We start from the raw sequence: 71,680 nt of genomic DNA on the forward strand, positions 1-71,680 counted from the left end.
TGAGAAGTGTAAGAAAAAAGAGACAAAATGGTTACAGAAAGTGACAGTAACATTTTTGTACCTCTAAAGCTGCACTTTTGACAACTTCAGCAGCAGCATCACCAGCAGCTTTGATTGCTTCTGCAGGTGCATTGGCTGCTCTAGCTTCAGCTTCTGCAGCTCTAACTGCTTTCTTTACTGGCTCAGAAATATCTTTACATCCAACTCTACAGTCCTGGAAGCAGTCATCGTTATCTGCCCTTTCCAAAAAGAAAACATCCTCACTCTTCCTAGAATCCGGTATTTTTTTCACATCTGAATTTTTTAGCGAACTCCTATCTTTAACGCTCCGTCCATGTCCCAATCGACTACCAGATCCTGGAGAGGTCAAGAGCTGTTCATTCTCTACAACTCCTTCATTGGTCCTTCCCTTCCCTCTAGATCTTGCCAATCCGCGGTTGGGTCTGCGCCTTGAGGAGTCATCTCTCCCAATTTCATCAAAATCTCCAGATTTCATCTTTCCATCAGCATCATTGATCTCAACCTCTTCAGCCAATCCATCAGGTGTTCTTCCACCATCAACCCATTGTTCTTCAACAAACGTTTGCCTACTGATACTTCTGACTTGATCCCCTTCAACAATCCGATCATCTAAACATCTCTCATCTGTTATCTTTGGATCATCAAAATGATTTGTTTCCAAACTCTGCCGAACCCTAGCACGACCTTCATCTCTACCTCTTATGCAAATAGCACCTGAGGTATTTTTACTCTCTGTTAAATGAGTAACATCCTTCTGAGTATTACTTGTCTCCCCCAAAACACGCACACGAAGATAACGCATAAGTTTGGCTGACAGCCCAGATGTCAACACATCTTCTACTACTGAACTGCCACTGGTTTCAATAACAATTAAGATATGTCAGCCAAACTAGTAAATAAGAAAAAAAATGAGGATGCAAAAATAAAGATATACTCCAAAAGCATACCCAGCCAAACATACAGCAAGAAGTCCTGTAGAATAGGTCTTTAGCATTTCAAAATCTGAGACCTCCTTCCCCCCCAAATCATGCTTCCAATTCTGATATTCAACCGATGAGATCGAAGTCTCATCCATCACCCAATCTTTTATTCTCTCCAAAACAGCATCTTCAAAAACATGAGGGTACTGTATCACATTTAGCCTTGTCAGATTGATAACAACCCATATTATTCATTTTTTAAGGAAAAACTATGATTAAATGAAAATCAACCATTACAAAGAAAAAAGGGTCTTACATTCCAGGTTAGTGAACAGGTTAAAAGCAGCCTTGCAGCAGCTGCTTGCACAGCAACAGAGTATCTTGTATCTGACAGGTATTTTGAAGATATTAATTCAAAGAAATCTTCATGTTCCTGTAAAAGAGAGAAAAAATTAGGACAGAAAGCTTTTTTTTCTTTTTTTTTTTAAACAAGTTACATTCCACTCATATGAATATATTATAGCAACCATCCTGAAGATATAAAAAGTAAAAGGTAATCATATGCCAAAACTAGTTACCCGGACTGAGGTCCCGAGCCGTCCAATGTAATGTGAAGCCCGACCATTGCTAGATGAATGACCATTCTCTTCCATGTATCTGCGTTAAATGAATTTTTTAACTCAATAATTATGGTTCAAAGAGAAATAAAAAAATTACACCAAGCATACATATAAGATATACAGAGTTATGCAACGACCAAAACAGTGAAAAGTCACCAAATGGTAAATATACATCCATCCAAAATATTCTGAGTAACGAAAATAATCATGATTACCACCAACATAATAGAATAACCATTTCCTTTAATTAAAAATCAATATTCTTTTCAGATCTCAAACTCTCCTTTCTGCATATGTACATATGCATAACCTATTAACATCAAATCAACCCAAAAGCATATTATGTAACTATTAATAGTTACCACCATTCTTGAAAAAGTCCACGTCTAACCACTCAATCACACCCTAGTGTAACTTCCCAAGTCGAAAGTTCATAATCTAGTGGACTTATTTCCAAATGTCTTTCCTTTGCTGAGACCGAGAGTACAAATTCAAAATCATCAGGAAAAGTTTAACTCATTAACTTCACATCTCAAAGACAGTTTCTTAAACTCACCCATCATTTTGGACTTGAAAAAACCCTAACGTCAAGATGCAACTACAATGCCACATCCTATACCGTCCTTAAACCCTAACTTCAACCACAGCAAATCATAGACAACCGTCAAGAAAAGTCTTCAAACGACACTTATGTCATACCACCAGCAGGCCATGCATTACTATGTAAAGTCGAGAAAGTATTGCTTACTAAGAAATGAAACTCACACTAAATGACAGTATGAGCTTTCGGAAAATTCACATTACTCACCAATTTCAACAAAACAGTAAGCAAATATATAATCGTACATAGGCCAACAAAAGTCATTAAAATACACACTCAATGCCCTTAAAACCCACAGCCTACAAATTAATCTAAAGCGAAAACCCAATACTTAAAGAAAATAACGAGAACAAGAAGAACAAGAAAATGCAAATTATATAGCACAGAGCAAATCATTACAAACCACTTGTATCGACAGACATCAATAAACACAATATAACTAAAATATTCGAAAGCTAAAAACGAAAGAGACGGTTCTAACCGAGACTCTTGAGTTTCAAGGAGCGAGGCAAGGGCGTGAAGAACAGTAGGACTAGGGTTATCAGGCGCGGCAGTGATCTTGTCCATAAGCTTCTGAGCCTTGGCAACCAATTCGTCGCCTTCATTCTTAACCTCCTCCTCCTCTTCCTCATCTTCTTCCTCCTCGCCTCCCTGAGATTGCGATTCTGGCGCTGCTGCCGGCGGAGGCGGTGGAGGTGGAACTGGCGTCCCGGGTTCGCCTTCCTCCCCTTGGCCTTGCCCTAAGTTCTGCTGCTCGTCCATGGCCGCCTCCATATCAAATACAGGGAATCCTAGAGAGAAAAAGTTGTAGAGAGAGAAGGGATTAACAATTGGAGATTGAATTAATATTTTTTTGTGTGTGTGAATTATGTACGTTATTGTGTTTTTTGAAATTGGAATTTCAGGGTTTGTGTTATTTATAATTCTGGAGTTTGCAGAGAGAGATGAAAAAGGAAGCAACGCAGTGAGTGTTCGTTTTTATAGAGGAGGAGAGAGAGGAAGGTCGAATAGGAAAGTTCCGGAAAGTACCCGACCCGATTATTTGGAGCCCTACCCTGCCGTTCCCGGCCGTTTGTTGGAGGACATTTTACTTTTGGGCTTTCTGTTTGGGCTTTTTTTGTCCAAAGGACATTTCCTTCTTTATTTTTATTTTTTATTTTCATATATGAATTGGATTAAACTTTACCACATCACTTATTGCATGTATTTTTTTTACTAATCTAAAATTTACCGCCACTTACTACTACAGTATAGTTGTATTACTCTTCACTTGTAAGTAAAAGGTCTAGGTTCGATTTTCGCCAATGACGAATTTGAACCACATTATTGCAAACTCATCGTGAGGCTTAGCCACTCCCCCACCTTTTAATATAGATAATATCGTTTGTTAGAAAGAAAAAACATTTACTACGTGGTGACGCCAATGTATTATTTGGAAAATCAAGATAAAACCACAGTCCATACAGTCCATACAAAATTATTATATCACTATGCATAATATGTCGTAAGAGAAGAACCGAAAGTTATTCAGTGCTCCGAACATGACAATGTAAGAGAAGAAAAATGTGCTCTTGCAGGAGTACCGACAACAACTCTTTAAATTTTTTGTTTTAAAAACATTTTTTTTTTTGTGAAAAAAAAAAAAATTTAGCTTAAGTAGAAGAGATTAGTAGAATGGTATGGGTCACGACATAAGAAGGTTGATTTGTAGGCCCAATGTTTCATTCAAAAAATGCCCAATATCAAAAGTGGGATGAGGCGGGAACATCTAAAAACGCACCGTTTTAGTGAAAACAAGCCTCACATCCACCAGAAGACCTCAGTCAGGCCATCTTCAACCGAATGATCTAGAGGGCCAGATGGCCGAAAATAGCCCGAAAACCGTCTCCAACCGAGGGCTAGACTAGAAGGCTCTGGAATCTGAGAGGGCCCCACGGAATCGGAGAGGGTTGGAAGGCTGGCGGCTTTTTTTTTTTAATGTTTTGTTATTTCTGTCGATTATAACCGACATGATTTCTTAAGAAAAAATTCAAATGAAATGGCTAGTAGCCGTTGCATTTTTTTTAACAGTTTTATTATTATTTTTTATTTACAAAATTTTTCATATAACTTCTATTTCACAAAATTTATTTCATTTTTTTTAAATTCCATTTTTTTCCTATAACTTCTATTTCACAAAATTTGTTTCATATTTTTTTTAAAATTCCATTTTTTTTCCTATAACTTCTATTTCACAAAATTTGTTTTTAAATAATAAATTATATTTGGCCCTCAGTTGGAGACGGTTTTTTGTGAAATGGCTAAAACAAGCCCTCTGACCCTCTGGCCCTCAGTTGGAAACAGAGGCAAATATGACCCCGTATTGTTCATTAAAATATTAATATCTTGAAGAATCGTTGAGGGTTAGAGGACTAAAACGAGCCCTCTGGCCAGTCATCGGTTGGAGATGGCCTCACATTCTTCTCCTTCAGAAAATCCACAAACCAGCAGAAAAAACATTCAAACATGAATTTCAAAACATTGGAAATTTGGAACTGGATTAAAGAAAAAAAATGTCTAAAACTTCCAAAAACTACGACATTCCAATGCTGCAATGCAAATATAAAATTCAGGGTAAGCCGTAAATCAACGCACATTCTTAAGGTTTTACATTGATCCACTGACTTGATAACTAAAACCGAAATCTAGAACAACAGTCTCATAGCGCCCTCTGGATTGCAAACACGCAGACCGGAGAAGCAACGTGCAAACACGAACAAGGCCAAGCTGTGAAACATAACCAAGCAAATCATCATCATTTTCTTGCGCTTTGGGTGACGCTTTTTAAGAGCATCAAGCTGCATCATTGCCCAATTATCATCAACAATGTCATCATCATCATTCATCAGAACATCCCTCTCTATCTCGAATGGTTCTAGTAACGTTACGTGCTGCCTTATACATCCCAAGCCAAGTGGCTGAACACACAAGCACAGAATGGCCGAGGATGTGTCATAAGGAGAAGCACGAAAGACCTTCCCTGCCACTGGTGATCCAAAAACTTTCTTGGAAAAAAGTGAAGAACAATGTAGCCCGCACCAAGTTTTCAGTTTCTGTGCAATCGCGTGGTTTCTGCCCGCAATGACTTCAAATGCTTCTGTATCCCTAAAATACAACGGAAATTTCAAATATCGAATCGGGTCAGTTTAGATACACCCGTTGAATCACTATGCACATTTCACACCCAACATTAGACACAAGTTTAAGAGATTCAACAATTTTTCAATACAAACACTTCACAAACATCATATGAGCAGCAAAAAATTTCCTCAACATGATCGATCGATCTGTAGGAGCAAAATTAAAATGCAGAGACTTTCAATACTTTCTAACACAAAGCTTTCAAATATCGAATTGGGTGATTTTAGATACACCCTTTGAATCATTCTGCACACCCATTCTCCCAACAAGTGTGACACATTATTTTTTTGCATAAACCCTACAATAAAAAAGGAAGAAAATGATGAAACTGAATAAATCTGTTTTCTTTCCTTCATTTTCTCACAAACCAAACAGAGGAAAAGCAGCAAATAACCACATCTGACAAATAGAAAATAAATAAACGACTTTGCAAGTGATTAAACCCTACACATTCACAAACTTTCAACTAAAAACGAAATTTTCACAAAAAATTACCTGTTGGAAAAGATTACCTTTAGCTCTGTGAACGCCAGAAAGAGAGATGGAGCTGCCATGGAAAAAGAACACACTTAAATCAGTAAAATTAAAACCGCGAAATTTCCAAAACCCAGAGCTAAAAACAAATAACTTGAAGGGAGTTAATCGGAGGAGATAACGCAGAGAAGTGGGTTTCTGTTCAACCCTTCTTCCCTCATGAATATTGCCCAGTGCTCTCTCTGCAAGTAACCCACTCCGGCCTACTTGTGGTAAATAAACAAGGAGAACGTTCATAATATATTCCAATGGTCTCTTTTCCTCACTGATGATCATGGGCTCTGATTAATGAGCAAACTCTTGCATTCCAATAAACCCCCCATTTTTCTTAATACGACATGTTTACATTAAAACAGGTAGAGAAATAAATTGGAATTGAATTTGTTATACTTGATAATCGAACTTAAAGTTGTTATTACGTGCCAGTGAAGAAAAATATCACTATATTATAATATTAATTAGCTACACCAATTCTTCTAGCCCATTTTTCTTTCAAAATTTGGCTTGATTTTGAAAGAAATTGAAATTAGTTACCAAATGGTCATTGAGTGGTCATTTCAAATCGAAATTAAGTAGTGACGTTGGGTGCATGGTTTTCTAATACAATGACATATTTACAGTAATTAATATGGATTTTGATTATGTCACTCAATAGACTAACAATAATAATTGGTATCGACCTCCATATTTATGAGAATTGAACATAAGACATTTTCCATTCAAATGAAAATGAATATTACTAAGTCAATGTACCAAATGACAGTTGATAGTTGAACTAAAGCACTAACTTTGATCATGGGGTCAAAATCTCTTTTCTCCTCTTAATATAGTTTAGGACAATAATATCGTTTGTAATAAAAAACATTATATGATTTTATTATTTTCAATTGGTTTTTGTTTCGAACCTCTAACTAACATTTGAAATATCTCATACATCAAAATAGACTCGTCAATAGTCATTCTAAAATTGACTTTGTGTAAACCAAAGTTAAGATGAGATTTTGATACAATTTCAAAGACGAGACTATACTAATGGAATTCTGCACATTTCAACACCATAGTTTGATTTGCACATGATTTTGATAAGTAAAGTGGTTTTCACACATTATTTTTAGCTTGTTACCCACCCTTCCTTATTTTTAGTCATCTAATTGATTAAGTCTAACGTAATCAACAACCAAAATTAAGTAAAAATGTGTAAAAAGTTATAAGAATGTGTTTTATCATTTCTCTTTTGACAATCATTTGTAACTCCAACGTCCATGCAAGCTTGGCCTGGCCTAGTTCGAGTTGGGCGACCGTATGGGGCCCAACAAAATTAGAGCATCAACTTCCATGCAAGCCTGACCTGGCCTAGTTCGGGTTGGGCAACCATCCGGGGCCCAACAAAATTAGAGCACCAAAATTATTAGGGTGCTATATTCATATATGTTTTCATAAGAGTATAAATTTATAAAATTTGGTTAAATGATCAAGAATTTTAACTAGAATTAGTAGTTTATTGCCTAAAATTAATGACGAGGTCATGGGTTCAAAGCCCTATGTTTTTATTTACTTTCTAATTTTTACAAATTATAAAAAAATTTAATCAGAAGCGATGATTTCTATTGTTTAAAATTAACGAGAGGTCAGGAGTTCAAAATGCAATGTGCATGTTTATTCTTTCCAATTTTTACGAATTTCTAAATGCAAAATAAATTACATTTTCGTGTTATTAAATTATTAAGTTTGAAGTATTTTTTATGTATAATTTTATCGAAATCTTACGTGTAAAAACAAATAAATTTTTTTATATGAAACTAGGACGTGGCTCCGAACCTTAAAAATATCAGAACCGTGCCTTGCTTCTATGCATTCATCGTATGCAAAATTTGAGATTTGTTTATCAGATTTTGAAAAATCTCAAGGTGACAAAAATTTGAATCCATGCGGAGGAAAGTTAAACAATCTTCCTATAAGACAATGTATCGTGTGGGGGAGAGAGAGAGGTGGTAGCCTACTAGGTTCTCGTGTGGGTTTGGTCGGTGGACAATACTTGGGTTCTCACTAGGGAGGATCCAATTTACTCACCAAACTATGTGGATCAATCATTTTAAAACACCTATATACTCCCAATACTTGCAATATTTGTAACCAAACAGAAATTCTCGCTTAAAGCATGTTACCAAGCAAGGATCTTCTTCGTGCACTCCATCTTTTGTCAGCCACATCATAGGCAGTAAAAAGTAAATCCTCTTTAGTGAGGACTGTCCTCACTAGGAAGGACCCAATTTACTCACCAAACTATGTGGACCAATCATCTTAAAAAAAACACGTGATGTATCATCCCACATCGTCCAGAGGAGTAGATCATATAAGCCTTATATGTATATCCTCATCTCTACCTAGCACGAGGCCTTTTGGGAGCTCACTAGCATCAGGTTCCATCGGAACTTCGAAGTTAAGCGAGTTCGCGCGAGAGCAATCCCAAGATGGGTGACCACTGGGAAGTTCTCGTGTGAGTTTATAGAAACAAAACCGTGAGGGTGTGGTTGGGGCCCAAGACGAACAATATTGTGCTACGGTAGAGTCGAGCTCGGGATGTGGTGGGGGCCCGACCCAAGATGTGATAATTTGGTATTAGAGCCAATTCTTGGTCAGAAGTGTGCCGACGAGGATGTCGGGCCCTAAGGGGGGTGGATTGTAACATCCCACATCGCCCAGAGGAGTGAATTCTATAAGCTTATATATATATTCCTATCTCTACCTAACACGAGACATTTTGGGAGTCACTGGCTTCGGGTTCCATTGGAACTCCGAAGTTACGTGAGTTCGCACGAGAGCAATCCCAGGATGGGTGACCCATTGAGAAGTTCTCGTGTGAGTTCCCAGAAACAAAACCGTGAGGGCGTGGTCAGGGCCTAAAGCGGACAATATCATGCTACGGTGAAGTCGAGCCCGGGATGTGGTGGGGGCCCAGGTCGGGATATGATATTTAATCTCCTAATACTTGCAATATTTGTAACCAAACAGAAATTCTCGCTTAAAGCATGTTACCAAACAAGGATCTTCTTTGTCCACTCCATCTTTTGTCCTCCACAACCATAGTAGGTCCGACTATGGCTAACTCGTCGACTCCATTATCGTCAACTTGGTACAAGATTCTTCGGAACTACATGCCCGTTGCGGGAGGCCATCTTCAGCAATCGTCGCTGTTCACAAGGAGGACGACAAGTCGATCTAGCCAGAGGGATTGGAGGTGGGTCGCTGGAAGGGAGAAGGATTGGTGGTGGGTTGCCATGGAAGAGAAGGATTAGTGGTGGGTCGCAGTGAAATTTGGTTGTTTGTTCAGATTTGAAAAAAAAAAGAAAAAAAAGAAAGGGTTTTCAAATGGGTAAATTATTGCTAGATAATTGTTTTTGTTTGTTCTTATGTTTGAAATGGGGTAGTGATGATGAGAGCACTGGCAGCCATGGCGTGGGGAGAGGATGGTTGGAGACGAAAGGAATATGTGGGATGTTTGGATGCATGGCTTACTTAAATAACGGGGTGTTTGGTTGCTAATTAAATAATGAAAAGTTGGACACGTGTTTTAATTTTATTGGGCCACATCATAGTTGGTAAAAAGTGGATCCTCCTTAGTGAGGAGAAATTTTTTATTGTGACAAGAACAAGAGTGGTACACCACGTGTTTTTATGTAAATGGTGAGAAATTTTATTTTTTAAGTTGTTAATTTTTTAACACATATATTCCATTATTTGTATAGTAACATGTGGTGTACCACTTCATGTGCTGATCACACTGAAAAATCTCTCCTTAGTGAGGACCCAAGTGTTGTCTTTGGTCAAATTTATAATGTTAGAATACTATGATGTGACAGTTATATCAGTAGTCCAAGCCTTGCAAAATGTCGACCATGGCATGCCATGCCTCGCAAAATGTCCATCATGGCATGCCAATGCTATGCCAATGTCATGCCAAGCCTCGCAAAATGTCGACCATGGCATGCCAATGACATGTCAAGCCTGACAAAATGTTGACATTGGCATGTCAAATATCGACCATGTCATGCCAATGACATGCCAACGGCATGCCAAGCCTCTTAGTTAGATCCACCCAAGTGTTGTCTTTGGTCGAATTATTTCTTCACGGCCGAGTTTTTGCTACGCCCAAAGCTCTACTTTGTCCTTTAAAATTCAAATTTCTCTATTTTACACCCGAAACTCCAATTTCGATCAATTATGCCATTTTCCGTCAAATTTGTCAATAAAAGACTAAAAATGGTAATATTCTGATGTGACATTCATATCAGTAGTTAGGTTGAATTTATAATGTTAAAATACTGTAAAGAAATAATTTGTTCGAAGCAAGCAAACAGTAATGAAAGACTTAGATTTAGTTAAGGCGATCTAAAAATAGTTAAGCTGGGTGGATGGACAATATGTATATTCTTTCTACACTCAAATTTAAATCTTTATCTCCGTAATTTAGATACAATATATTATATAGCTTGGATAAAAAAAAATTTTGCCTTGAGAAAAACAAAATTTTATAAGCTTTGCTGCATGACTTTTTCAAAATCGAATGGAAAAAAATTAGGGTTTTGGTTTTGGGTGTGATAGCCAGCCCAATTTTCGAAGTAGTTCAAATACAAACGGGCCACAACAGGATCCGTCGGGTGTTACCGCCACCCGCCCTCTTCCCGCGCTGTCTTCAAGATTCAATCATCCATCCATGCTCCGATTTCCACCCATAAACCAATAAACGCAGCGTTTCAGAATCCAAATGGAAAAGCTGTCACCTTCTTCTTCGTCTGTCGACCACAAAGCTTGGACAGAGTAAGCTGAAGAGCAGCAAAACTCATCAGTCATCACAAATTCTCCACATTTCTCAATTTTTGTATGCCAATTTTCTAACACAATTGAAAATTTCAGGGCCCAAGATTTGCTGAAGCAAAAATTGATTGCAGAAGATGATTTCTCATGGAGATTAGATTCAAAGTCAAACTCAAGGTCAATGGAGAGAGAGGAGGAGAAAGAGGAGGAGAGAGAGGAGGTGTTGAAGTATGTGGGAGGGGTTGATATAAGCTATTCAAAAGAAAACCCATCAATGGCATGTGGAATCCTTGTGGTTTTGGAGCTCAAAACTCTCCAAGTTGTGTATCAAGACTTCTGTGTTGTCACTCCCAATGTGCCTTATGTTCCTGGCTTCCTTGCCTTCAGAGAGGTCCAATTTTCATGTTATAGGTTTTCGCGAGTTCGAATCCGCCTTCCCCTAGTTTAGAATATCGTCTTGTTAAAAAGGAAAAATGCATTACATTTTTTTCCATGTCATGAATTTTGCATCCCTATTGATTGATGTAAGCGTTTTGGTTGTTTGATGTATTTGATTGTTTGTATTGATTAGGCCCCAGTGTTGCTTGAGCTTTTGGAGAAAATGAAAAACAACAATAGTCCTTTCTACCCACAGGTGACCGTTGCCCTTGCATTCTCTGGCTACACGAATTCGTTATAATGTTAGATATTTGAACTTGTTTAGAATTGCTTAAGAGTTTATCAGTAAGGTTTAATATTTGATTCTGGTTTTTCATTTTTACATATCAATGTCTTTTAACTTTATGCCAAATCTGGCAAGTTGGTACCTTACAATTTGGGTAAATAACAATGTTTATCCTTAATGTTAACAGCTTCTAATGGTTGATGGAAACGGAATACTTCATCCTCGAGGCAAGTCCTTTGACAAAAATCCCCGTGGACTATATGCTTACCCTTTTCAAATGAAAGCTAAATCACCGCTTTTTCTTATTTATATACTTCTGCTTTCAAATGTGATTTGTGACCTATGGGGGGAATGATGGTCTGAAATTGCTGAAAATATGGTTTGGGCACACTTTTAGGCCTAGTGAATCTTTTGCTCACTTCATTTAGAACCTGTTAGTTCAATTTTTCGTAACTTAGACGATACAATCTGTTAGAGTTCTGTCTTTACCTTTAGTTGATTGAGAGCAGTTGGCCCCTCACTCAACTCGAGATTTTTTTTAAAAAGGGTAGAGTTTGTTTTGTAGGTTTTGGCTTGGCTTGTCATCTTGGCATTCTGGCAAATCTACCAACTATTGGGATCGGAAAAAATGTAATACTGATAGTAAAAATTATATTACATCCATACCTTTCATAATCTGGGCTTTCTCTGCATGTCTAACTTTGAGAAATTTCTCTTGATATAAATTGAATTCATGAGTTGTGACAAAGTACCGTATTTCAGCTTCATCATGTTGATGGTCTAACACTATCCGGAGTGAAGCAGCTTCTCGAAGCCCAAGAAGACAGTGCTGAAGGTTTTATTACTTTGAAAGGATGTTCAGGCCGTACATGGGGAGCGGTAAGCATTATATAAGCTCTATTTCTCCTCTAATAACTGTTAAATTTTTTATTAAAATTTGATCTGCTATGGTATTTAAACTGTGATGGGAATCTTGAGCGGTTGGAGTGTAGTACAGGGAACTTGAAGATCCTTATCATTTTGGTTTTTGGTTTGTAACATTTTAGTTTATCTGAACAATCACAGACACTTTGATTAAAAAGTAGAGTGCCTTTGCCGGAACTATTTTCGCACTTTGCCTTGTGTTCTCAGTTTCAATCGATTCAATAAAACTGAAACGGCATTCTCTTTCTGTTTTTCAGGCAGCAAGATCTACAGGTGGCTCATTGAAACCTATATTTATTTCAACTGGTCACCGTATATCACTTGATACTGCCACCAGAATTGTGAAAATGACTTGCAAATTTCGTGTCCCTGAGCCTATCCGGCAGGTGAAAACCGGAACTCTTGGAATGTTTTCAGTGTTTCCATATTCACTACTTCCTGTTTCTTATTAATATGCTGGACATAAAAAGCTGCTTGTAGAGCAGATTCTGTGGTGAGGACAACCTTATATTATGGTTACAACACCTAGAATAAGCTTATTTTTTTAAACAACAATATACATTTGTATGCAGATAATCTCTTCTAATTCCGCAATTGGTCCAGAAAATCTCAATGTGGCTTTCGTTATGTTGTGAGGTTGTTCATAATTTCTTTTTTCTTTCAGAAAGGTGATTGTTTTTGTCGGTAAATAGACCACTTAATTTACCACAAACTAATGACAAAGATGTGTTCTAGTTCGCTTGTTCGCTAAAAAGTTTTGTTCGTCATTTTTTAGAACCACCGAGTTCGATTGTATTATTTCATTAGTTCATGTTATGTTTTGGAAATTATATTCAAGCTTTAGCTGATCCTTCTGATGTTGATGCAGGCTGATATAAGATCTAGAGACTATCTTCGGAAGCATCAAACGAGAACATCCAAAGATTGAGTTTTGAAAATATGGCAAGTGCCCTGGTTACACCACCAGGCTTTCCAAGAGATCCACATCGCCATCTACACTTGAAGACAACGTTCTGAAGTCCATGACGTGCAATCAAGTATCCGAATTCGACGAAGTCCAATCAACGTTGGGACAAGGAGGGGTGACAGTTGAGAAGTTTTGTAGACAACTTGGACAGTACGGAGGTCCCGGACTGCACTGACGGCTTAACATACTTCAGCACCTTCTCTATCGTCCTTTCTGTGCTTGCGCTTTTGGCTGCAGCTATTCTCCAGACGACATCATCGTCAACATTTTCGTCATCTTGTATAACGCTAGTACAACGCTAAACTAGCTGTAAAAATTTGATTACTAGAGCTGAAATCTCTAAATAAGTGATTGACGAATAAGCTAAGAGCGAAAAAACCGAATACCCTACTATGATCGGTCGATATAAAAACACAAACACATGCGTACACATATGTATACACACAAAAATAGACATGATATGCATGCATTTTGTCACATCCCGGCCTGGGTTCCACCACATCCCGGGCCCGTTCTACCACCGTAGCACGATATTGTCCGCTTTGGGCTTACCATTGCCTCACGGTTTTGTTTTTGCTCAACTTCAGAGTTCCGATTGAACCCAAAGCAAGTGAGCTCTCAAAAGGTCTCGTGCTAGGTAGGGATGGGAATATACATTTAAGGATCACTCTCCTGGGCGATGTGGGATGTTACAATCCACCCCCTTAGGGGCCCGACGTCATTGTCGGCACACTTCCGTCCAGGGATTGGCTCTGATACCATTTGTCACATCTCGACCTGGGGTCCACCACATCTCGGGCCCGTTCCACCATCGTAGCACGATATTGTCCGCTTTGGGCTTACCATTCCCTCACGGTTTTGTTTTTGGGAACTCACGAGCAACTTCCCAGTGGGTCACCTATCCTGGCAGTGACCTCGTGCATTACTCGCTTAACTTCGGAATTCCGATGGAACCCAAAGCAAGTGAGCTCCCAAAAAGCCTCGTGCTAGGTAGGGATGAGAATATACATTTAAGGATCACTCTCCTGGGCGATGTGGGATGTTACACATTTAGTACTGGTTTAGTACTAAGGTGTTTTTATAAAAAGTGGTATAATAAAAAGCTGAGCTAAAAAAGGAGTTTGGTAAACACTTAAAAACAGCTTATTTTCACAGTTTTGGGTGCAAAAAAAAGCTGAAAACGTGAAGCAACAAAAATAAGCTTATTCTCATAGTCAATGTTCTAAAAAACGCTAGGCGCTAGTCGGGCGGTAGGCTGGGGCCTAGCGCCTAGGCGGTTAGGCAGAGCTTAGGTGGACTAGGTGGATTTAAGTAAATCTATTATATTTCGTGTAAATAAGTGTCTGTTTACACTTTAAATATATATAATTTCCTCATATACTACAAAATTGAATGATATATATATTATGAAGTACTGGAACATAATAAAAACATGGGGAACAAAGATATAATGTGTGTTCATTTAAGTATGCAATAAGTCTCTTACAATTTATGAAAAAAATAAAATGTAAAATGAAATTTATCTATTTTTTGTCTAAGTGATTCGTGACCTAGGCGGGTGCCTAGGAGGTCTAGGCGGACGCCTCAGTAGGTCTAGGTGCCATTTCTTAATTTTCAAACGCCTAGACATTAATCGGGGCAGTGGTCAGCCGCCTAGTGCCTAGGCGGGGATTTTTAGAACAGTCCTCACAGCACAACAAAAACAGTTTTTTTTTTCAAAACACAACAATATCAAACCAGTGGTAAAAAATATATAAACCCTAATCACACTTCTAAGAGCAAGCTCTAGTTGCTAAACCAAAAAGCAGAAAATATGGAGAGAGAGAGAGAGAGAGTAACCTTTGGTGAATGAAAGAGGTGGCGGTCAGGGGTTATCTTTGGGTTTGGCTGAATTTATAATGGTAAATTTGAACGAAATGTTTAAAGGAAGCAAAAGGTAAAAAAACCAAAAGGGAAGTCTGTTTTTTGGCTGTATAGCTGCATGCCAGTCCATTAACATTAAACGACTACTCTGTGATCACTCACAACACCGAAGGCTACGAGTACTTGTTTAATGTTAATGGACTGGCATGCAACTACAGTTAAACATTTCATTTGTTCAAATTTATTGTAGTTGCATGTCAGGTGGCCACACAGCCACACAAACAAAAGCACCCCTACCCCCACTGCCACCCCCTGATTTTTCCACTCAAAACCCGACATTATTGTGTCTCACCCCTCTCACACAAAATGAAGAGGCCCACATCAACGATGACCACACTTAAGACCTTCTCCTCTTGAGGGTTGATTTGACCAAATATTTTTTTATTGGAGATGGTCTAAGTGAAACGTATTTTGATTTTAAGCCATTACTTTATAATTTAGGATTATATAGGAGAACTCAAATATACCAAACCCACCCCCCCACCAAATCTCTGACCTTAGGAAAGAGCAAATGGCACTTAAAACCCTAGGCTAATTGGATGAAGAGTGACATGAGCTATGCTAACTAGCTAATTTGAAGATCTAAATAGAAAGTACGTAGTGTAACGCATGACATTTTAGTTACTCTCTGTCACATTTCCAAATAAATTCGCCTATTTAAAAGGTAAAATGGTCAATTTAGATCCTTTCAACGAAAATTAAAGATCGAGTTTGATTTGTTCAAGGTTTAGGGTTGATGACAGAAAACAGAGACTTCAATTTGTTGTGTATATTGACTGATTAATGCTACACAAATATGAGTTCATTCAGCCCCAACTGTGCTTGACAATCCTGAGTAGTGTATATATTATTTTACACCAATAATATACACAAAAAAAAAAAAATCACAGAACTGTATACAGGAACATAAACACAAACACCACCAATCCTAAATAACTAGGCTTTTCAAGGGAGCCAGCTCTGCCGTTCACACTAGACGAATAAGATGATCGGATCATGATACTAAATTTGCAGTTTCCAGTAGATGGATCACTCGTGGTGGTAGTCGAAAGGTTTGGAAACTTGCAGGCAGTATCCAGCTGATCATTCATTTGATAGTAACTGTTAAATGCGTATGAAATGTTGCCGCGAGCATCCAAATCTCCACATGAAGTTCCATATCCAAGACTGGTGCAATCAGCATTTGAACAAGCGTAGCTCACGCTTAGCGCCACTTCTGGATCATCAAGACTTGCTGAGGGCGACATGACACACCATTTCTTTTCCAGATATTGAACGCCGCTTGCTCCTATTAATCCATTCAAGCCTGTAGTTCCTAGACTGAGCTGATACTTGGGGGTTCCGTCATAGTAAAACAGCCCCCAATGGCGTTCAAAGTTACCCGGCTGAATGCTCTTGGCATCTTCATCGATGAGGCTAAATAAGTAGGCGTCCACAGGGCCGCTTCTCATTGGAGTCCCTGCATTGTTCTTGATATGGGACATAAACCCTTGGTTGAACCGCTGGGCATACTGTAAATTTGCATTGCGGTCCCCATCTGTAGGCCAACCGATCTCTCCAACAATTATGGACAAGTTTCCAAATCCGTTCTTCTGCAATGCCCATACAAGGGTGTCGTGGTTTGCATCAAATACATTGTTGTAGATTCTTCCATTGTCGTTAATGGGACTTGAGTATCCATTGAAGAAGGCGTAATCAGCAGGGAAACTGGGATCATTGTAGAGGCTTATGAAGGGATAGATATTGACGGTGAATGCAGCACCGTTGTCGCTCAAGAACTTGACAATTTCCACCACGAGATCCTTGGTGTCTGGTCGGAAGTCTCCATTAGAAGGTAGGTCTGAGCCACTGCTGTCATAGATGTCAGCGTTGAGGGGAATCGTGACCTTAACCTGATTGCTCACACCAGCTTTTATGAGAGCTGACTGAATATTCTGAAGGGCAGGAAATATTGTTGGAATATAGGTTCCATTGTATGTTGACAACAATGGTTCATTCCCCACTGCCGCATACCTTGCAGAGAATGTATGAAACAGGTAAGATCTCGAGAGATAAACTACACGTAAAACATTTAGTTATAACTGGAAAGGCTGATATGATAAGAAAAAACAGTAACAACTAAGAAAGGAAAAGGTTCGCCTCCCCACCTTCTGGAACAGTTTTTCCTGATCATGAAATTTAGAGAATGTCTGCCACTATTATTCTTCAGTTCAATTTCAATATAGCTAATAGATTATGATTAGAATATGCTATATAACAGAATCTAAGTTAATAGAAAGGGGTTCATATTTAAATTTGTACGAGACTATAACCGATCGGAAATGTTTCATGCTGTAGGCATTGTTATTCAAATTTCATGAACGTTATTTCCTGCGCTGCAGCATGATTGTACTTTGTTAGATGGATGTGGCTTTCTCTTGACTATTTACAGTGAAGACTAATTCAAAACAGCTAAAAAAGGGCTTTATTTACAAAGCCATCTAATGATAAAATCGACTTTCAACTAAAAACCACCACCTGAAATGTACTTAAACAAGGCAGAAGGATGAAGCATCATCACCTGAGTACTGAAACATTCAATTGAAATAACCTTGGAATGACAGGGGTGGTATACCGCAATATGCAGTTTTGTAGAGAGATGCTCCAACTAGCTATTGCAAGGAGGTTCAAACCTTTAAAACTAAGGGGATCCCTGTGGAAAGTCAATGAGAAACTCCTAAATAGGTGAGTTTAACACTAGAGAGTGGTGGCTCAAGCGTTGCAAACCACTCTGCTACTAAACAGAAGTCCTACTTTTCTAATAATTGTTCATTTCACTGAAAAGCATCAGAGATGCAACTGAACCGAACCGCATTGCTGGAAATACTAGTCAAAATAAATTCGAACTCTAAAACCAAAGGACAGGTCAGGCAAGGTTCTAGCGGGATGAGATGATGGCTGATAGCGTGAAAAAGGCTCTAGGCTTCTAGCTTCCCCATATCATCTTTCGATCACGAAGAATGAATTACATAGCAGCTCATCAAGAAGTTGATTTCCTAGAAGCAATAAGATCACACACACACCTCTCTAATGGATTCATTTGCATAGAGGCAAAAACCAAGGAAACTATCTTATAAGCATTCATAAACTAAGATTTGGGTACCGAAAAAGAATCTACGGGCCTTTCGATAACCACGTACTTTTCCTCTATTTAGCATAAAAATTGAAAACTAAAAACGAAATTATTATCAAACTGCGCTAATGTTCAGGCTTCTCACTATTCTATTAGATCAATTATATGCATAGCTGCACATTTCTATGTAACTCCAATTGAAGAAACCCAATTTAAATCACATGTTCTATTAGAGAGAGAATTTACCTAATATCCACACCATTGGAGACATGTGAGGAGACATTCTTGGAAACCCATTTCTCAGCTGCCTGCTTACTGTTAGCCAAAGAATACAGCATCTCATTTGGAATCCCAACCATCACCTGAATCCCAGACTTGCTCAAAGCATTCAGAATATCCGAATCGGCATCGAAAAGCTTGACCTTTTGGATCCCGTTGTCCTTCAACATCTTCACAATTGTTGCTGGTGGGAGAGGGTGTGTTAACTGTGTCCCCCAGTTCACCCCAATCCCAACTACTAATCCCACCCCAAGATTTAAGAACAAGAAGGCAATACTTAGGCCTCTAAAGCCCATACCTTTCAGCAACCCCATCAAAACCCTTTGGGAATTTGAGTTGAAAACTGGTTTTGGAAGTAAAGTGAGGGAATTTAAGAGAAGGGTTTGAATCTTTAGAGCTAAAGTTTGCAACTTTCAGCTGCTGAAGCTTCAAAATTTTGAAAAACCCAGTTCTAAATTTGAAAGCAAATACTGCTCCTACTAGCCCAAGGAAAATTCAAAACATGGAAAATATTAATTGAAGTAAAAAGGCAAACTTCCTAATCGTGAACCAAAATTGAAGTGTGGCAACTACAAGAAAACAAGAAGAAGAAAGTAAAGCATAGAGGGTCAGCCCCAAAGAGGAAACTAATGCTAAAATGTAAAACTGAAGATTTTTGGGATATACAAATAGTTTTATACACAGAGAAAAGAGTAATGATTGATTGGAAGAGGGTGATCAGGTTGGTTTGGCATAAAGTGGCAAAGATTTGGTACTAAATGCTGAAAATTTAGATGATTTCAAGAGGAACAGGACAGGGTTTTTGGGATTTTGGAATTCTTGCAAAAAAAGGAAGAGGAAAAAAGAGAGTAATAGAAGAATGTTTTCCGTCTGTTTGGGTGAGAGTTGAACTTGATCGATTGGAGGGTATAAAAATGGATTCTGAATTATATAATGGTAATGATATGAGAATAATAAAAGAAGAGTGTTGATTCTGTGTACTTTAAAAAGGAAGAATCTTGAAGCATTGGGAATATGGGGATAGTTTAGACTTTCTCTCTTCATTGCTGATAGTGTCCAAGTGCAGCCAAGAGTGTACAGGTGATGTGTGAAGTTCACTCAGTACAAATGGATGTCAGCAAATAGAGAATAACTCCTCCTATGCGTTTGAGATCCACTGTGATTGGTATCTCGTACATTGTCATACATGAATAAATAATACCTCATGTATTTTGTTCTTTTTTGACCCCACCCCTGGTGTATCTAATTCAAAGAGAGGTTGTCCTATCATACACGTGGTTATGAGTATTTCAGATATCAAATTTTAAAAAATAAAATTTAAATTTAAAAGATTATGTGACACTTTGGTCATTTTAAAATTTTTGTTATGCATTCGATATGTCAAATTTAAATTATTATTTATTATATTATTTATTTTTTTATAATTGTAATAAGTATTTTTTAGAATAAATAATAATAATAATAATAATAATGGTAAAAACAATTTATTAATCACTAAAAAGAGATTTGAAGTTGCTGTTAAATTTGACAGCAAACACCTTTGATGTCAATCCACGCCATGTAGGATTGACATTTTAGTTGAAAATACTGAAGCTATCTTGTTTTACTGTTATTGTTAATGGATACGTTTTTACTCTTCATTTGGAGATGATTTAAGATTCTAAATTCAATAAAATAGGAGATACAAACTAAGAGTCTCTATCGAGAAGAGGTTGAAAGTTTAACCAATGAATTATAACAACTCTTTCTCATTGTAGATATGGATTTTTCGAGTTGAAAATTTGTATATGATGACAAGTGGGAAGAGCTCTTTTCTCACTGAGGATTTTTACATAGGACATAACTTGTTCATCCTTTCATTTTGATATAAGTAATGCTACACTTGCTATATATTTGTACCATCTAAATAGAGGTAGTTTTTTACATAGGCCGAAACTTGTTCATCATTTTGCTTTAATATGAGTAATGCTATACTTACCGCATATTTGTACTATCTCTCTAATAATGGTAGGGTCCACCAACACATTTGGGTACAATCTCTCCATCAACACATGTGGGTACCCTCTCTATTAGAGGAATGGTACAAATGATCGAAGTGCAAATAAGTGATAAGAGTAGGCATTTTTGTAGTATTTTAGTTGTATTTTTTCATTACTATGCAATGAAATTCAGATGATTTCCAATAACATATTAACAAAAAAAAAATTCTTTTAAAAAACAATATCATCTATAGGGGTGGGAGAGTGGACTAAACCTCACAATGGGTTAACAATAACGTAGTTCAAATTCGTTTTTTGCGAGATCGAACTTAAGACCTCTCATTTATAAATGAATAGAAATATCATTAGACCGTAGTACTAAGTGACTACAATTATTTGACCAAATACAAAAATACTCATAAAATTGCCTTAGAAATACAAATCCGCCAGCTGTCACATTTGCCCCTTTCTAAGTATGGCGAATAGCAACACGAGGAATTTTCTTGCATAAGATGAAAAGGAATAAGAGTAATTGACAAGCAAATACATACTTTTTCCAAATTGATTATGGACGCCGCTAGAATGCTTAACCTTTCTTTCAACTTTTTTCTGCTGGAGCCAATGTAAAAACTACATTCGCAATAGCTTATGAAGATTTGATTAACCAAAACCATGGGTTTTGTTCAAAAGTTTCACAAAACCATTGTTAAAACATGATATAATAATAACCAACCAATGCAAGGCGCTTTCCTATATTGAACAACAATGTTGCATGATTTGTAAGTTGTAGCTGGATTGGAAGGTAATTGTAATTCAAGTGATTTCGAAAATTTATATATGCATCTGAAGTCTTAGTTAGAAGAACAATTTTATGACACGTTTTTATTTATTTATTTATATTTATATTTTTTATTTTTGAGAAAATTGTAGTAGTGGTCATTCAAGTTTAATCCAATTGGAGCATTGGTCGCTGAACTAAAAATCAATGTCATTGGTCCCTTAACTCATCAAAATGTGCAGCTATGGTTATTTTTGTCAACTTCGTCAGAATTCCATCAAAATGAGTCATGTTGGAAGGACCATTGCTATTGAGTTAAAGTGGACGGACGATTGCTCCAATTGGGTTAAAGTTGTGGGACCATTTCTCCAGCTAGGTTAAAGTTGAGGGACCATTATTATAATTTTTCTGATTTGGTTTCCATATTTGTCCATTTGATTTAGCCTCACGTGCATGGCACCTGACTCATTTTGAGGGAAGTTCTATGGAGTTGACAAAAAAGATCATAATTGCACGTTTTGATAAGTTAAAAGAGACTAATGGTCACACATTTTTAGTTGAGAGACGATTACTCTAATTGAATTAAGTTGAGGGACCAAAGCTACGACTTCAGCTTGTTTTGTAGGTTATTACCTTTTAGGTTTTGTTTTAAAGAGTTTAGGTCCCATGTCTCCCATCTTTTTCTTGTATCGTTTTTGTTTTAGTTTTTAGAAGGGTAATGTTTGTCCCCCTTCTTTTTGTGTATGTTTTTTTTCTTGTTTTTGAGGGATAAGGTTTATGTCATCTCTAACTAGTTGTAATTTTAAAATATCAATAAAATTCTCTTGTACTGCTGAGGTTTCTTAAAAAATAAAAAACAGTAACAACACAACTTATATTTCACGAATACACCGTAACGTGGCGTCTCATGCCAATGAAATAAGAATACTTGGATAGAAACTTACATATGTCATTGTTCAATTTGCACAAGACTTCAAATTTCCAATATACTCATGCAATGTAAGTTTCTCTCCTAGCTAGATTCAAATTTCCCTTCCTCCTGTATCACTTTCATAAAATAAAGGTGTACATCATGCAAGTAAACCCAAAGCCAAGGGTTGCTATTATATATAATAGTGGGGAATACCATGAGCGGCCAGGCGTTTTGCCTTTTGAAAAAGTGAAGAGCTTTGGAGCTTGATTGTGTTCATCATTTGTATTATCTTTACTAAAACATACGACAATGCGTTTTGAACTTTTGCCCAAAAAAGATGGATTCTGGTGTGCCAATTAAGGCGTGCTTTGCTTGTGCTACTCGTTTTTGGGGTGCATTTGTATTAGCATTCGCGGCATCCCACATTTGCACCTCGCACGTTTAGAGTGAGACCCATTTCCTTTACTTTTTCTTGGTCGGTGGTGGTACACGTAACGGTCCCTTCCTTTTACTGAAAGAAAAAAAGAGAGGAAAATAGTACTAATCTTTATGTTTTTTATTTTGATTTTTTAGTTAAAATAGTTTCAAAAATTAACATAACTTAGCATTTTAATTCTTGAAATTAAAGCACTAGGTAGGAAGTTATTGCAGGGCCAACACCGCCTTATAGTTCATTACCTCTCTAATAGGTCGTTCCCAATCCAATGTCCATGTAGAGTTATTTGAAAATCGATAGAAGTCCCTGAGTTTGTCTAGTGTCAAACATTTTAGTAATTCCATGAAAAATCTCCGTTAAATTGACGGTATTATTGTCCAATTAACTCCCTACTTGCCTTTTCTTTTAATGAAGATTTTTCACAGAAAGACCCCAAGATGATTAACAATGGACAAATTCAAGGACTACTTGTATCTATTTTCAATCTCAATAACCAAAATGAGGATTTGGTATAAGTCACAGAAGGAATTAACTATAATTGATAACGAATTCGCTATTTAAGTAAGTTGAACATAAAAAATTTCACTTACAAATGAGTGGAATACTAATAAACTGTAGTGCTAGTGAGTAATGACAAAAAGAACACTAAAATACAAAAGAAATGAGATGATTATTGTGGTCATACCTGTATGGATCATCCTTTCTTCATGTGATGCTGTGATCACACCTATATTAGAGTCGTGACTTATATATAGATACAATTGGAATGACTTGTGTGGATGCAAATTTCCGCCTTCTTCTTCTTGGACAAAATTGTACCTACAAAACAATTAATACCTTAGGTCAAGGCCAAGAGCCTCACGCGCTCACGATGAATGGGGGGGGCATTGGCCGAAGAATCTCCAATGCCAAAGTTAGAATTTAGAGAGAAAAATGTTTGGAGAGTTTTTTGGAGTTTTGCAAAAGTGTGGAACTAACTTTTTAGAAGAAATAGGGTCCTATATATAGGGAATGAGGTGGCCGGCCCTTACAGGATTTTGTGTGAAAATGGTGATTAATTTGGTGATTAATTTGATGATTAATGGATTAATTAGGAATTAATCCATTAATTAGCCTAATTAATCTAATTTGTATGGAAGGTTTTGAAGGTTATGGAATGAGGATGGATGAGACAAATTTGAATTTGTTACCTATTTTGGGTACTCCTGATTTGGTTAATGGATGATTCTCCACTGCTCACGTGTAAGAGACTCAGTATGTCTCGAGAGTAAATTTGTCATCTTCACCCAAAAATCCAAGTGTCGCCTTGTGATTATTTTTGGCTCCACAAATGCCCCCACACTTGCTGGGTTGCTCGTAGGAAAGTGCAGCAGGTATAGAGATCTTCTTGCTCTAGGAAACTTAGGACTGCTTCTTGTTTTGATGTAGATTCACTCTTCAATATGAAATTGAATCCTTCTAGGAAAGGGAAATAAATTTCTCTCAAAGCCTATTTAAGTCCACCTTAAGTGGGTTATTAAATCAACTTTGGAGAGTGATTTATTCTACCTTACAAGAGAGAGAGAGCTTAGAGGATATTTGTTCCCTCTCATCTAGCAATCTTCTAAATCTTGCCAGTGCAAAGGATCGTCTTTCGTTGCTTTCTTCGTCTTCTCCGTGCCGCACCAATGTAATAAAAACTTAATTCTTCTTGTCTTCTTTTTGGGTGGTGTTGCCACGGGGCAGTTGTCGGGGTGGTGCGATACGTCAGCTGGCCGGGGCCAGGAGTCGGCTTGGCATGGGCCAAGGAGGTGATGTGGCAGGGGCCATTGCTTGAGCAGCTCGGCTTGATTGAAGCCAAGGATTGATTTGGCATGGGCTGAGAAAGTAGCGTGGAATGGGCAATTGTTTGGGCTGCCTGTTGAAAATGAGGAAACTACTTGAGTTTGATTTTTCAACTACCATATATAGAGCAGTCACGGATGAAGCTGTCAAGATTGGAGTTGCTGAAGATAAAGTATCGAATGAGCGAACTGCTAAGTGTAAAAGTGGCTGCTGCCCCTTAACCATTTGTTGCTTAGTTGATCTTCAAGCATTCGATCTTTTGAACTATGTGGCATTCTTGCAATGGAGAGCAAACCCATATGGGTGTCGGGGAATTAATACCCTCTCGCACTAGAAAGCAGACCCATACGGGTGTCGGAGAATTGGTTTACCTTTTCACACTAGAGAGTAATTAGTTTATCCTCTCGCACCAGAGAGCAGACCCAAAAAGGATTTTGAGCAGTTGCTGTGGACAACAGTTGAGCCAGGCTTATGAGTAACTTCTTGAATCTTCATTGAGAATAAAGAAATAAATCAAAAGTGCTGGAAGGTAGAAACTGCATAACATACTGGATAATCTTCGGCTTGTGAGGCCTTGTTCATCGAGTTGCTCAAGACTTCGAACTTATTTGGAAAAGAACCCAAACGAGGTTCAGGGGGTGATGGAGACTTCATCTGCTTGTGTAGGCCATTTCGTTGACTTGTCAAGATACTTGTCACATCGACCCTCATTTGCCAACTTTTCAAGATACTGCTTCCACTTCAGGCAGCCGTTGGTAGTGTGGCCTGATCCTTGATGGAATGTGCAATACTTTGTATGATCCAGCTTGGTAAGATCGCCTTTCATGGGTGGCGGCAGTTCGAACCAAGGTTCGTTCTTGAGCTTGTGGAGAATTTGGCCGATTGGAACTGTGAATTTGGTGAATGTTTCAGGCGTTGAGTCTTCTCTGGTTGGGGAACGTTCCATGTGTTTATTTTTTGACTCATTTTTGTTAGACTACTTGGTTTCGTCCCATAGTGCATGCTTTTCTGCCAAAGCATACGAAGCTGCTAGGGTTAATTCTTCTCCCATGATCAGTTTTTCGAATAAAGGATATTCGGTGGGAAGTCCATTTATGAATGTTGCCGTTGTTATGTCTTCGTTGCAACCAACAATCTTGGCCTTCTCCGCTTTGAACCTCTTGACATAGTCGCGAATTGTCTCCCAAGGGTCTTGTATGATGCTGAAGAGATGGTCGGATGTCATTTTGATTGAGCGGTTAAACGAATACTCCTTAGTGAAAACAAAGGAAAGTTCGTTGAAACTCTAGATCGACTGCGGTGGCAGAGTGTGAAACTAGTCTTGCGTCTCGCCTTGTAGAGTTGTGGCAAAAATTTTGCACATAACCGCATCGTTGTTCCTGTAGAGGATCATGGTACTGCGGTAATGCTTGAGATGTCGATCTGGATCTTCGTCTCCTTTGTAAGGAATGAAGTGAGGCATAGTGAACCCGTGAGGTGGATCTGTCAGCTCGATCTCATTCGTGAATGGTGACATGCTTATGTTGGTCATGTCACGTCAAAGCGCATTATAAGCAGCCTCGTTATGTTAGAAATTGTGCAATCGTTTGGTTATGAGCCTCTCAACTTTTTCTTGAATTTGCCTCTGCTGGGGCAGTGGAACTTTTGGCTGCCTTTAATCATGACCTATGGGTCTAGGCTGCTATTCCTTATGCTTGACTCGTCCATGTTGCGGCTGTAGTGCATATGGCATGTACCTGGCAGGCAAACAAGTTATTCGCAGGCTGTCAGTTGAATTTAAGTCGGATTGAGTGACTGCTTCTCTCCGTCTGTTGTGCTACCTACTCCGATGTGAGGTGGATAATGCTCTTTGCGAGCTTAGTTGTGAATGAACATTTCGCCTGGAAGGTTGTCCATGTTGATAATCGAAGTTTGACCTCAACCGTGAACGTATGCTCGTCCGTGGGCTTGATCGGGAATGCACGCTCCTCCGCGTGCTAAGACGAGAGTATACGCTATCCCAAGGACCTAGGCGGGAGCGTAAACTGCCAAAACGCTCGGAACGTGGCTGGTTAAGGGGCTGTGTGCCGAGACACTGGTGGAGAGGTTCGTCTGTCTTTGTCTTACTTCGGGACACCTCATTCGGGGCACGTTGGATCTCAGTGCGTTGCAAGAGTTGATTCACCAAGGTTGTCTATTGTGCAAGGGCGCTCGTCAACTCTATGACTTGTCGAGACAAGTGTTGTTTGCCATTTTGATTGGAAGAGCTTGGAAGGAATATGCCTCCTTGAGCAGTGGAAGTGTGGTAGACTCCGAGTGCAAGATTTGAATTGGGAAATGTCAAATCCGCGGAGAAATATGGTGAAAATGCCCCCGGCTCAATGGTTGCTTCGGATAGTTGAGATATTCTCGGGCCAACTTGAGCTGCTTGGGAAACCCTGGGAAGCAGGGCTACGGGAGCAGGCTGCTTGGTGTGTAATGCTCGCGAATGCAAGGCTTGAGCTCGGCTTGGCAACGCATAGGGCTCACGTTGGGCATGGAGTGACATGGCTCGGGCCGTGGTGATGGAGTCATGGACCTCGCCGTGGGTGATTGCCATGGTGGCCACCGCGGTGGTTGCCATGGTGGAGCCTTGTGGTGGTGGTGCCACTCCCCCTAAGATCACATTTAGTCTTGTGGATTGCCGCGGTCCCATTTCTTGAATATTGGAATTTTCACTTATGGAATTTTCCAAATTTTTAGCCATTGTATTTCTCTTTCACGTTTTATCAAAGAATCTTTACAAATAAAAATTTCTAATAATAAGAACGTACGAAAAATACAAGTGCACTAGTAAATAGAGAAAATAGAGAAAAAACCTTTTTATGTGAGAGTCTTCTACGTGTGTGGGACTCAACTCTCAATGAAAGCACCAATTTGTGGATGCAAATTTCCGCCTTCTTCTTCTTGGATAAAATTGCACCTACAATACAATTAACACCTTAGGTCAAGGCCAAGAGCCTCATGCGCCCACGATGAATGAGGGGAGGCTTTGGCTGAAGAACCTCCAATGCCAAAGTTAGAATTTAGAGAGAAAAGTGTTTGGAGAGTTTTTGGGAGTTTTGCAAAAGTGTGGAACTAGCTTTTTAGAAGAAATAGGGTCCTATATATAGGGAATGAGGTGGCTGGCCCTTAGAGGATTTGTGTGAAAATGGTGATTAATTTGGTGATTAATGGATTAATTAGGAATTAATCCATTAATTAGCCTAATTAATCTAATTTGTATGGAAGGTTTTGAAATTTATGGAATGAGGATGGATGAGACAAATTTGAACTTGTTACCTATTTTGGGTACTCCTGATTTGGTTGATGGATGATTCTCCACTGCTCGCATGTAGGAGACCTGGTATGCCTTGAGGGTAAATTTGTCATCTTCACCCAAAAAATTCACGTGTCGCCTTGTGATTATTTTTGGCTCCACAACTTGTAGCTATTAGCAAACATTTGAAACCAAAATAAGAGTAGAGTGTCTTCGACTATGATTGTTTTTATTGTTTACAATTAATATTGGTTGAGAAAATCGAATCTGTAACCTTGATTACAAGTATTTTAACGATATTGCAATTTTAAGGGTTGGGATATTGGAAGAAACTAATTTTGACCTATGACTGATTATTAGTATTGTTTAGGGTATGTGCAATATGGTAACTAGGAGTGGGTGACTACAAGCAGTGTTCTAAAAAACGGTCTTGGCAGCGCTTAGCCGCTTGGTGTCGAAGCATCGCCACGACTAACCCAAAATCGTTTAGAAAATTGGCGAGGTTATTAGGCAGCCGATTAGAAGGGCTAGGCAGCAACTGTGTGGGCTAGGCGGGCTGTAACACCCCACCCCCATTTTAAAATGGTTTTTAATTCTTAATTGGTGTGCCCAAGAGGCCCACATTCTGTTTTTGTGTCCCCCATTCCCATCACTCTTCCATCTCTCTCAGCCCTCTTCTTTCTCTCACTCTCCATCTCCCTTTCTCTCAACCTCACTCTTCCATCCTCATCGTCAAACCCACACACACACCCACCACCACAACCACCTAGCTACGACACCACCATCATCTCTGGAACTTTCTTCTCTCTCTCCCCCGTCTCGACGAAGCTCCGAGACACCCAGAGAACACCCAAGTCTCCCCCGACAACTCCGGTGACTTTAAGCCAATTTTCGGCCAAACCATGGCGAGTTGGCCGACGTGCAAGTTTCCGGCGAGTTCGACGGCTTTCGAGGCGTTTTCCGGCCAAATCACGACGAGTTAGACGTCATGCGAGGGGAAATTATAGTGGCGTTTCTGTCTTCGCTAGCTGCGTGACTTTTCAACGGTGAAGTACTATAAGTGGACCCCTTCTAAAATGCATGTTTTGAAATAGAAATGCATACATGAAAAGAATGATTTGATGATTACATTTTATAAAACGTTTTGTGAGATAACATGCTTACTGAGGCTATGTTGAATTATTACTATTTTTCCTATAACCCGTGTTCTTATAGAATATCTGATGGATGACGATATGATATTTAGAACATGTTTAGAACACCTCTTTATAATATAGATGATGGATGACTTTATACTATGAAGTTACTTTTCAATATATATATATAGGTTCAATGGTTTTGTACTTACTTAGTGGTCATTTCCGCTACGGGACGTAGGGATAGATTCCGTTCCATCCCGGGAGACGGTTTGGTGTTGGCATAGGGCCTGAAGTGTGTTTCCTCTGGCTATTTAGCACAAGGACGGGGAGCTGATATGGGGCCTGAAGTGTATTTTCCTCTGACTGTCTGCTTAGAGACAGGGAGTCGGCACGGGGCCTGGGGGTTATCGAACAATTCACTAGTGATTATTATATATACAAGTTATGATTTGAGACATTGCACGACATGCTAGGTTTTGGAAAACCTATGTTTATCATAATATATGTGTTTTCATAAAACCTGGGGGTTAGTATGTTGATAACTGTTTTATTATATATATATATATATATATATATAAATATATATATATCAACTTGGTCCACTCATGTTTGTTTTGCGCCTCCTTTAGGACTTAGAATCGAGGCATACAATCCCGGCATACATGCATTTTCGCATCGGTATCTTCGAGTCCTTTAGGTGTAGGATCCATCCTTTGTTTCATTCAATTTTATAGTAGTTCTTTCGGTGTTCTAGTTAGTTGTATGCTCTGAACACGTTCCTTAAATGCATATTCTTTATTCTTTTATATTTCTAAGTCTTATCTATTCTTTATTCTCAGCATTTGCATTCAATAAATGGCTTTTGTCACCCTAGGGTGTCGGCCAACACGTGCTTATCCTGGTATTCGGAGAATATCGGGATTGGGGCGTATCAGATGGTATCAGAGCATGGTTTGTTTAACGCATACTTAGGATCTTCTCTTACGGTAGTAGTGTGTCTGTCATGACATCATTTGGATGTCACGACGTCTGGATTTAGTGCCATTCGGCTCTGTTGTGCGAACTTTTTTCTATTTGAATTGTCACATTCTGGTTGAAATACAAGAATTCGTGTTGGGATTATGCCTCATCGGTGACATGTTTGATTTGTTGGATGACTTTCAACATAGGACGATACTCTGCGACGTACATTCCCTGGGAATGGCGAGCATAATCGGTATTACTTGAAAGTAACGTGTTTTAGAAATCTCAGTTTGCAAAAGTTTGGTCAAGATCAGCTGTAGATCCATAATGGTGATGCCACTCTGTAACATGCGTTCCTAGGAATTTCGGGCGGAGTTGGTTCTACATCAAAATCTTGGGAAACGTATAAATCTTGGCAGTACGAATTGGCTAAAACCAACTGGAGTTCTGAAACGATGATATCACTCAGCGACATGCGTTCCCTAGGAATGGCGGGCAGAGTTATATCTCTTGGAAATTGCTCAAAACATTCGAAGTGCGTGCTAAAGAAGCAAGTAAGTGCTAGTGGAGACGATGGTTAGTAAGTGGTAGTTGGTGGGAGCAAATCAATGTTCTCGGACTCGTTTCCATTGAGGAAATTTGTGTGAATCTATAGAATGAATCTTCGGGGATTGTTCTATTGATAACCTTCTTGTTTATTTAATGACGAAGTCAAGTTCACAAACCATTGATCGTCAGCTTCACATCAAATTCTTCGAGCGTTGACTTCGTTTAGTTTATATACTTTTCTTGGGAAACTCCTCGGTAGCAGACGATATTCTCATCAATTTTCCAAATGGAGTTGCGATTCTTGTTATTGTGGTAGTTGGACTTAGATGATGAAGATCCAGTCTGTTTGGATAAACAAACTCCTTGAACTTCACCTGGGTTTGGTACTCGGTGGTAAACCCTAGCTTCTAGTTCTCGTACTTGTCGGTATAGGTGAACTTAGTCTCTTGCTCGTAGCCTAACTGACTAGTGCTCTTGTTCACTAACTGTTCAGCCTTGTTATTTTCAGTGTAATGGCTTGAGACTCCACCATATTCATCATTGTATGAAGATCGAGCTTTACCCAAAACTTTTGTGGACTCATTGAGCGTTGGTTTGCTCAAGAGCATCACTTTAAGGTAGCCAATCGTGTCACTACATGCATACGCAGGCTGCTTCGTATCTTTCTTCTTCGTCATTTTGTTGATTCAGAGGTTCCATGTTTAATTTTTGAACTTTGAAACAACTCTCAGAAAGTATTGTGAATCTCGAAATGTTTTTGGCCTTGCCAAATTTTATTATCAGTTATTAACTATTCTTGAGCTTAGACCTATTTTCTTTTGGCTAAGAAACCAGTCAACCCTACGATGATGATTAACCAAATAATCATAGACAGTGACTCATATTTCTACTTCTTCACTTTCCTTCACTTGTTTATTTCTCAATGCAAACTGGATCATACAGGAACAATACACCGAGGGTGAAAAAAAAACAAAAAACGTTTGTTTTCGGCATGGTTCCTGGTTCAAATCTCGATATCTTGTACTCTAGATTTTAATGGACTTGTTTTAACCCTCAAATTCTTAAGTGTTATTTCAGCCTTCGTGTTGAGGAAGATGACTTCTCGATTTTGGAACCCGTTTGCGATTGTGTGGCATATTCTCTTTAATGCACCCACTCTGACTAGATTTCTCTTTATACATATATTCTTCTCCCTATGTTTGAGTATTTCAGTTTAGTAAGTGATTTTAAATTTCGGAGACGAAATTCTTTTAAGGGGGTAGATTCTAACACCCCATCCCCATTTTATTTAAAAATGGTTTTTAATTCTTAATTGGTGTGCCCAAGAGGCACAGCTTCTGTTTTTGTGTCCCCCATCCTCATCACTCTTCCATCTCTCTCAGCCCTCTTCTTTCTCTCACTTTCCATCTCCTTTTCTCTCGACCTCACTCTTCCATCCTTATCGTCAAACCCACACACACACCCACCACCACAACCACCTAGCTACGACACCACCATCACCTCTGAAACTTTCTTCTCTCTCTGTCTCGGCGAAGCTCTGGGACACCCAGAGAACACCCAAGTTTCCCCTGACAACTCTGGCCACTTTTGTGCCAATTTTCAGCCAAACCATGGTGAGTTGGCCTACGTGCAAGTTTTCGGAAAGTCCGACGGCTTTCGAGGCGTTTTCCGGCCAAACCACGGTGAGTTAGACATCGTGCGAGGGGCAATTATAGTGGCGTTTCTATCTTTTCTAGTTGCGTGACTTTTCGACGGCGAAGTACTGTGAGTGGACCCCTTCTAAAATGCATGTTTTGAATATAGAAATGCATACATGAAAAGCATGATTTGACGATTACATTTTATGAAACGTTTTGTGAGATAACATGCTTACTGAGGTTATGTTGAATTATTACTATTTTTCCTATAACTCGTGTTCTTATAGAATATCTGATGGATGCCGATATGATATTTAGAACATGTTTAGAATACCTCTTTATAGTATAGATGATAGATGACTTTATACTATGAAGTTGCTTTTCAATATATATATATATATATATATATATGTTCAATGGTTTTGTATTTACCTAGTGGCCCTTTCCGCTACGGGATGTAGGCATAGATTCCGGTCTGTCCCGGACGACGGTTTGGTGTTGGCATAGGGCCTGGAGTGTGTTTCCTCTGGTTATTTAGCACAGGGACGGGGAGTCGGCATGGGGCCTGAAGTGTATTTTCCTCTGACTGTCTGCTCAAAGACCGGGAGCCGGCACAGGTCTTGGGGGTTATCGGACAATTCACTAGTGATTATTATATATACAAGTTATGATTTGAGAAATTGCACGGCATGCTAAGTTTCGGAAAACCTATGTTTATCATAATATATGTGTTTTCATAAAACCTGGGGGTTAGTATGTTGATAACTGTTTTATTATATATATATATATATATATATATATATATATATATATATATCAACTTGGTCCACTCATGTTTGTTTTGCGCCCCCTTCAGGACTTAGAATCGAGGCATACAATTTTATATTATTTCTTTCGGTGTTCTAGTTAGTCGTATGCTCTGAACACGTTCCTTAAATGCATATTCTTTATTCTTTTATATTTCTAAGTCTTATCTATTCCTTATTCTCAGCATTTGCATTTAATAAATGGCTTTCGTCACCCTCGGGTGTCGGCCAGCACGTGCTTATCCTGGTATTTGGGGAATATCGGGATTGGGGTGTGTCACGGGCGCTCGATGGGTTAATCGGCCGTTGGATGGCTCTGACAGTTCAGAAAAAAAAATGTCGAGAGGCTCGGGTGGAAGAGTGACTAGGTGGATGGGATGATCGAGGGCGAAGAAGTATGAAGACCTATGATTTGTAAAGTATATTTCTACTAAAATATATTTATGACTGTGTTAATGGGTTTCTTGTATATATGTATATGTATGTACCTATATATATAGGAATGTGGTCATATATATAGGAATGTGATCACCACAGTTGTAGTATGTAAGATATTAAGGGGTGATTCTGTGATGTCCTAACAACTTGGAGATACACCTATCTCGCTAGAGGTGGCATAAAGACCAAAATAAATAGATAGTTTATTACAAATATCTTCGATACTAAGACCATCTCCAACTAAAGGGTTCAGAGGGCCAAATGGTCGAAAATAACCCGAAAACCGTCTCCAACCGAGGGCTAGACCAAAGAGCTGTGGAATCTGAGATAGGGCTGGGCAAACGGGTACAGGAACCGCGGGTCGGGGCGGGTAATGGCGGTTCGGGGCGGGTACGGGCCGGTTCCTACTTTTAAAAACAAGAAACGGGGCGGGGCGGGGCGGGTCTTTGTGAATTTCAGTCCGGGCCGGTTCCTGGGTATAGGAACCGTGGGTACCCGTTTGTAATTAAAATGAATGGACCAGATTGATGAATAAGATACCATATCTAATCTGAACCGTTGTTTTAGTTTTACCCTAAGTTCTATCTCTCTCTCATCCCAATTCCCTCCCGAGTCCCGACTCTCTCACTCTCTCACTCTTTCAAACTTTCAGACCTTCCCTCGACTCCGATCCCCTCACGAACCGTCCTTTCCTCGACTCCGATCCCCTCACCAACCGTCGTTTCTCCTCGGCGAATACAACGGGACCACCCTTGCCATCGACAACATCCCAGAGAACCCAGGCCATCACCCTTGCCGTCGATTCTCTCCTCTTCGACAGCAACCCCCGCCGTCGTGACTCCATCACCCCATCACCGTCGTGACCGCCAGAGAACCCAGGCCATCATCCCTCTAAAATTTAGATAATTTTGAATTAGGGTTTTGTTATTAATTTGAATTTTGGGTGTAGGGATTTTAGGGTTTTTAAATTGGAATTTGGGATTTTAAGGTTTTCGAACTAGGTTACTACTAGAGTTAATTTTCCATTTGCATGTTGATTTGTAAGAGGCTGTGTTTAACTTTAACCCTCTATTTCGGAAAACATGGTTGCATTTTATAGCTGTGCCTGCAGATCGCACCAAGATCGTGTCAGCTGCAGAGCTAACTTGGTTTAGCTGCTGATTTGGTAAATATATCTATATATATGTAGTCTTCAAGCTGTCCTTACATGAAAACAAGGGAACTTGCTTGCTTTGATTATTTGCTTCTGGGAGTGTAGTTTAATCTTCATATGGAAATGGGTGTCTCTAACTATCTGGGTTTTTGATTTCTTATAGTGCTGCTGATTGTTGCTCAGTGAGTGTGTATCTGGTTTATGCATCTTTTTCCCACTTTACCCGTTTTTATGTTTTTCAATGTCAAACCTTGCTAATTGCATGTTCCCTTCCCTAGATAGTAGTTGGTAATTTGGCTGCTTGATCATGTGCCTTGGTTTGGGTATTGGTGAACAAAAGTCAGACTTTCCGTTTCAATTGTTTATCGGTTTTCTCATTCTTGAAGATTATTCCTTAATTTTAGATTGGAACTAATGGAGTTACTGAAAAAAGTTGGTTCTGATGCTTGAAAGGGATTTCCTTTGAACTCTTTATATTTTCATTTCTCTTTTAATTATTAAATCTAGATGGAGCCTAGATATCACCCTTAGTTTCTCAATGGTTCTTCGTTGTATATCTGTGGGACATTTATGCCCATGATACATGGTCTCTGTTCGTGTGTGTGTGTGTGTGTGTTATCAATCTATGAACTAAGACTGTCAATTATACACATAAAGTCTAAATGACTATGATGTTATCAGATTGAGAATCTAGCAATTACGTGATTGTTTGGAAAAAGAATATTGTTCTATCTGTACATAAGGTTTAGAATACCTGGACCCAAGAACTCAATTAAGAACATGTAACTTTCTGAGCACGTTGTTACATCTCAAACAGGGAGCGAATTGACCTCGAGCACTCAATTTTTTCCGGCTTCGTTCTGATCATTGCGTTACTTTTCTTTGCTGATTTGGGTTGATATTATCAATGTGATTTTCTTTTAAATGTTTTGACTATGAATTTAGTTTTGAATTTTGTGTTTGCCTGGATATATTCGAAAATATATGCATTTGAGAATCTTGGGGTTTGTATGTGTATGTGTGCAGTTTGTATGTGTGCAGCAAAAACTGCAATCTGTGCAGTTCGTCGTATGTGTGCCGCAAAAACTGCAATCTGTGTGCAGCAAAAACTGCAATCTGTGCAGTTTGTATGTGTGCAGCAAAAACTGCAATCTGTGTGCAGCAAACATGTTTAAACAGGAAGAAGAAGAAAAAAAAAAAAAAAAAAGACCCGTGTACCCGGACCGAACCGGCCCGTTTCAATCGGGCCGGGTAAGGTCCGGTTCCTAGTTTCAGAATTGTAGTGCCCGGCCCGGCCCGCCCCGTCTCCTTTAATTCCGGGTCCGGTCCGGTCCCTTCAAAAATGGGCCTGGCCCGGCCCGTGCCCAGCCCTAATCTGAGAGGGCCTCACAGAATCGGAAAAGGCTGGCCAGAAAAAATGAAAATCCTGTCGGTTATAACCGATAGGAATGCTTTGAATTTTATTTTTATTTTTTACAGGTTTATTATTATTTTTTATTTACATAACTTTTCCTATAACTTCTATTTTTTTATATTTTTTTTCAATTCTATTTTTTTCCTATAACTTTTATTTTACAAAATTTGTTTCATATATTTTTTTTTAAATTCCATTTTTTCCTATAACTTCTATTTCACAAAATTTGTTTCATTTTATTTTAAATTCTATTTTTTTTCCTATAACTTCTATTTTACAAAATTCGTTTCATATTTTTTTTAATTCTATTTTTTTCCTATAACTTCCTAAGCCATTATACAACATTAAATTAAATTAAGTAACGTGAAACAACATTAAACAATATGAAACAACATTAAATAATATTAACTAACATAAAAATTATACAACATAAAAAAAACATTTAATAACATGAAACTTAAACAACATTTAAGATGTTGTTTTTAAATAATAAATTATGTTTGGCCCTATGACCCTTTAGCCCTCGGTTGGAGACGGTTTTTTGTGACAAGGCTAAAACGAGTCCTCTGGCCCTTTGGCCCTCAGTTGGAGACGGAGGCAAATATGACCATGTACTGTTCATTAAAATATTAATATCTTGGAGGGCCAGAGGGCTAGCCAGCCCTCGGTTGGAGATAGCCTAACGACTCAAGTCCCATACGAGTGAAACATCTCTAGCTATATATATAGCTAGAGTTTGGATATATGTATGTGTATATATATGTATATATGGAATTGTTATTGGCACTTCAAAAATCTCATTCTACACTCCTCACAAGTGTATTTTTCTTTCCAAATATATAAAGTTTGGAGTGTAGAATGAGATTTTTGGAGTGCCAATAACAATTCCATATATACATATATATACACACACATACTCGTGCTTATTGTGTAATAGAAGAGAGACCAGGAGAAGTGAGGCACTATACCTGGCATTTGAGAGAGGCCGACGGGAGTAGTGTAGAAGATATGGAAAGAAAAGGAAAGGAAAAGAATCACCATAAACAGAATTAGGGTTTCATTTTATCAAGGAGGAGGATAGAACATAAAAGGGATTTGGGGATATTTGCAGGAAGAAATTGTACTAGAAAGCAAGGATTCCAGTTTCTAATTGTTCTTCCTATATAGCTATATAGCTATATATTGTTTTTACTATATCAAACAAAGGACCATGTTGTTATCGGATTATATATATTTAGAAGGACGTAAAACCGAAGCAGTTTCTTTTGAGGGAACCATATATTGTTTTATCAAGCACTGCGGGTTCAAGCTAGTCAGATTGATATCAAACTATATTTATTGTATGTTTTATATCGATGTACATACACATACATACCACAGGGCATACATGCTTTCATGCTTATTAGCACAATAGATGGACTTATAATTTATTGATGTAGCTGAGTTAAAGGAATTAGAAAGAAAGAAAAGGATGTATTATTGTTTCAGATTGTCATTATTTTTAGTACATTCTGTCTAGTGGTTGTCTCGTCAAAACTTCTCGTTTTTTTCACGTGAGTGGTCATACACTTTAAGACAACCTACATAGATCATCTGACAATTTTTTTACGAAAATGGATTTTCAACCCTAAATCTTTTCAAATTGTTCTGAAACATCGAGTCCCTTAAAATACCAAATCTAGGGTTCTTTTGTTTTTGGCCCAATCACTTCAACCAGATTCTTCATAATATCGGCCTCACGGAATTGGATAGCCATACTCAGAACCCTAACATAAACTCTAATGGTATGGATCCCATCTAGATCATAGAAATCTGGGGTCCATTTTTCAATATGAAAAATTTGCCCCATAACATACCATGGTTTTCCCTCCAAAACCACATCAACATCCTTTTCATTCATAAACTCAATCATGTACCAATTCCTTCCATAATGATCCAGAAATAAGTTACCCTAAATCAGACCCTTCCAGCTTATAGCAAGCTTTCCTTTGATGAGTTTCGCATCTGCCACTTGCTCAAACATCTTCCTAAACAAAGTAGCGATGCTCCATATATTCAACATTTGTAGTAGAATACAAAGAAATGGACACTCTAGTAAACCTTTCTCAATGGTGACAACACTCATAGGTCTCTCAACAATAATAGGTTGCTGCCCAGGTTGAGATATGGGAAAATGATTAATCTAAGGGGCATCTCTAGGGTTAGAGGGGGTTCCTAGGGGACTTTGAAGATGAAGCGAGAAGTTGAGCCATGGGTATAAACAGTGAGTAAGCTAAGTAATAAGAGGCAGAAACTGAAGTGAGGGGTTTATTGCAGTAGCAACCCTTTATAAACAGGTTCGGCACATAGGTAAAAGAGAAAGTAAGTCTACAAAAAAAGCCTAGAAACTAGAAGAAACACAAGGCGCGTAAACCAGTTAAGAAACCAAGATGCAAGCATGTAAGAAACAGGTGAGCAGAAACGCCGATTGAGCTTCACCACATAACAAATAAAGCTTCCCTGTAAACTTAAACGATGTAATCTAACAAGAAACACTAAATTAGTAGAAACAACACTTAGCCTATTAAAAATAAACATTTTCCATAAGCTAAAGGTTAGCCATTCATTATCCAAACACACTAACCAATCACATACATTGAAACGCTGACGGTTCAAAAAGGAATCATCATTAAGCTTAATCTAGTTATCTATTAACCAAATTTGCAAACAGTAATAATTACTCTCCTTTAGCATGGAGATTTGCTATAGCTGCATTCTTGCCTCGTGAACAACGCTTTCGCCGGCTCTCCAATTCACCAAATTCGTTGAATGAATGATGATCGTTTTCACACGGGACTCGAACCTTGGATTGCTTCGCTTTAACCCTTTCCCCTTCCATAAATGCTCATATTTGCCTTGTTCAAATTCTCCGCTAAAACTTTCCCATAATTGTTTCCCATTTAAAACTAGGCTGATAATTACTCTACAAGATATAGAATTAGCAAGAAATTGGATTAATTCAGTGAACAGCAGGATAAGCCAAGGGAGCACAAAACCTAGGCCCCAAATCACCTTCCTCCACCCCCCCGGCACCCCCCCGAGCGACGGGAGAAGATAAGAGGAACATTTTTTTTTCGACTCTTTCATTCTTGTTCTTGGTTGGTCCGCCTAGGAATTGAGCTTTGGGTGGTATTTTGCAAGAAAATCTTGAGTAGATTGGACTCAGTGGAGATTCCCCGGTTTTTTAACCCAAACGAGGCTTTTTCCGACTAAACTTCTTGCGTTATGTGTCTCTTAAACTCGTCCACATATCTTATTTACTTGCGTATGTTTTATGCATCCTATGAATTGTTATTTGCTATGTGTTAGAGACTAAGCTTACACTGCATATTATGAACAATGAACTGAATTGTTGTTGACTAGGATAACTTGTAGTGAACCAAGTTTGATTTGTAGATTTGCGTTTGATCAACTGACGAATCTATACTTAGTTGACTGGTGAGCTTGACTACTAAATTCATCATACTTTAATCCATAATTGCTTTTTCATTGTTGTTTACATGATGGACTGATATGTAAACGTGTTCAAGTTTAGGAATTATTGTTGTGAAACTAATATGGGTTGACTCTGATTAGTTGAACATATTAGTCATTTAGGATTTGTTCTTGCATCTGCACTTTATATCACTGTGTTGATGCACAAAACTGGAGGTCTTAGAACAACATAAATCCAACCGTGAATCTGCAAGAAAATAAATAACACAAGATTTATCGTGGTTGACCCCAATGTTTGGGCTACGTCCACACTGATATTGTATTTCTCCCTTTGTGAGAGGATTGTGAGGGTGAGAGCTTCCTAATTGTGAAGGTGATGAGTCCCTTTTATAGAATAAGGGCTCCTCACTAATTACATATTTGCCCCTTCCTTTATTACATAATTACATTTGAGTCCCCAGAGTATTTATACGATATCTAAATACGGAGACCCTAAGTATGGTACAAACAGTAATCCCTCAAGTCTTCAGTCAATAGGGTCTTTTGGCTGGAGACTTAAAATTCAGTCCATGTGTGGGCTGAAGTAACTAGATGTCGTCTAGAACTGATACTCGATATGAGGCGGTGCTTAATGTGAAATGATGTTTAACTAGAAGTAGCACATGTTGCGAGGCTGCTCGGCTTGTGGCTTATATTGCCTTGGTTGGCTCGATTTGTGCCGTTGAAGGTGAGGGAGTCCCTTTTATAAAATAAGGGTTCGCTCCTCAATACATGAATGATGGGTGGTCTTTAATGAAAGTGAGGGAGTGATGCTCGCGGCGAGGCGGTTGCTCAACTGGTGGCGATGCTTTCTGATTGAGGTGAGGGAGTCCCTTTTATAGAATAAGGGTTCGCTCCTCAATACATAAGTGATGGGCTAAGAGTCTCTCTCTAATAAAGGTGAGGGAGTCCCTTTTATAAAATAAGGGTTCGTTCCTCAATACATGAATAATGGGTGCTCTCTAATGAAAGTGAGGGAGTCCCTTTTATAAAATAAGGGTTCACTCCTTAGTACATAAATAATGGGCTAAGTCCCCCAAGTATTTTTCATGAGGCCCAGTTGTGGAAGCTCAATATATAGTACATAATGTAGTCCCCCAAGTCTTCAGTTAATAGAGGCTGTTGGCTGGAGACTTGAAATTCAATCCATGTATTGGCCGAAGTGGCGGTTGTTCGAAGGCGGTATTTGTATACCCTGCACTGAAGCTTTGTAGGTGAAGCTTTGAAAGTGAAGCTTTGAAGCTGGAGCTTTTGCAAATGAAGCTTTTGAAGCTGGAGCTCTCGAAGCTGGAGCTCTGTAAATGAAGCTTTCGAAGCTGATTGACATGAGTGATGTTCATGAATGTTTATGTTTATTGACATAAGTGATGCTCATGGATGTTGACATGAGTGATGCTCATGAATGTTGACATGATTGATGCTCATGAATGTTTATGTATGATTGACATAAGTGATGCTCATGTATAATTTTTGGAGTACTGGATGTACTTTTGATCACCTAGTTGGTGATAATAGCGGCAGGCTGCCGAATAATTTTGGAGTACTTGATGTACTTGTGATCACCTGGCTGGTGATAATAGCAGCAGGGTGCTGAATAATTTTGGAGTACTGGGCGTACTTTTGATCACCTGGTTGGTGATAATAATGGCAGGCTGCCGAATAATTTTTTGTAGTACTGGACGTACTTTTGGTCACATGGTTGGTGATAATAGAGGGTCTGGCTTTTTTGGGCATATGGGCCATTGTCCTTCACATAACAATCCAACCCATTATTTTGGGCTTGCCGTTTATTTTATTTATTTTTATTTTTTTTATGATTACCTTTTTATGGGGTTATACAGATGTTTCTTAAAGATAAGAAAAATAAATCACATCATTCAAAAACAAGAAAAGTAAATCACATCATTCTGGTAGGGTGTTTATTCCTTGCTTTTGCAGTGTGGGTGTTTATTCCTTGCTTTTGCAGTGTCCCCATGTGCTCTCGTAGAGGAAAGCCTCCCTTTTGCTTTCTGCTTTTTCTTAGTTTTTTCTGCTTTGCTTTTGCTTTTGTTTCCTGCTTTTCTTTATGCTTTTCTCCAGGCATCATTTTTCTTTTTCTTTTGTGGAGTGGTTGAGCTGTCTGATGGTTTGCAATGATCTCTGAGATTGATCGACTAGTGGGTTGTATCATGAAAATTTCACCATTCTCTGGTAGCACGAATCAGTGCTGGCACCGCCTTGATTCGATTCCCAAAACCCATTGCTTCCACCATCTCCTTCGTCTGATCCACCACTCCATCCACCATTACCACCGCAGATCTCAGCGCATCCATCTTATCACCATACTCAAGAATTGCCCACGACAACACTGTGGCGGTATACGCCATTGGAAAACCAAACTTCATGTGATCCCCAACATCATACATTCCCTTGGACAAATCCAACTTCGCATTGCTTCCATTTTTCAGACCCGACTCCCCTCTCCACGATATCTTGTTATCGACCAAATGACCAGATTTCTGGACGTCGAAGAATTGGACGGCGAGTTTGAGAGTGTCGAAGTATTTCTGGGTAATGGCGCTGGAAGGCTCGGGAACCGCACTGTCGTAGCCGCCAGAGTTTTTCTTTACTTTCTTGACGATGGCGAGAATGACGGCGTCGATGACAAGGTCGAGGATCGCGAGCACCAGCAGCCACGCCCACCAACCATTGCACCTCGATTTAGCTCCCATTTTTTAGGACCAACCAAAACCACAAGAGGCAGGCAAAAAGTAGTCTAAGTAGATATCTGTCTTAGCACATTGTGACAAGACAAACAAACATTAATCGAGGTTTTGGAGAAGATTTAAGTGACGATTGGTGCTTCCTCTCGGATCTAAACTTAGATGTCTATTTTTTATGTTTGTCGTTGGACACGGTCTACTGCACCGACAACCGTGACGAGGTTGCTTTGAGGCTTGGTTTCGAGATCCTGCGAGTCTAGGACTGAGACTTGGTTTTGAGGCGGTTGACGAGGATGTCGAGAACCCATTTGCGAGCGTTGCCGTAGGATTTGATGCCGAAAGGGTGGAGGATTTCGGAAGAGAAGTTGCGGCGGAGGAGGTGCCAAATAGGGCTGTAGACAGTGGAGTTGGTGTTGTGTTGGTTGCTGCTCATGTACTTGTTGGTGGCCAAGGCCGGTGGGCGGTCAGCGAATACGGCGCCGTTCGGGATGGGGGTCTGGTGGGCGAGAGAGTGGTCGGCGATGAAGACGATGGGTCCGGAGCCGATGTGGAGGGAGATGATGGGCCTGTATTAGACCTGGAGGTTGCGGATGCAGAGGGCTATGGGGACAAGGAACCAGGTTTCCATGGTGAAAAATGAGCAATCAGACTAAGGGCAAATGCTTTTGCCTGCGTTTTGATGGTGGCGTTTCTTTCTTCTTGGGCTTTGTGGCCTCTGGTGTAAGAGGGAAAGAGAGCCATAGGAAAAAGTAGATAATTTTGGCTTTCTGGGTTTTTGCAGATTCGCGGTGGAGTGTGGTGAGGTCTCACGGTGGTGAGATAGAAAAAATGAAAAAGAACCGACATAGCTTTTTGTGTCAATTCCCACATACGGCGCCAAATGTTGATGCACAAAACCGGAGGTCTTGGAACAACGTAAATCCGACCGTGAATCTGCAAGAAAGTAAATAACACAAGATGTATCGTGGTTGACCCTAATGTTTGGGCTACGTCCACACTGATATTGTATTTCTCTCTTTGTGAGAGGATTGTGAGGGTGATGAGTCCCTTTTATAGAATAAGGGCTCCTCACTTATTACATATTTGCCCATTCCTTTATTACATAATTACATTTGAGTCATCCGAGTATTTATACGAGATATAAATACGGAGGCCCTAAGTATGGTACAAACACACTGAATAACTTGTAACTAGTTGACTAGGTCATTTGACTAGTCTACTATGCAAAGTTAAATTTTTATTTGCAGGATATTTCGCCTAGTACCCAATTTCAAAGGTAATTTATGTTACATTTTTGTCCCTCTAAATATAAAGCTCCCTTTAAATATTAGCTCATCAATCAATATTAGTTAATATTCAAGCACATGACTCCAAATATATTCCCCAAATCACTTAGTACTACGGTCTAGTGATATTCATATTCACTTGTAAGTGAGAGGTTTTAAGTTTGATTCTCGCAAATGACGAATTTGAACTACATTATTACTAATCCATTGTGAAGCTTAGCCCACCCTCATATCCTAGATAATATCGTTTGTTCAAAAAACTTAACTCCCCAAATCCTATCCTAGCTATATGTATTGGGTATAATAAGGGCTAAATGGTTTCTATGAACTCATTAAACTTGAATAAGCCCTAAATTGTCTAATTATATCTCATAATTAAGGTCTAACTGATTAGATTTAAGGCCTAATTGGATAAATGGTCCTCGTGGTGATATGGTACTCAGAGGATAGTCCATGTGGTAAAAAAATTCGGATTTAAGTCATTCTGGTGAAGTCCGTTAAGAATTAAACCCAAAATCAAAATTTCCGTTAGTTCCTTCGTCAAGTTGTGTGTGTGTATGTTTTTTTTTTCATTTTTTTTTATCAGAAAAGAAATATCTAGTTTCATAGATATGCAGCAAGCTCCTTTTGCCAATGGATCCGACTTTAGATCTTCTTTGCTTCATTGCTTTTACAAGCTTGATTTTTATCGTAATAAGCCTCATAGCCGAACAACTAGCACGCTTGCTTTCATTTAGTTTTGATATCAAATTATCATGAGTGAATATTCAGTTGCAACTAGAAGAAGCTTCGGCCATTAGGTACTTACTTTCATTGCTCTGCGCTCCTTCACAAAAGATTGTTGCACTTTATCCTTCAAATAGTCAATCTTTTGTGAGAAGTAAAACTCAGGTGCACATGATTTAATCGAAAAATATTTCTTGCAGAATGGTACCCATTTTCTTGCAAATTCAGATGCCTCGGCAAGAGTTTCGAAGGTAAGCATGGCAACACCATCGTCAGATACATAGCAGGAAACTTAATCCACGGGGCAGTCTACAGCAAGGATGAAGCCAAGTATATTTTGAGCTGGATCCCTTGGCAAAGGAAGCTTGCTGCATATCTATGAAACTAGATATTTCTCTTCTGGGAAAAAAGAAGAAGAGCTTAACGGATAAACTAATTAACAGAAATTTTGATTTGGGCTTAATTCCTAACGAACTTCACCACATGGGTTTAAATCCGAATTTTTTTTAACACAGGGACTATCTTCCAAGTATCATATCACCACGAGGACTATTAATTCAATTAGACCTAAATTTTATTCACATATTTAAACATTAACCGTCCAAATTATCTATATGCGTTTGATCAACAAAATGATTTTAAAATTTGAACTTAAGTTCTCTACCAATACAGTAGAGACTGCATGTAACTAAAATATTAAGACATAATTAAATTGATCATCTTTTTATACCAAATGATATTATCTACACTAGGGGGGTGAGAGAATGAACTAAGCCTCACATCACCACGAGAACCATTTATACAATTAGGCCTAAATTTAATTGACATATTTAAACATTAAACCATCCTAATTATCTATATACGTTTGATCAACAAACTGATTTTGAAATTTGAATTCAGTTCTCTTCCAATACAGTAGAGACTACATGTAACTAAAACATTAAGACATAATTAAATTGATCATATTTTTTTACCAAACGATATTATTTACAATAAGAGGGTGGGCAAATGGACTAAGCCTCACAATGAGTTAGCAATAATATTGTTCAAATTCGCCTTTGGCGAAAATCGAACTTAAAACCTTTCACTTACAAGTGAAAATGAATACTACTAGACCATAGTACTGAGTGGCAATTAAATTGATCATTTTTTAAAACTCGTGTTGTCGATTCTAATTAAACACTAAAATTCATCTAACTTCACCCACTATTTATTTTTAAACTATAGTGCAAATGCATGATTATTTTTCACCGCGGTGGGAAAACGTAATCTGCATTTAATTAAATTAATGGTTTTTATAAAAAAAAATACTAATTTTAAGCCTAATCTAAAATCTCAATCAGGAGAGAATTCTATTTAAAATCGAAGTGTTATAACATTCCTTTTAGAAAACTACTTCTTTGCTCTAATATAAAAGCTGCAAGAACCATAAATTACATAAAAACTCATTCAACTCTCAAATCACCGGCGTGAAAGATAGTAAGTGCTTTTGTTTATTTACGTATTGGAATTATTAGTCAGATCAAATGGCTTTTTATTCAGTTAGTCATATTAATTTGGTTAATGCAGGGATTAATTAACTCCATATACATATAGAGCTTGGCGATCAAGTTTAAAGCTTGGATCGATGGCAGTGACTATGATAAAGATGGGTCTGATTGTTGCGGTATTGGGTATAGTGTCGTTTGCATTCGGAATTGCTGCTGAAGTCCATAAGGTACCGCAATCTCATCATGTTTTTACTTTATTTAAAAAAAAAAAGTTTTGCGATTTGTCCAATATTAAATAGAAATAAACTTATTTTCGTTTTATGAAATATTATTGATGCATATAAGTCACAAATAGTATAATTGAAAAAATAAAACCTAACATATAGTAGCAGTATGTGGTTAAATTAAAGGGGCTTTTAGATCCAAGTTAAAAAATATAGAGTACTTTTTGAAGTGAGTCTAATTATCTAATTATATGTTTTATTTCCTTTATACTCATTTTATATTTTCTAAAAATATTAAAAATTAATTAAAATCTTCAAATATTATGCATTTTTCATCTCCAAAAAATGGAGCAATGACTGCCTCCCTGAATATCTTATAATTATTCCTTTGAATAATTGTGCTTTTAAAACCCTAACTACATACGAAAAACTTTGGGGTATCACACCAAGTGACTCCATTTAATCACCAATAAACTTTTCGACAGAACCTAAAGTTAAACTGCTGTAACTCTTTGACCATTTTAGGGACCAATTTCTTTTGTTTATGAATGTTAAACTTAAAGGTCCTCTGGTAACTATTTCATTTTAACAAACAATAAAACTTAAAAACCAAAAACTACCTCTTAACCTCAACGACATATTAAATACCTTTTTGGGGTTTTGTAGCCTGCAGCTGGTATCCCCATAATGAGCCGGAATGGCGTAGTGATGTGCAAGTACCCATCTGATCCAACGGTTGTATATGGGTATCTGTCCTTTGCATTTTTAGTGGCATCTTCTTTGACTGGATTCCTCTCTGTATTTTACCCATACAAGGGCAAATCAGTTCCATCCAGTGCTTTTCTCCAAAGCACTTTATTTGTTACTTTCTTCAACAGCACTCTGTAAGTCATTCACCACTCTCTTTATCTTTTACGTCACTAGTGAAACCTTGAAAGGGCCTTCAGGAAGGCCAAAGTATAATTCTAGTGCTTGTTGTAGATGTGGTGAAGTGTTACTTTAGTCCTTTTTTTCGACAATGCGAGAGTGATATATGTGAGGATAAACTCGGCTTTCTGGAGGAGTAAAAACATCTCGCATGCCTCTTGTGTTATTTTTGTCAAAAAGTGTTTAATTAATTGATTTTAAATTGTAACATTTAGTAAATTACATTGGATAAATTGCGACAATTGAACTATTAGGACTCATAGCAAATTTTTTACAAGCTGCAAAATGAAAAATCATAATTTGAATTGTAAAAATACTAAAGAGTGCTTTCAAATAATCAAAGAGTGTAGCATTTGACGTAAACCCTAATAAAACGTGGTTTCTGAATAAATAAGTACTTTACGCGCTTTTAAATAAGCACATAATACATGCCTTTTATTTTCGTCGAATTTGAGCATGTGATCGTTATATCATATATGAACACAGGGGTGCAATCGGATTAGCAGCAGCATTATTGTTATGGCCAACGATTTCTGGGCAGCAGCACCACAACAACAACATGTATGAAAATCTCAGCAGCGCAAGTGGTTGCCCTACAGCCAAAACTGGTGTTCTTGGCGGAGGAGCTTTTTTATCTCTCAATTCGTCCCTACTGTGGTTGGTTTGCCTCATGCTGGCTAGCAATGCAAGATACGACTTTTTGGAAGATTTGAGCGGAGAATCTAAAGCTAAGGAAGCTACCACTTCTGGGTATAATGCAGTGCTTGAAAAAGGACTGGATAACATTTTTGACGGCGTGGAGTAACATACATGTCGCGTACTTGCGTATATAGTACATACGTACCTTCGAGAGAGTGATTTCAAGAACTTTTCTGCATATTGAAAACGTTTCCAGACGGACCTTAAGTTAGTTTTAGGTTTTATGGTTGTTTTCTTTAGTAGTTAGTTTTTTAAATTTTTTCTCGAAGCTTTTTATATTTCAATATTTCTAGACTTCGTGGTTTATTCTTTATACTAAATATAGGGCAAGCTACTCCTTCTCCTTCGGTGCATGCATGAAACTCTATCACTGGAGATGATGGATATCCAAATCGGTAACAGCCAATTACACTACGTAATAAACATCTATTAGACATGTGATGAAATTTTTAAAAAAATGTGGTGAACATCTATTAGATAAGAGTCAACATGATCAAGGTTCTAAAAGACTCTAGGCGCTAGTTGGGTGGTATACTGGGAGTCTAGCGCCTAGGTGGTAGGCAGAGCCTAATATTGAGCGCCTAATACTAAGGTCTGCCTAGGTAGGAGGCAGAGCCTAAATTTATTATAATATCGTACAAAGAAGTAGCTGCTTATTCTTAAAAAATACATAATTGCATTAGAATACATAATTTGCAAAATAGAATAACTTATAGATTATAAAGTATTAGAACAAGGTGAAAACATGGGAACAAAAATCCAATGTGTGTTAATCTAAGTAGTCAACAAATCTCTTACAATTTATAGAAAAAATAAAATGCAAAATGAGAGTCACGATATAGGCAGGTCTGGGTTAGTAGGGGTCGTCTATACGGTCTAGGGGTCGCCTAAGCAGGCTTTCTTAATGTTCAAATGTCTGGAAGTAACCGGAGCAATGCCCAGCCACCTAGTGCCTATGCAACGCTAGGCGGAGAGTTTTAGAATAGTGAATAGGACTATATCTTGGTAGTTGAACGTGTAGTTGTAGATTTGATCTTATTTTCTTCAGTAGCAAGTAACTGTCCATGTTGAACATGCAGTTCTCTCAAATTCAAAATGGTTAATATAAAATTCTTTTAGGAAATATAAATGGATAAATATAAACTTTCCTCTTTAATTAATTAATTAGCTTAATCAGCCTTTCTATATCTTCCTTGTTGCAGTCATACTTAGAATATAAATGTGATTGTGTAAATCCTAGTGTATCAAAGGATATCTTAGAATATTCTCTTTAGTAGATATTATCCTATTAGAGTTGTGATCCTATTAGAGTGACGATTTAACCTATCCTACTACTATAAATACAGGCACAATGGGGTGAAATACAGCACATCTCACAATTAAATCTCTCTCTTCTCTCTCTCTCTTGCCGCCGGCCTCCCCCTCTCTATTCCTTTAAAATAGTTTAGTCAATTAGGCTTACAACATATTATCAACACACTCTTGTCAAAAGCTAAGGAACTGAAGGATTGTAGGACGAGGTTTTCTTCTACAAAATGCAAAGGCTTTAATTTTTTTTTTGCCAATTAGGTACGCTTAAAATAAAGTAAGATATTTGAAACGTCCACGAAGCATGAAAACACTCCCCATGATGCATGAAGCCCTTATATTTATATTTTCCTTCCGATATACATACATATATATATATATATATATATTGTATATGATTCATATATTTGTCAATATATATATATATATATATATATATGTTTCATGCATTACGCAATTATTATTTTGCTATGTGGAATTTGTGAGTCAAAGCATATAAATAAATTAGAAGCAATTTAGGGTTTTTCAAGCCCTAGTGATGTCGAAAAAAAAGATCGGGAAATATGTGACATGGCTGCGGCTCGCCGCCGCTGGCACCACCGCCAACCACTGTAGCTGGCATGTAGCCCAGCCGTATGGAGCACGCTATTAGAACGACGTCGTTGTGACATCTGGACTATGGCAGCAACCCTTTGGGCTTTGCTGCGCATACACAAACACCAGGCTTCGACTTGATAAGGGTTGGTTACCATGGGCCTGCAGCCCCTCCAAGCCCAAAACAAACAACTTTTCAGTTTTTGGGCTTTGTCCTAAGTCCTTGGCCCAAACCTGCAGCAAGCCTGTATCGCTTACTGGGCTTTGCCCAAGTCTAGGTCCACTTGCCTGTAACTTATGTTACCAGGCTTGACTTGCCCCAACCTAAAAACCAAGGAGCCAGTCTTGGCTAAGCCTTCCCCGCACCAACTCGCAAGCCAGCTTTACCCCGTGCCTTGTTTTTTGCCTAAACCAACAGCTTTTGCTACTGGGCTCACCTAGACCACACAGCCTAGAGGCATGTAGCCCTCCCACGGCCCAATGACTGCAGCAATGCTGCAGAGCCTATCCCCACATCGCAGCCAGCCCACTTTTGCCTAGGCCGCGTTATTTTTTTGACCCAATGCCAATTTTTGGCATCCCTGCATTATAAATCATGCCCAAATATATTTTTTTTGGGTACTTTGGTTTACGCTAATTAATTCTAATTTAATTATCACTTGGTTTATCGCCAACCGAAGCTAATATGACATGTCTGTCATTATTTTATTTCCACAATTAACCATGTTTGGTTCTGATTTATTGAATTAATTAAAAGTGACCAGCAATCCATTAATCTGATAATTAATCCAAAATTATTGACCTGATGATCACTTTTGGACATTAACAGTTCAATAATTTATTTTTATATTTTGAACCGTTGACATCCTTTCCTTGTCCTGAAGCTCTCACACTTGAGTTCCCGAAACAACTCAAATCCACTACACTTCAATCAACATATTGCATTTTGTGTTCTTGCAGGAACTTCTCATTTATGAACTAATCATTCATAAAAGTAAATTGAACCTGTAGTTTCATATTTAATGCCTTTGAATCCCAAAGTTTTCATTCAAAACTTACCACATGAAACATGTAGCTTTCATGCTTAAATTAAACCAATACATGTCTATAGAACCCTAATGTTCTACGATGTATGTCTATGGCTTTCCATATGACTAACCACATTTTTGTACCATCTGTTTTAGGGACATGTTAAACTTGAACAAGCTTGATTTCATCGCTCTGGAAGTATCTGGAAGAAACTACCTAAAGTGGGTTCAAGACGTGAAGCTCCATCTTACTGCAAAGGGTATTAGAGCCACCATTGAGGAACATATCGACGATGAACCAGTCATTGAAGTTGAGAAAACTACTGCAATGATCTTCATTCGAAGACACATCCATGATGCACTGTAGATCGATTACCTCACTGAGGAGGATCCACGCACCATCTGGCTTGCTATGGCCGATCGTTTCGATCACCAAAAAGACATTTACTTGCCTGAAGCAAAACACGACTGGCAGCATTTACGCTTCCAAGACTTTAAGTCCATGAATGAATACAACTATGAAGTTTGTAGAATCCGATCATTGCTTAAGTTCTGTAAAGTGGACTTAACAAATGAGGATTTCCTAGAGAATACCTATTCAACCTTCAATGCCATCAATATTGTCCTACAACAACAATATAGGGCACAAAAGTTCACCAAATTTTCGAATTTAATCTCTGTTTTACTTCTCGTTGAAAAGCAGAACCAGCTTTTGATGAAGAATCATTAAGCTCGACCTATTGGCTTGAACGTTTCGCCTGAAGCGCATGCGACTAATTATAACAGCCACAAATAATGAAAAAATCGTCATGGCCGTGCTAATGGGCAGCAAGCCCACCCACGGGTCCAAGGTCCACAGAGCCAAGGTCCACCCAAGGGAAGAAATTTGACCCAGAAGTGCCAAACCCTTGCCCTGAAGGCCTCAAACTTCAAGAACAAGGGAAAAACTATCATTCAATTAGCTTCCACTAAACTAGACATGTGCTACCACTGTGGATCAAATGATCATTGATCACGCGTATGCCAAGCTACCCCCGAGGCCATTGCCAAGTATCATTCCTGTCGTGAGTCTAACTTTGCACAAGTGGAACATCCCGAAGATGCTACTACATCCATAGAGCTGTTAGATTTTTTAGTAGGCATCTGCTTCTATGGAAGAATAAAGTTTTATTTTTCTAGACATGTTTTAGGGTGTTTTTACCCCTAGTAGCCGAATCCACTAGGAGTGGCCGAACCCTTCCCTTCCCCCCTCTATTTTTTTAGGTTTATGGTTTAGTTTTTGGACAATTTTTCTAAGTCTTAAGAATAATTTGTTTAGTTTTTGGTTTGTTTTGAATTATGGATAATTATTTTATGGATATTATTTCTCGATTGATTAATTAAATGAATGAAAATATATTTATGCATGTGACCAATTTAATTAATTTATTCATATGTAAGCCTAGTGGGGAAGTTAGTTGTCTGGTTGATAGTGCTACCACATACACTATATTGCATGAGGGACACTATTTTACTAACTTCATACCTAAAAATGCACATCTGACAACCTTCTCATGCCCATCCAACCTGATAGAAGGCTATGGAAAGGCCTATATAATGTTGTCCAATGGTAGTGTTTTAACCATTAAGATGCCCTCTATTTTCCACGTTCCGGAAGAATGTTGCTAAGCTTTAAAGATATTCGAGATAATCAATATCATGTTGAAACCACTGAAGATAATAGTTCTGAATTTCTTTATATCACTTCTTACAAGTATGGCCAGAAACATATTCATGAGAAGCTGGAACGTCTACCAATTGGGTTTTACATAACAACCATTCGTGGCAAAGAATCCCACCATATGGTCGGCCCTGTGCTTGGGTTCCAGAACACTTTACTGCTTTGGCATGACCCTATGGGACATCCCGGATGTGACATGATGTGCCGTATCCTCAAATCATCACATGGGCATCATTTACCTCCATACGTTGGATTCCCTCCTTGCAAAGCTTGTTCTTTTGGGAAGTTGAATGCTTAACCCTCAATTACAAAAATTATTCATAGCCATCTTAAGTTTCTTTAGAGGATTCAAGGGGATATTTGTGGACCTATCCAACCAACATGCGGACCATTTAGACACTTTATGGTGTTAGTTGATGCATCGACACGTTGGTCACATGTCTGTTTATTGTCTACATGCAACATTGCATTTACGAAACTCCTAGCATAAATTATTAAGCTTAGGGCTCACCACCCAGATTATCCGATTAAGTCGATTTGATTGGATAATACTGGAAAGTTTACGTCACAAACTTTTGACAATTATTGCATGTTTGTTGGGATTGATGTTGAACATCATGTACCCCATGTTCAAACCCAAAACGGCCTGGCAAAAGCTTTCATAAAGCCCATTCAATTGATAACTCAGATTTTGGTTATTCGAACCAAATCAAATTGCCGGTATTTGCCTGGGGCTATGCAATAATGCACGCAGCCATGTTGGTCTGCCTGAGGCCCACCATTACCCAACCTCATTCACCATTACAATTGGTTACTGGAAACGAGCCAGACGTCTCGCATTTACGTGTGTTTGGGTGCGCAGTTTATGTGTCAATAACACCGCCACTACCTACCAAAATGGGTCCTTAAAGAAGAATGGGAATCTATATCGGTTATCATTCGCCATCAGTTATTCGCTACTTAGAACCCTTGACAGGAGATCTTTTAACTGCACGTTTTACGGTTGGTCACTTAGATAAGATAGTCTTCTCGTCGTTAGGGGGAGATAAGAACTTTAACGTTCCTGTAGAACGCTGCGAATTATCGTGTTATACTCCTACTATGTCTTATTTAGATCCCTGCACTACTCAGTCTAAAACCGAAGTGTGTCGTATTCTAGATCTTCAGAGCATTGCTCAAAGCATGCTAAATGCTTTTACTAATTTAGCAAATGTGACGAGATCATATATACCAACTGCAAAAGCACCTACAAGGATCGATGTACCTAAAGTACGTCGTAACACCGCCTTAGAAGGCCGAATCGTCTCCAAGGGTAGGGCAGCCGCACCTCCCACGTGGCATGGTACATTGGCGGCTAGCCAATCATTTGCTCCTACCCTGAAGCGTGGCAAACCCCCTGGTTCAAATGATTCACAACCCCAGAAGAGGAAAACGACAAAAATTAGTGACCCTAATCTGAATCCGACCATTGCTTACTCATCTGTTCAAACACATGAGGTTATTATAGATTAAGATGATGTCTTAGATGAATGAACCGACATCCTGATAATCGCGAGATTTTGGTTCGCCACGCAATATTAGATGAGGTTTGAAATCTTAATGAGATGATCGTCAACGATGAATTTGCGTACACAGTAGCTACTGACATCATGCTTAGCGATGACATTGAACCACGTTCCTTTAATGAACATCGACGTAGAACAGATTGGTCAATGGGAAATAAGCAATCCAGGTGGAACTTGATTTGCTTGCGAAACGTAAGGTGTTTGGGCTTGTAGCTCTTACTCCATCACATGTGAAGCCTGTGGGCTACAATTGGGTTTTCATGAGGAAGTGTAATGAGAAGAATGAAATAGTGCAATACAAAGCATGCCTCGTAGCCCAAGGCTTCTCTCAACGCCATATGATTGATTACGAGGAGACGTATTCCCCCGTAATGGAATGTTCCGCTACCTTATCAATTTGGTAGTTTCTGAAAAACTGAATATGCAGCTTATGGACGTGGTAATTGCATATCTCTATGGGGATCTAGATACGGAAATCTACATGAAAGTTCCAAAAGGACATCCATTGACTGGTTCAAATATTTCTAGACCACAGAACACTCTCTCGATTAGATTGAGGAGATCACTATACGTATTGAAACAATCCAGGTGGATGTGGTATAACCGTCTGAGTGAATATTTGACAAGTTAGGGTTATGTGAACAATAAATTATGCTCATACGTGTTCATCAAGAAGTCACATTCCAGATTAGAGATCATTGCAGTTTATATCGACGACATGAACCTCATCGGAACTCCCGCAGAGCTTGAGGAAATTGTCGTTCACTTGAAATCAAAAATTGAGATGACAGATCTTGGGAAAACTTGATATTGTCTCGGTCTGGAGATCGAGCACTGTTTAGATAAAATCCTAGTACATCAATCGAACTATAACCAAAAGGTGTTGCAACGTTTTAATAGGGATAAAGTGAAGCCTTCAATTACTTTTATAGTCATTCGGACTCTAGATGCTAAACGAGATCCCTTCTGTCCCAATAAGGATGAGGAAGAGATTTCAGAGCTTGAAGTTCCATAACTAAGTTCAATTGGTGCTTTATTGTACTTAGCTCAATGCATTAGACTCGACATCTCCTTCATTGTTAATCTTTTAGTTGGATATAGCAATGCGCCTTCACACAGACATTGAAATGGTGTTAAAGACATTTTTCGCTACCTCAAAGGTACGACGGATTTGGACTTGTTTTACACCCATGAATCCTCGAGATGAGCTATTGCCCTCCTCAGTCATCGAGTTGATTCCCACCTTGTTGGTTACGCAGATGCTAGATATCTGTCTGACCCACATAAACACATTCTCAAACGGGCTATGTCTTTACCGTTGGAGACATCGCTATATCTTGAAGGTCTACCAAGCAAAGCTAGTTGCGACTTTTTCGAACCATGCTGAGATTCTCACCTTGCATGAAGCCTCGTGTGAGTGCTTTTGGTTGTGAGTAGTCATGGAACATTTTCGAAGCACTAGTGGTCTTACTTTCATCGTTGACCTTCTTACGACTATCTTTGAAAATAATGCAGCATATATCGAGCAGTTAAATAATGGATACATCAAAGGAGACAACACAAAACACATAGCGTCAAAGTTCTTTTACTTTTACTAGCAACAACAGCATCAGAACATTGAAGCCAAGCAAATTCGTTCCTAGGACAACCTGGCCGATCTCTTCACCAAGTCATTGCCCCAGTCCACTTTTCAAAAGCTCGTCTAAGGAATCGGTATGCGTAAATTATCTAAGTTAAATTGCTTATAGTTCTCTTATTTGGAAGTTATGTCTAGCTCAGGGGGGAGTAACCAGAAGCATACTCACTTGATCTTAATGTACTCTTTTGATGCGTAAAATAAGTTAACACACAAATTAAACCCTCTTTTTGACAATTGTAGTATAGATGTAAGTAGGGTATCGTTCTAGGCCGGGGATTAGGAGGGATTGCTAATCTATTAAATTAACTTAAAAATATTAAATAAGACTCAAGGACACAAAACTAGGCTAAAAACTCTAATAACTCGAAACACACTTAAAATGACTCAAAATAATGAAAACAATTAAATTAAACACTAGGAACTGAAATGGACGGAAATTAAATTAAAAGACTAACAATAAAGAAAACTAAATAAATAATATAATTTAATAATGGATGGGTGTTTGGTTTTGATGAAAAGTAAATTAAACTTAATTAAATTACAGAATTGACAAAAACATAAAATTAAGGTAAAATGATAAATGACGGACTAGCTAGAGGGTTCTTCTCCACACATGACACATATGCAACCTAAATTGATTTTCAGTTGTTCTTTCAATAAATTGTGAATCTCAATACTCCAGATTAACCGTGAACAGCACTTTTTTAATCTTCAAGTTTTCCTTAAGTTATTGAATTGGACGGAAAAACGCATACAACAATTCAAAACATTCTTCAAAAGTCCCCTACGTGAAAAGCACAATAGCGATACAATCAAAGATCATTAAACTTTGTGAAAACTATAAGCATTGACGAGGCATTCGTAAATATGAAAAGCATGATACTCTTGCCAAGAATTTACTTAACGTGATTGTAACTAGCAACCTTTACTACTTGTGAAAATAAGTTCATAACGATTATGTGAAATTCACTTATATTCTAGCATCAAATTCATGCATGTAAATTAAGCGTGCACTCTCAACCAACATACACAAATCAGTTTTTATACGAACGGATAAGTAAATTGAAATCACAACTTATGAAATCACAACCGAAGGTAATCAATTCATATTACAGATATAATCATGGCTTTGAATTAACCTCTAGCCAAAATCAGTTTATTTACACATTATTAAAAATAGAAATAAAATAGAAGTTTGGAAAAATTAAACCGAAAGTAAAACATAAGTTGGAAAGATTTAACCGAGAGGAGAGAAGAGCTGTCTGTTTGTCCGTGCGCTGCCATTTTCTGCCCTCGGTGCTGCCAAGAGCAGCGCACCCTTCTTTCGGTTTTGCTCCAGCTGCAAGGGCAGCCTCCTTCCCCAGCTGCGCTGGCAGCTCCCTCAAATCAAGTCTGCCCTCCCCTGACCTCTCTCCTCTCGCCTTCTCACGCTGCCCAAAGGCAGCTCTCTGCCTTCCACCAATCCCTTTTCGCCCCACCAAGTCTCCCCACTTCCTCCTTATTTTATTCCCACGCTACCTTCTTCACTATGCAGTGCTTTCTGTTTCTTTATTATGCGCATGTCTTTCACTTTGGCAGCCAGGCTGCCCTCCACTTTTCCAGCTTATTTTTATTCCCTTTGACCAGCTGCAAAGCAGCTTTCACCCTAGCTTTTGACTGTCATCACACAGCTGCCCACGCAGCTATTTCTTTTTCGTCACAGACAGCCCACCTGTCTCTCTTGGATCCCCCCTCATTATCCTTCTTTATTTTTTTTTCATTTCTTTTCTTCTTTCTTTTATTTTTTATTTTTTTCCTTTTCTTTTCTTTATTCTTTCTACAAAACATATCAAATCTTATAAACACAAAAATAACGTAAATAGCTCAAAAATATAAGGAACTAACTAAGAAAAGACGAGTGAAATCGAAGTAAAAATATATATAAATATGATCCGATCAAATACCCCCATACTTAGCTTTTGCTAGTCCTCGAGCAAAACAAAGAAAACATGAAAAAGTACTAACATGAAAAACATTAGTTTCCCTCTATGTGACCCTCATAGAATTTCATTCGAGAAAACAAATCATCAAGAACCATAGCTAGCACCAACAAACTAATCCAAGTTCATCTTCCTTATTCAAATATTAGCAGTAATTTTTGAATCATCCTTGAAGTGTAGTGTGTGAGATAGCCATGCTAATGCAATTTCAAGTTTTTATTTTTAAAATCATCATATGCAAACTAGCGACCTTCTCACTGGATATGCACTCAATCACACATGTGTTTAGTTTTAATGTGTTTCGCTCAAAGAATCAAATGTGAAATTTCTACCATAAGCTTGCATAAAGATCACTTCTCCACAGTCATAATTGCAAAACTTAAATCAAGAGGACTTTTATTGGATGTAATGAGGCTTAGGGATAGGGTTATTGAAATGAAAGAATAGGAAAACACAAGTTCCAAGCTACATTGCAAGCAATTCTTTTGTCTAGATTTATAAGAACTCAAGCTCTCCAACGATTCTTCTAGCACCTCCAACCATACCCTTAAACTGAAACTTTTAAAAAAACTTTTTATTTTCTTCCTTTTTTCTTTTTTTTCTTCATATACAATCTTTCTTTTTCTTTTTCTTTTCTCTTTTTTTTTTTTTTTTTTTTTTTTTTTTTTTTTTTAATACAAACATGAAATACCCCCACACTTAATCTTTTGCTAAACATCTTCACAGTACTTCACAAACGTTTCTCATAAGACAATCTCGCATTGCTCGCTTGGAAAGGGTAAGGAAAAATGTTTCAGGTATAAGGGTAGACATATCTGGTGATAAGAAATAAAAGGCTCAACATATACGGCTCAAATTGACAATCTAATGATATCATTTTTCTTTGGAAAACATGGTTATTTGGGCCATAGTGGTAAACCTAATGCCTCTATCATTTCCAAGTTCATGCAATCGATGACAAACATTTCGAAAGATCGTTACGCAAGTTCTAGAGATGTATCTCACATAAGTTCATCACACATGAAAGAATAGGAGTGTATGAAAAATGCACACACTTTCAATAGGCTCAAAAACTCACATAGGATATATATGGTCACTAAATTCACATATGAAGCTTTAATTCATACTTTAGTTTCACATCAACAAGGCTATGTGCATTTGGTTTTTCAAAGATGATCAAACATGTACAAAACTAACAAGAGAATTAGGAATTTCATAAAACACATGTTAACTAAGTTCTTGATAATCGTGATTCAAATTTGATCTAATTATATCATTGGGTCGGGAAACTAACAAAAATCTAATTCAAAACAATAAGGGAAACAAGACAATATTTTTGGATTTTTTTAAATTTTTCGATTTTTTTTTTTTTTTTTTTTTTTTTTTTTAAGAAAACAAAAACTAACAACACAGAAACAAAATGAAATTCTAGAGATTTCTACCCCCACACTTAAACTTGACATTGTCCCTAATGTCAGAAAACACTATAACGCAAATAAAAATAAAATAAAATAAATAAATAATAAGAAACAAAATAAAGCAATTGGACTGAAAACTTCCCTAATTTGCAGTAAAATCAAGCGATGACCCTCAAGCTAAAATTCTGCAATCAACTTCAAGGGTGGAAATAACCAAAAGTTCCTGCAAAGAAAAGAAATAATTCAGTTAAGTAACGCAAGAAAATAAAATAATAAAAATAAAAATAAATAGATAAATAAATAAATAAATTGCAAACGAAAAATTGAAAATCACGATAAAAGACAATGAATAGAACTAATAAGTGATCATTGGTCGTGCTTGTTGACTTTCCACAGCTTTCCTCTTGAACAGGGTGACACTTAGCTTTTCACTTGCAAGTGATGATTTTATGCTATTGTACTGCGAGGCTTTGCTCTTTGGCTAAGGTGCCCTCCAAATGTTGTTGAAGCTTCTCGAGTTCTTCAACTCGGACTCCTTGTGCTGGTTTGATTGTACGAGCTGCATTCTTCTCTGCTTGTTTCCTCTGCATGGCGGGCAGGCACAAGGTAGCTGTTTTGGTCTGATTCTTTCTTCAATCTTTCCAAGTGCCCACCTCTTGCTTTCTTTCTCCTTCCCTAGCCGAGGATGAATTGGCAAATTGTCTCCCCATGCTTCGAGGTCTCATTTTCACCTCCCTTACTTGTCCCCCAAGTAGATGTGGTAGACAAAACGAAAGCATAAGATGAAGAAGATGAGTACTCGAGAGCAAGGCTAGGTAAGCAATCAGGAAGGGGTTCCAGGCAGTTGGCTCCAGATCGGAAGATTGATACCAAATGCTGGCTGATTGCTCTCTTTCTCCTTGTCGGAAAACAAAGACAAGGAGAAGGACATGGAGAAAGCATGATATGAGATACTCTTGCTTTCAACCTTTATGATATGAAATACTTTTGCTTTGAAATGGGTTGTTCGCAAGAGTATCCCAAGGAATTAGGAACACAGAGTAACTTAGGAGGATTCTTTGGGAATGCATTTTCAGAGATGAAGAAGTGCTGAGAGAGAAGTGCTGAGAGAGTGTGCCTTTGCTGTGGAAGGCGAAGGTAGAAACTTATAGGACTTCTCTTCACAACCGGAACTGTTATCTCACTCATTGTCGGTAGCCGGTGGATGGATGAATAGTATAAATTACGCGCTTTCTGACAAAGCTGCCCGTAATTTCCGCAAAGCTACCGGTTGCATGTGACGAGTGACGACACGTCTGGACAAAGTGATCTTTCGAAATCCGGGATTCGGCTCGTGGTTTCTGAGCAAGCCCAACTTTTAAGAAATTAAACGCCTCATTTGAGAAAAGAATCCGGCTTTTGAGAAAGGAAACTCCTCTTTTCAGAAAAGAATCCGGCTTTTGAGAAAGGAGCCCCGACTCTTCGATTTGCGAGAGGACGCCTCTTCAATTTCTGAGGAGCGCCTCTTTGATTTCTTCCTTTTTATAGAGGCGTTAATCTTGCTCCACAACACACTTATCCCTCCAGTAAACACTCCCTTCTTGCACTTCCGAAATCTTAACCTGTCCGATCTCTTCTTTCTCAACACCACCTCTGAAAAATGTCTGGCCCTTCCGATCGTCGTTTTGACTTAAACCTTGGTGAAGAGGCAGCTCCGCCTTCACCAGACAACATATGGCGCCCATCTTTCATATCCCCCACTGGTCCCCTTACCGTTGGGGCTTCGGTGATGAAGAACGATATGACAGCAGCGGTGGTGGCCCGGAACATTGTCACTCCTAAAGATAACAGACTGCTCGCTAGACGGTCTGATGAATTGGCGATTAAGGAGTCTCTGTCTCTCAGTGTGCAGTGTGTGAGTTCCGTATCCAACATGGCCCAACGCCTATATGCCCGAACCCGTCACGTTGAATCCTTGGTGGCTGAAATACAGAGTCTCAAGCAAGAGATTAAAGGGCTCAAGCATGAGAATAAGGAATTGCACAAGCTCGCACACAGCTATGCCACCAGTATGAAGAGGAAGATTGACCAGATGCAGGACACCGATGGTCAAATTTTACTTGATCATCGGAGGTTTATGGGTTTGTTCCAACAACATCTGCCTTCGTCTTCTGGAGCGGCACCGCGTAGTGAAGCTCCAACTGATCAACCTCTGCCGCCTCCTACTTCTGTGGCCCCGCCGACTGCTAAAGCCCCGCCTACTACTGAAGCACCACCCGACCAATGAATACTATTAGTTTACATCATTGTAAAATTTTAATTTTATGTTTTTTTTATTTTTTGATTTTTTAATTGTTTTTTTTTTTTGATTTTTTATCATTAATTTTAAATTTTATCTTTTATTTTTTTATTTTTTTTATTTTTATATATGTAAATTAATGTAAAGAGACTTTGGTTAACCTTCCCCCACACTTAAACTAAATAACACAAACTCACAGAAATCAACCAAATAACACACTAACTAAACAAAACAAAATGAAAGCAGTAAAGATAAGGGTGGAAGAATGCAAAGCTGATTGGGTTAGTGATTCCAAAGTCTCCATTCGTTGAATGCTTGGGTTGCCTCCCAAGAAGCGCTTGATTTAACGTCTTTAGCCGGACGCATCTTTCCTTTAAATTTCCCTCGGCTCCATTTGAACCTAAAATCAAAGAAAGAAAAATAAATCAAATATCAAAAGTAAAATACACAAACACCAATATAAACATAAACAAAAACAAAAATAAAAGGATTAGCAAAGTTGCTAATCCCCGGCAACGGCGCCAAAATTTGATGCGTAAAATAAGTTAACACACAAATTAAACCCTCTTTTTGACAATTGTAGTATAGATGTAAGTAGGGTATCGTTCTAGGCCGGGGATTAGGAGGGATTGCTAATCTATTAAATTAACTTAAAAATATTAAATAAGACTCAAGGACACAAAACTAGGCTAAAAACTCTAATAACTCGAAACACACTTAAAATGACTCAAAATAATGAAAACAATTAAATTAAACACTAGGAACTGAAATGGACGGAAATTAAATTAAAAGACTAACAATAAAGAAAACTAAATAAATAATATAATTTAATAATGGATGGGTGTTTGGTTTTGATGAAAAGTAAATTAAACTTAATTAAATTACAGAATTGACAAAAACATAAAATTAAGGTAAAATGATAAATGACGGACTAGCTAGAGGGTTCTTCTCCACACATGACACATATGCAACCTAAATTGATTTTCAGTTGTTCTTTCAATAAATTGTGAATCTCAATACTCCAGATTAACCGTGAACAGCACTTTTTTAATCTTCAAGTTTTCCTTAAGTTATTGAATTGGACGGAAAAACGCATACAACAATTCAAAACATTCTTCAAAAGTCCCCTACGTGAAAAGCACAATAGCGATACAATCAAAGATCATTAAACTTTGTGAAAACTATAAGCATTGACGAGGCATTCGTAAATATGAAAAGCATGATACTCTTGCCAAGAATTTACTTAACGTGATTGTGACTAGCAACCTTTACTACTTGTGAAAATAAGTTCATAACGATTATGTGAAATTCACTTATATTCTAGCATCAAATTCATGCATGTAAATTAAGCGTGCACTCTCAACCAACATACACAAATCAGTTTTTATACGAACGGATAAGTAAATTGAAATCACAACTTATGAAATCACAACCGAAGGTAATCAATTCATATTACAGATATAATCATGGCTTTGAATTAACCTCTAGCCAAAATCAGTTTATTTACACATTATTAAAAATAGAAATAAAATAGAAGTTTGGAAAAATTAAACCGAAAGTAAAACATAAGTTGGAAAGATTTAACCGAGAGGAGAGAAGAGCTGTCTGTTTGTCCGTGCGCTGCCATTTTCTGCCCTCGGTGCTGCCAAGAGCAGCGCACCCTTCTTTCGGTTTTGCTCCAGCTGCAAGGGCAGCCTCCTTCCCCAGCTGCGCTGGCAGCTCCCTCAAATCAAGTCTGCCCTCCCCTGACCTCTCTCCTCTCGCCTTCTCACGCTGCCCAAAGGCAGCTCTCTGCCTTCCACCAATCCCTTTTCGCCCCACCAAGTCTCCCCACTTCCTCCTTATTTTATTCCCACGCTACCTTCTTCACTATGCAGTGCTTTCTGTTTCTTTATTATGCGCATGTCTTTCACTTTGGCAGCCAGGCTGCCCTCCACTTTTCCAGCTTATTTTTATTCCCTTTGACCAGCTGCAAAGCAGCTTTCACCCTAGCTTTTGACTGTCATCACACAGCTGCCCACGCAGCTATTTCTTTTTCGTCACAGACAGCCCACCTGTCTCTCTTGGATCCCCCCTCATTATCCTTCTTTATTTTTTTTTCATTTCTTTTCTTCTTTCTTTTATTTTTTATTTTTTATTTTTTTCCTTTTCTTTTCTTTATTCTTTCTACAAAACATATCAAATCTTATAAACACAAAAATAACGTAAATAGCTCAAAAATATAAGGAACTAACTAAGAAAAGACGAGTGAAATCGAAGTAAAAATATATATAAATATGATCCGATCATCTTTTCCCTACGATTAGGAACATTTTTCCCATTGGGTTTTTGCTACCTAACAAGATTTTGATGAGGCACCAATTCTGGGATGGTCATACTACGTTGAGTTCACTATTTTCATCTCGTATGATGTTTGTTTTAGTCTATGCATACTTCTCAGTTTTACCATAACAAGGTTTTGTGAGTTTTACTACCAATGCATACTTTCTTTAAATTTGAGACTCGCATTCGCCCGTTGTGCCGACGACTTCATCAACTGTTCTACCTCAATTGCTGAAGATCTGATGCGAAGTTTTATTTAAGTATTTACACACTCAAAGGGGAGTGTTACAGTCATATTTAGAATACAAATGTGGTTGTGTAAATCCTTGTGTATCTAAGGACATCTTGAAATATTCTCTTTAGTAGATATTGTCCTATTAGAGTTGTGATCCTATTAGGGTAAGGATTTAACCTATCATACTACTATAAATAAAGGCACAATGGGGTGAAATACAATACACCTCACAATGAAATCTTTCTTTTCTCTCTCTCTTGCCGCCAGCCTCCCATTCTCTATTCCCTTAGAATAGTTGAATAAATTAGGCTTACAACATTCCTTTATTAGTTTATTTGTTATCATATAAAAATGGTGAAGCTTTCGATATCCCTATAATGTTCTCACTTCAATAGAGAAGAATAATGAACTATCGAGACAAAATAGTAAGGGTAAATTACATTTTACCCCCTCATGTTTGAGTGCAATTGTAATCTCATACAACATCTTTAAAACATTTTAGTCACATATATTGACTTATCATTTAATTACAATCTTATACATCTGTTACTCAAACTGTTAATTTGACCGTTAAGTGTTGACATGAAAAATATAAAATCCATATATTTTTATGACTCGGCAAATAAAAACAATTAAATATTACAAATCAATTAAAAAAAACTAAATTAAACAAAATAACCCCACTTATCTCTCTCACTCATTTCTCTCTCTAAAAATCTCCAACCCCAAACTCAGTGCCTACAACTAGGGCTGGGCAAACGGGTACAGGAACCGCGGATCGGGGCGAGTAATGGCGGTTCGGGGCGGGTACGGGCCGGTTCCTACTTTTAAAAACAAGAAACGGGGCGGGGCGGGGCGGGTCTTTGTGAATTTCAGTCCGGGCCGGTTCCTGGGTATAGGAACCGCGGGTACCCGTTTGTAATTAAAATGAATGGACCAGATTGATGAATAAGATACCATATCTAATCTGAACCGTTGTTTTAGTTTTACCCTAAGTTCTATCTCTCTCTCATCCCGATTCCCTCCCGAGTCCCGACTCTCTCACTCTCTCACTCTCTCAAACTTTCAGACCTTCCCTCGACTCCGATCCCCTCACGAACCGTCCTTCCCTCGACTCCGATCCCCTCACCAACCGTCGTTTCTCCTCGGCAAATACAACGGGACCACCCTTGCCATCGACAACATCCCAGAGAACCCAGGCCATCACCCTTGCCGTCGATTCTCTCCTCTTCGACAGCAACCCCCGCCGTCGTGACTCCATCACCCCATCACCGTCGTGACCGCGAGAGAACCCAGGCCATCATCCCTCTAAAATTTAGATAATTTTGAATTAGGGTTTTGTTATTAATTTGAATTTTGGGTGTAGGGATTTTAGGATTTTTAAATTGGAATTTGGGATTTTAGGGTTTTCGAACTAGGTTACTACTAGAGTTAATTTTCCATTTGCATGTTGATTTGTAAGAGGCTGTGTTTAACTTTAACCCTCTATTTCGGAAAACATGGTTGCATTTTATAGTTGTGCCTGCAGATCGCACCAAGATCGTGTCAGCTGCAGAGCTAACTTGGTTTAGCTGCTGATTTGGTAAATATATCTATATATATGTAGTCTTCAAGCTGTCCTTACATGAAAACAAGGGAACTTGCTTGCTTTGATTATTTGCTTCTGGGAGTGTAGTTTAATCTTCATATGGAAATGGGTGTCTCTAACTATCTGGGTTTTTGATTTCTTATAGTGCTGCTGATTGTTGCTCAGTGAGTGTGTATCTGGTTTATGCATCTTTTTCCCACTTTACCCGTTTTTATGTTTTTCAATGTCAAACCTTGCTAATTGCATGTTCCCTTCCCCAGATAGTAGTTGGTAATTTGGCTGCTTGATCATGTGCCTTGGTTTGGGTATTGGTGAACAAAAGTCAGACTTTCCGTTTCAATTGTTTATCGGTTTTCTCATTCTTGAAGATTATTCCTTAATTTTAGATTGGAACTAATGGAGTTACTGAAAAAAGTTGGTTCTGATGCTTGAAAGGGATTTCCTTTGAACTCTTTATATTTTCATTTCTCTTTTAATTATTAAATCTAGATGGAGCCTAGATATCACCCTTAGTTTCTCAATGGTTCTTCGTTGTATATCTGTGGGACATTTATGCCCATGATACATGGTCTCTGTTCGTGTGTGTGTGTGTGTGTGTTATCAATCTATGAACTAAGACTGTCAATTATACACATAAAGTCTAAATGACTATGATGTTATCAGATTGAGAATCTAGCAATTACGTGATTGTTTGGAAAAAGAATATTGTTCTATCTGTACATAAGGTTTAGAATACCTGGACCCAAGAACTCAATTAAGAACATGTAACTTTCTGAGCACGTTGTTACATCTCAAACAGGGAGCGAATTGACCTCGAGCACTCAATTTTTTCCGGCTTCGTTCTGATCATTGCGTTACTTTTCTTTGCTGATTTGGGTTGATATTATCAATGTGATTTTCTTTTAAATGTTTTGACTATGAATTTAGTTTTGAATTTTGTGTTTGCCTGGATATATTCGAAAATATATGCATTTGAGAATCTTGGGGTTTGTATGTGTATGTGTGCAGTTTGTATGTGTGCAGCAAAAACTGCAATCTGTGCAGTTCGTCGTATGTGTGCAGCAAAAACTGCAATCTGTGTGCAGCAAAAACTGCAATCTGTGCAGTTTGTATGTGTGCAGCAAAAATTGCAATCTGTGTGCAGCAAACATGTTTAAACAGGAAGAAGAAGAAAAAAAAAAAAAAAGAAGACCCGTGTACCCGGACCGAACCGGCCCGTTTCAATCGGGCCGGGGTAAGGTCCGGTTCCTAGTTTCAGAATTGTAGTGCCCGGCCCGGCCCGCCCCGTCTCCTTTAATTCCGGGTCCGGTCCGGTCCCTTCAAAAATGGGCCCGGCCCGGCCCGTGCCCAGCCCTACCTACAACCACTTTTCATCTTGTTCTCCGACAACCCTACACACCCAGATGACTCAGACAGCGGCTCCACCGCCGTTCCTCATCGATGTCAAACCACCAACCCAATGTTCCTTATGGAACAAAGCCTAAGTTTCTACGTGGTGATTTTCAAAACCCAAGCCCTCGAATTGAAGAGCCTTGTCTCAGACCCTAGTTTCCACGGCAAAGTCGACAACATCCTCCCCCCTTCTCTCCCTAACCACTCCGACCAAAGCCCATTTATCTTCGCCGAAAACTGAAATCGCAGAGCTAACCGATTCAGAGACCTCAAATTCGGCGCATCGTTGAGATCTAAGCCGTCGGGGAGAAAGAAATCCGCGGCCATCCGCACCCGCTTCCCTCTTCGTTCGTCCCCCATCCCTTCCACCACCAGAATCATAACCTCTTTCATTTTTTCTGCAAAATCGCAACCCTAAACACTTTGCAGAGAATAAGACTATGCCTTTCTTTTGAATTATTGATTTTCTTCCTTTCTTGGCTCATGATTTCGTGCTCTTGGACCCCTGGTCTTCTTTGAGCGTCTATGGCCATTTGGTCGTTGGTAGTGGTGGTGAGCGGTGGTGCAGTGAGGTCGCCTGAGCAACGTAGGCAGATCGGCCACATCCCAAAAAATCCTAAAAGCCTGAAATCTGGAGGTAGCAGTGGGCGAAGCGGTGGTGTAGCGGTGTCATTCTGAAGGCAGAATTGGGTGAGGTGGAGAGGAGAGTGAGGGGTGTGCGGAGACCAAGAGAAGAAGAGAAAGAGAGTAGGGAAATTATGGGTTGGGGAAGAAGGAGAGAGAGCCTTTCTATAATTAAAAATTATTTTATTAATTTTTAATCTACATATCACATGTATATGGGGCCCATGAGATCCACATAAGCAGATAACTGAAAATCTAACAAAAATTGAGATGGTTGTACGAAATTGAAATGAAATAATAGTAAAGGTATGAAATTGAAATGTTTTAAAGATGTTGTAAGAAGTTGTAATTTCACCCAAACTTGAGGGTGCAAAATGTAATTTATCCAAATAGTAATTTTACTTTTTTTAAATATTAATTAATCTTACATGTTTTAAATGTTAATTAATCTTCCTTTGTTTTTGAAGTTTTTATTAAAAAAAAATGTAATTAGATCTAAAACAGAAATAAAACTTAATTTTTAAATTACAGAAAAAAGACCAATTCTTACACGTGTACGTATGTATCAGAAGGCTAGTCGTACATAACAAAAAGGGTCAAATGTGTGATGCTAAAAAGCAGGAGGAAGCAATGCAAAGTCTTAACTTCTCTTGGCCATTATTTGCTTTGATAATTGTGGTGAACTACCACTAAAGACTCAAGTCACTCAATTCTTGTGGACATCTAAATAATCCCAATTCTTGGGAAAATACGTTTATATATTGGAATTAAAAATTAATTAAGAAATGCAAAGTTTTATTGAAATGCAAAGTTTTAAAGAAATGCCGTTTTGCATGTGAGTGATTGATCGATGCATCTAGAGATATAGAAATATCCAATTCTTGGGAGATTCTACAACGTATGTATGTCAATCTTAACTCTTATTTGTTTTTTGCTTTGTTTTTTGGTTTTTTGTTTCCTGTTCAAAATGATTATTCCATAAAAAAAAAGTAACATCAATAGCATTTTTTTAAGTAAAGAGATTCGAGCATAAGAGAATTGCTGCATTTTTTTTTTCATTTCAATTTTCTGTTTAAATGGTGGTGTTTTACTTTTCAATACAAAAAAAAAAAAAACATCTTGTTGGACGGAAATTTTTTGTCCGGTCAAAGGTGGCTTCGTCGCTTAAAATTTTAGCCGACAGAAGTTTGTCGGGAAAAGTTGGTCATGCAAAACCCATTGCTCAAAGAGAGTTTCATCGCCTAAAAGTTTACCTGAAAGTTGGAATTTGAAAACATATTTGTAGGCATGTTTTTGGATATATCGGTTTAGGCTAAAAAAATGGAGATTTTCTAATTATATCTCTGCCGGCAGATTAGGGCTATTGCTTATTGATCAAGATGTTTTTGTTTAAGAAAATTACATTTTCTAGCCCATTGTTTATTTGAAACTTGGATGTAGTGTTAGATGTTGATTTCATTTTGTTGTTCCGTGTTGGTAGTTTACTGCTAAAGATTGCGATGATTCTTTATGTAGACAAGTTGTTCATCCTTTTGTGTTTGTTAATTGTTATTATTTTCTAAAGAAAGATCACCCCTAACGACAAACTTACACTACCATGATTGAGTAATAGACGCAGACATTGAGCTTATCAGAAATATATATTTTACTCGCATTCATATAAATGAGTTGAACTATACTCACATTTGTGTATGTGAGCTGAAGATGAGTAGAGTGCTCTTACATGGTAAGATTACACTGTGTCATTACGTGACAATGATATAACACTTTGTGGAGATAACTTTATTCATATTATTGTATTATTGGTACAAAATGTAATGGTATATCTAAGTTATTATAAAAAAAAACTAAGGCATGCTCTAATTAGGAGTGTGCATTTTAGTGGATCAACCGACCAATCCAACTAAAATAGATTGAGTTTGGTTAGGTTGAATATATTATAACCCGATTGAAATCGAGTCACCCACAATCAACACTTCTTAAACACACATGTATATTATATAGACATATATATAAAATTCAACAATTCTTAACGCATTTGTGTATTTATACTTGATTTGAATGGTGAAGATTTAATGTTAAGTAACATGTAGTGATTTACAACATTGAATTTACATGATTGAGCCTAATATAATACGAGTCTTCAATATTTTTCACTCATACTCACATTAAAAATAAGAAAACAACAAATAAGCCCAACAGGTGGAACACGGCAAAAAATAATTTGGTAAGTTGGTTGCCTATTTGTTTGAGTGATAATGTGTTTCAACAACGCCAACCCAACTCTATTAGATTTGGGAACAGATTGGAACCTAGCTCGAGCTAAACCACTAAATGCCCACCCTTTCTAAGACCATCTCCAAATCTGGGCTAAAAGTCAAATTACCCCCCCCAAACACTCTCCAACCCATGTTAAAATTTTAGGCTAAATGCCAAATGTTATTTATGGGCCAAATACCTCCCCCCCCAGCTTTCCCCCCGGGCTAAATGCCAAATGTTTATCGGAATTTAAATATTTTTAGATTAAAATATTGATAAAATTAATTTACAATAATCTACATATTTATTTATTTTTTTTAAATTGATTTAAGAAAAAAATTAGCCTAAGTTCATTCTTTAATAATTTCGGGCTAAAATTTTAGAGCAGTAGGGTTGGAGCAGAAAAGATGTTTCTGGGCTAAAAGCCAAATTTTTCGGGCTAAAAAATTTGGCTTTTAGCCCAAGGATTGGAGATGGTCTAACTAAAGTGAAAATAACTTATTTTAAATAATAATTAATCAGCTAACATTATTATTATTATTTTCAAAATAATAAGTAACAATAGCTTACCATGACAATTAATAAATTAATTATTACAGATGATTTCTTATCAAATAATATATGATATTAAACTGTTCATAACATCATTTTCATAACGTTGATTACAATGAATCTCCATCCATACATTTTTTAATTACGAATCCCGCCAAAATTCTCCATTCAACATCCAGTACGCAATCTAGAATTTTAGAATCCTAAAATAACAAACAATTCCAAAAATAACAGAAATAAAAAACTTCCCATAATTTTCACGACATTCCGACTGTCAGATCCTCATCAACATCATCGATCACTATTTTCCAAAACTAACCATTCGGGTCCCACAGGAGACTAACATTGGGCCGCATATACCGTCCAAACTCATACGGTGCCGTTCGGTACAGTGCGTACAGTTAGCAGCGAACGCGCCAAACGAGTAGTCTGAAAGGTGAACTCTCTTCCTCTACGTTGGTTTGATATTGTTATGCTTAAAAAAAAAATGCTTTTGTTGTGTTGTAAGAATAAGTTTATTTTTGTTGCTTCACGTTTTCAGCTTTTTTTATTCAAAATTATTAAAATAAACTATTTTTAAATATTTACCAAACATCTTTTTAAACTCAATTTTTTTTAAACCTACTTTTTATAAAAACAACTGTACCAAACCAATGCACTGTCTCTCACGTACACAGCTCAGCTGACACCGGAGAGAAAGGAGGGATTCCAGGACGGAGGAGGATTGTCTGCCCTCCAAGTTCCCGTACCCTCCCATGCCCTCCTGATTGTGTGGTCACGGTTAAGCCACGTTAATATTTTATATTATTATTCATTTTTGTCTTATTATCTCTATAAAAAAATAATATAAAATATTAACGTGGCTTAACCGTGACCACACAAAACAGAGGGCATGGAAGGGCACCGAAACTTGGAGGGCAGACAATCCTCCTCCTTCCAGGACCGCTTCGGTTGACTCCTTGTTTTTGGAATCTTCCGAATAAAGAGGTGAGAGACAATTAAAAATCCCCCATTCGGCGATTTCTCTGGATTCCGATTCCCTCAGACGGAGAATCCCAATCCCACCAAGCGGCCCTAGAGAGAGAGAAAGTTAGAGAGAGAAGGGGATAATTTCATTTCCCTCTGTAAAATTGGTTCGGAATTCGATTCAATTCCCCACCTCTTTTCTCTCAGGTTAATTGGGTTTTGGTTCAATTTTGATTTGGTCGAGTTTATGTTGATTTTGTTTTTTATTTTTTAAATTTTGGTTTCAAATCAGTAAAATTTGAAATATTTTATACTAATTTGAATATTTTCTGTTTTGATTTCAGGGTGCTGGTGATTTTGCGACTATGGGTGTGACCGTGAAGCAGATGTCTCTGACAGTGGCACTTTTCGGTGTTCTCTCGTTCATATTCGGAGTTATTGCTGAAAACAAGAAGGTAATCCGCATTCCTAACATGTTCATGTGAGGATAAGATTGTAAAGTTATGGCCTGATGAATGCTTTGTTGTGTAAAATTGGTGATTTTTGTGTTGGAGGACTGATTAGTTCGAATCCCGCTCCCGTTGTTTATTTTCGATTAAATTAGAATATCTTCCCGAATAAGGGGAAGAATCATCGTTTTTGAGGGGGTCTTTTTCTGTAAATTTTACTCAACTTGCAATTTGGGAACCATATTCTTAAGTGAATGTGATGTGTCAAGAGTTTAGCCATGGTATTCTACATAAGTCATCTTCAATGTTCCCTTTCGATGTGTCTTCTCGA

General features: G+C 38.2%; 6 protein-coding genes and 1 long non-coding RNA gene across 13 annotated transcripts in view; 3 read left to right on the forward strand and 4 right to left on the reverse strand.

The window, feature by feature from the left end:
* LOC103441350 (DDB1- and CUL4-associated factor homolog 1) overlaps positions 1–3,112 on the reverse strand; it is an 8,750-nt gene extending 5,638 nt beyond the window's left edge. The window contains exons 1-5 of the mRNA XM_008380029.4: positions 2,644–3,112; positions 1,520–1,598; positions 1,258–1,374; positions 969–1,147; positions 62–875 (exon numbers count right to left, since the gene is read on the reverse strand). Coding sequence (XP_008378251.3) covers positions 62–875; positions 969–1,147; positions 1,258–1,374; positions 1,520–1,598; positions 2,644–2,936 — 1,482 coding nt within the window. The 5' untranslated portion in view covers positions 2,937–3,112. The remainder of the gene's footprint in view (positions 1–61; positions 876–968; positions 1,148–1,257; positions 1,375–1,519; positions 1,599–2,643) is intronic.
* A 7,273-nt stretch (positions 3,113–10,385) lies between these two features.
* On the forward strand, positions 10,386–13,608 carry LOC103410806 (uncharacterized). Of its 4 annotated transcripts, none has more exons than XM_029107014.2 (9): positions 10,439–10,694; positions 10,791–11,082; positions 11,263–11,325; positions 11,543–11,582; positions 11,921–11,985; positions 12,118–12,234; positions 12,537–12,665; positions 12,852–12,947; positions 13,148–13,608. In XM_029107014.2, exons 1-8 carry the CDS (start codon positions 10,642–10,644, stop codon positions 12,912–12,914), a joined length of 822 nt encoding a protein of 273 aa, XP_028962847.2. In that variant the 5' UTR covers positions 10,439–10,641; the 3' UTR covers positions 12,915–12,947; positions 13,148–13,608. The 4 variants fall into 4 exon arrangements, with proteins under 4 accessions (XP_028962848.2, XP_028962847.2, XP_028962846.2 ...); XM_029107013.2 differs by having other exon boundaries at positions 12,852–12,915; XM_029107015.2 differs by lacking the exon at positions 12,852–12,947 and having other exon boundaries at positions 10,386–10,694.
* Positions 13,609–15,920: 2,312 nt separating this feature from the next.
* On the reverse strand, positions 15,921–19,608 carry LOC103410807 (glucan endo-1,3-beta-glucosidase 5). Its single transcript, XM_008349471.4, has 2 exons — positions 18,528–19,608; positions 15,921–17,182 (listed from the first exon to the last, which is right to left on the reverse strand). The coding sequence occupies exons 1-2, from the start codon at positions 18,872–18,874 to the stop codon at positions 16,054–16,056; spliced, it is 1,476 nt and encodes a 491-aa protein (XP_008347693.3). The 5' UTR covers positions 18,875–19,608; the 3' UTR covers positions 15,921–16,053.
* Positions 19,609–41,556: 21,948 nt separating this feature from the next.
* LOC139198031 (endoglucanase 10-like) lies at positions 41,557–42,090 on the reverse strand. The gene has a single exon (XM_070826269.1). The coding sequence runs from the start codon at positions 42,088–42,090 to the stop codon at positions 41,557–41,559; it is 534 nt and encodes a 177-aa protein (XP_070682370.1).
* Positions 42,091–45,720: 3,630 nt separating this feature from the next.
* Positions 45,721–47,774, forward strand: LOC103410809 (uncharacterized). Its single transcript, XM_008349472.4, has 3 exons — positions 45,721–45,810; positions 46,474–46,691; positions 47,221–47,774. The coding sequence occupies exons 1-3, from the start codon at positions 45,721–45,723 to the stop codon at positions 47,537–47,539; spliced, it is 627 nt and encodes a 208-aa protein (XP_008347694.1). The 3' UTR covers positions 47,540–47,774.
* Positions 47,775–64,081: 16,307 nt separating this feature from the next.
* On the reverse strand, positions 64,082–67,190 carry LOC139198340 (uncharacterized). Its single transcript, XR_011583756.1, has 2 exons — positions 66,465–67,190; positions 64,082–64,257 (listed from the first exon to the last, which is right to left on the reverse strand). It is a non-coding gene; the product is annotated as an uncharacterized lncRNA (long non-coding RNA).
* Positions 67,191–67,927: 737 nt separating this feature from the next.
* Positions 67,928–71,680, forward strand: part of LOC103441351 (uncharacterized) — a 5,156-nt gene continuing 1,403 nt past the window's right edge. The window contains exons 1-2 of one of the 4 annotated variants that reach the window (XM_070826870.1): positions 67,928–68,021; positions 71,245–71,355. In XM_070826870.1, coding sequence (XP_070682971.1) covers positions 71,266–71,355 — 90 coding nt within the window. In that variant the 5' untranslated portion in view covers positions 67,928–68,021; positions 71,245–71,265. Of the gene's footprint in view, positions 68,026–70,270; positions 70,371–70,873; positions 71,108–71,244; positions 71,356–71,680 lie in introns of those variants that run through there. The other 3 variants (XM_070826869.1, XM_070826868.1, XM_008380030.4) reach the window with 3 other exon arrangements.

This window comes from Malus domestica, chromosome 08 (assembly GCF_042453785.1).
Source record: "Malus domestica chromosome 08, GDT2T_hap1".
Taxonomy (NCBI): Eukaryota; Viridiplantae; Streptophyta; class Magnoliopsida; order Rosales; family Rosaceae; genus Malus; species Malus domestica.

Bases quoted from the DNA above. Each gene is read 5' to 3' on its own strand.
- LOC103410806 (XM_029107014.2), top strand. From the start codon at position 10,642: ATGGAAAAGCTGTCACCTTCTTCTTCGTCTGTCGACCACAAAGCTTGG. The intron at 11,583-11,920 runs GCAAGTCCTTTG...TTTGTTTTGTAG, and splicing joins CGGAATACTTCATCCTCGAG to GTTTTGGCTTGGCTTGTCAT. The intron at 11,986-12,117 runs GTAATACTGATA...ACCGTATTTCAG, and splicing joins CTATTGGGATCGGAAAAAAT to CTTCATCATGTTGATGGTCT.
- LOC103410807 (XM_008349471.4), bottom strand. From the start codon at position 18,874: ATGGGGTTGCTGAAAGGTATGGGCTTTAGAGGCCTAAGTATTGCCTTC. The intron at 17,183-18,527 runs GTAAATTCTCTC...ATTCTCTGCAAG, and splicing joins TCCAATGGTGTGGATATTAG to GTATGCGGCAGTGGGGAATG.
- LOC139198031 (XM_070826269.1), bottom strand. From the start codon at position 42,090: ATGGGAGCTAAATCGAGGTGCAATGGTTGGTGGGCGTGGCTGCTGGTG.
- LOC103410809 (XM_008349472.4), top strand. From the start codon at position 45,721: ATGGCAGTGACTATGATAAAGATGGGTCTGATTGTTGCGGTATTGGGT. The intron at 45,811-46,473 runs GTACCGCAATCT...GGGGTTTTGTAG, and splicing joins TTGCTGCTGAAGTCCATAAG to CCTGCAGCTGGTATCCCCAT. The intron at 46,692-47,220 runs GTAAGTCATTCA...ATATGAACACAG, and splicing joins ACTTTCTTCAACAGCACTCT to GGGTGCAATCGGATTAGCAG.